The 72089-nt window shown below is 38.2% G+C and overlaps 1 protein-coding gene across 1 annotated transcript; it reads right to left on the reverse strand.

Annotated features, from left to right (window-relative positions):
- Positions 1 to 29142: 29142 nt before the first annotated feature.
- Positions 29143 to 58090, reverse strand: SLCO4C1 (solute carrier organic anion transporter family member 4C1). The gene is made up of 13 exons (XM_059834205.1): positions 57868 to 58090; positions 52471 to 52734; positions 45915 to 46109; positions 45068 to 45164; positions 44019 to 44140; positions 43011 to 43126; positions 42566 to 42710; positions 40445 to 40640; positions 35860 to 36013; positions 33404 to 33591; positions 32427 to 32491; positions 30415 to 30552; positions 29143 to 29267 (listed from the first exon to the last, which is right to left on the reverse strand). The coding sequence occupies exons 1-13, from the start codon at positions 58088 to 58090 to the stop codon at positions 29143 to 29145; spliced, it is 2028 nt and encodes a 675-aa protein (XP_059690188.1).
- Between the last annotated feature and the right edge of the window lie 13999 nt (positions 58091 to 72089).

Genomic DNA, 72089 nt, shown 5'->3' on the forward strand with positions numbered 1-72089 from the left:
TAGAAAAGAGATGACTGAGGAAAGTTAAGACAGGTATATAAAACCATGAATGGCAGGTAGAAGGTGAATAATGAATGACTTGTTTACTATTTCCATGGACTATCCAACTTTTGTTCTTGAAAATAATGAAACTTAGCTGAATTTGAATCACAAGATGCATAATCTTAGATCGTACTCATTGTAATAATTTTACAACAACAGAATCTGTGGAACTTAAACCCTAAACAGTAGAGTTTACCATGTTTTATGTGTGCTGCAGCTGCCATAGCACCGAGCACAACTGAAAGTCAAAAAGGACAAGCTTACACTCTAAATCTAATAAACTGTGTTACCAAAAGGTTAGTGAGAGGTTTCAAAAACTCAAAATGTGACAATTTTATACCAGAGTTTACACTTATTGTGTGGTTGATTTATGTACTAAATTGGCATATTAACTAGATAAGAAATTTGCTGAGCATTAACTTTTCTCTACTGCCCTTCCCCAGGTTAATTAGGGAACAATTTTTGCAAATCAAAAGTTTGGAAACAGACCTTAGAGCATTATCCCAAACCTCAATTCTGTTGCTAAGACGGAAAAGAATCCTTTTCTTTACTATGAATCGATCTTTTGTTAGGGTAATAGGCCTAGATTAAGAAAAAAAATTAAATGTTGTGAAGATATTATTTATCAAGGCCAACCATTTTGATGCAACCAAACTCTCACTTTTGTTCATCTATCCGCCTTAGTGTGTATATAAACTACATAATCTTCTCATCAAGTTCTGTAAATAAAGATATAAAGTTCATTATTTCTGAACATTAAGGAAGAATGTATGTTTCACTAACTAGAAAACAGACTCTAGTTGCAAGGCCACATATATTGGCATACCTCCATTCTTTCACTTCTACATTGGCCTGCATTCATTATTATTTAGTTACATCAGCCTTGTTGAAAAATGTGCCAATGCACCAAAGAAAAGTAAATTGCATACTTTCTGTCAAAACTTGTTTGCTTTCAGAAAAAATGGTGGCAAAATGGAGCTCCTTGATGTAGCAAATACTTACAAGCATTCTCCAAGTCACAGACAGTCTTCCTTCACAAAATGGGACAGACTATTAAAGAACACATCTGAGCTAACTAAAAAAATGGCAAGCCATGTTCTGTTCATTAAAGCATATTTGATTTAAATGGGCAACTTTCACCTGCAATGTGTTCTGACAGTTTACTCATTTTCAAAGGCAATGGAGGAGTATCTCAGTCCCAGTAAAGAAGTAGCTGAAACTTAAAGCCATCATATTTTTAGATGACTGGTTTTACCATCAGTATGCCTTCCATGGGGGGAAAAAAAAAAGCATGCATATTTGAGTATTTTAATCCTAAAGGACCCCATTTTTTCAGCAAAATTCACTGAAAAACAAGACATTGTTGCCAGTTGTAGGGTCAGAACAAGGAATTGGGAGGACATCTGTCAATACAATTGAAGATAGCATCTGTTCTGCATAGATATTTTCCAAGGAATATTTTCCATATCCCTTAAATGGTCCCTTGTCAATATCAGGGAAGTTTGAATCACCCATCAGAGGTTCAGCTCTAGACAAGACAAGACTCCATGCTCAGCAAATCTTTGGCACCCTTGTTGCAACTGTTCAGTGTACAGTTCTGTGGAGAACATTTGTTTCACTCTGTGCCGTAATTCCTTTTCATGTCTGTGAAATACCAGTCCTGAAGGTCTATGCAAAAATGAAAACATGATCGTACTTGTCCAGATGACCTCTCTCAACAGCAGCAACACCAAGTCCTGGCAGATCAGAACTTCAGATCTCAGGACTATCTTCCACTAGGTGATCCTGAGATGTGCACACTACAAATCCTGCGCTCTTCAGAGGTCAGTCCCTAACAGTCCCCGAGAAGGTTATGAAAACACCTAGTGATGAAAGAGACATGAAACAGGGCAAGCGTCAAAAGCCGCCAAGGGGGCAGAGATTCATCAGAGCTTCCCCCTAGAGGGGAGTGTATATCCCCCTTTCCAGCATATATCAGAACATTGCTTGATATTTGAGGGCACTTTATCCAAACAAAAAACACTCCATAAAAAATACAAATTTCAATGGATCATCATGATTGTGTGGAAAAATTCTGTATCCAGGTTCTCCCATGATTTCCCTTCAAGCAGTGCAAATCCTGGAAACAGAATGTGTGTATGGTTGGCAGGGGGGGTGTTGTTATGTTTCACTACTTCTTAACTCCTGGCACTGATCTGATGTTTTCCTGATATATGTTGCTGCTGCAGAGTATAAAGCATGCCAGCAGTCCTCACTTAGTACCACACAGGAGCTAACACAGAGCTAGTATAATGAATTTTCTTATACATGATGGAGAACCTCAGTTGCTCTGCTAACATGCAGGTCTTGTCTCCTTAGTCATTACAAAGACAGTGAAAAGACATCACCAATTTTTTCCAAAATCCTTCAGGAATTATATTGAATGAGGCTGAGAATCTGGTGCATGAATTCAGCCACGCAATCCATTACTTAATCATATGGAGAAGTTATCATAGTTCTGCTACTGTTTTAGAATAAAGCCCTATACTTACAGCTGTGTCCTGCCAGACATAACATCTGTAACCTATAGACTTCTAACCTGAATGATGCCATAATTACTTTTTAGATGGCAGTGGGGTCTTTACAGTCCATAAAATGCAATTACTGGTGCTACAGCCTAACTAGTTATATATTATTGGGCATACATAGCCATCTGCTCTTAAAATGTGATAAGTACTTATGCTGTAAAGAATTTTATAGAGTAGTTCAGTAAAGTTCTAAGCAGAAGCACAATAATGACTGTGTATTGAGATAGCCTAAATCGACTGTTTGGAGAAAAGCCAGCTGCCAGCAGCCTGTCCTTCAGTGGAATCTATTAGAGTTAGCTTCTTTATTGCATTTCTGTTTTACTGCCACAGTAGAGAATACAAACTAATTCAGAGATCCATACCTTCATTCAATTATCTGCGCAATCAAGCTTCACTAGAGATTCTCCTGTGCTTTAAACTAATGCATTAGACTGTTATGATTAGCTGCTTAAAAATTTGTGTGGCATGTTCATAAAACCAGCCCATCATTGGCATCTGCTTATCAAAAAAAAAAAAAAAAAAACTTAAAAGTTCAGTAGTTCTGTATTACTATTTCTCCCAACGCATACTTTCTCATTATAATTACAAGGTCTTTGGATCATTTGAAGTTGAAAAATGAAGCCACTAACAAAAGATTGTTTAGACTCTGCTTAAGCTCTCTTATTTACTTAGCAGAAGATGTTTCAGCACCTATTAATCTCAAGAGCAGTTCAGTACTTTTAATTCAGTAGTTTATATGATCCCTGGATATAACTGACATGTCAGCTTGTTAGGTTTTGCAGTGTTTTCAAGAGTGTCATTGCATATTAATGTAAGATCAGTATCATCTTCATATACCTATTATTATTTCAGTAGGAGGTATTTCAGCATACACTGTACTTGTTTAAAGAACTCCAGAAGATCCTACTAGGAAAGAGAAGCAGATGGCTAGTCACCAGTTGGTAAGGAGGATTATAGGAATCTACCTACCTCTAAATATAAAAATAACTGTTCTTAGCACTTCATTATTTATTTAGATTTTAGTACATGCAAAGAGATAACCTCGTATATCCCATCCAGACATTAGACACTTCTGGTGTTTATAGCTAAATAAAGCATTGTGGTAGGAGTATAAAACCTCTTTCTGGAAAGTTTACACACTTACAAACATACAAACTATACATTATTAACTTTTTCTTAATGAATTTATTTCTGTGCATTTGTGTAAGTAGATTTCAGCCCATTCAAATAGTCATAGTTAGTCTAAAAAGTCACTCCCTCAATAATCTCTGTGAAAACTATTTCAGCACTTAAATTATGGGCAAGCCATTAACTGTGAATATTCACTCTTCATTGGTTTTGAGTGAACATTAAAATTTCATTATAAGATTTTCCTTATTAGAGAGATGCAAAACAAATGTGGCACAGCTTTTCTTCCCACAACAGATATGCAGTGGCTGCTGCTATTGACTGAAGAGTGGAAGTTCAGACTGCTTTGCAAATCTTTTAGTAAATACAAAATACTAAAGACTTAGTTCCAATTATTTAGGAGTTAATAAGAGAATTTTATCTCCACTTTCTATGGCACACTTCGAACTAGTAGTCCTACCATTACATTAATATTGCTGGAGATATCACTGGATTACTAATAGCAAGTGAACATCTAAAGTCTTATAACACTGTCGGGATAAAGTGTTTAAAAACTGAAACTCATTTTCTTACTAAAACCACAGGCAGATGACCAAAGGAAAAAAAAAATGCTGATACTTGACCTCTGCCTTGCAGCAAAAGAGAATTTGTAGCTTGTGCAGGGTTACTCCCAACAGAACTAATTTTCTCTAAAATGCATTTTTCCCAGTGAGTGGACACTAGCTAAAAATTGCAGGTTTAAAACTGCCAAAGAAACAAACAAGCAAACAAAAGTCCCAAGGACAAAGAGTTAGTCTAGTTCAATTACTGCAAGGCTTTTAAAATACCATTTGAAATCCACTTTGAAAATACATGACTTTACTGACTTTGGCATCTCAGGTAACAGCCTAATTCTTTCCAGAACGACAACACAACAAGGGGAAATGGATGGACTTTTGTCAAAACTTTGTGTTGTAATATTGTTTAATTATAATTTATTACAATGTAATTATAATAATATAAGCTATGTCTATTGGACTTGCAAGTCGAAAATAAAGTAGCAATAATGCCTTCCCAAACTCTGCCCCATAGCTTGTCCTAACCATAGGGAATCCTAATATCCTGCTCCATCTAGTGGCTGAAATTCTGAAAATCATCAAGGAGACAAAGTATTCGGACAATAAATACGCCATACCAGCAAGATCTGCTTTGCAAGGTACATTTATACATATTAACACCTATGAACACATATACACAAACAGAAGGTGCAAGTTATCAGTCATTAGAAACTGTGCATGAGGTAATAACATTCTGCATTATTAACTTCTCCCTAAAATATTTATTACCTTCTCATACAATGTATCTGCTGTCCTTGATGCACTCTATTCTGAGCAAGTCAGGCCCTCTGAATAAATATGCATTCCACTGCTGCAGTCATAATCTACTCAACAAAATGCAAATGAAAGCAGATAAAAATTTCCCTACAAAAAAAAAGGTACTTGTATTTCACTAATTATTCTATTCCAAAATCTTGGAAACTGTTTCTTAAAATGTCATTGATAACAAAAAGTGCATTTTGAGAGGAGGTTGAAGTTTAAATTTCAAAGTGTACAGACCTGTACAAAATGTATCCATTAACTTCATAAACAAAATGTAAAAAAGCCAAGCTCCAAGCACATATCCACATCTATTTGAACTTTATAAGTAGTCACTTTGCAGAAAATAAAAAATATTTTTCAGCACAACCCAGGGTATCACAACCTGAGCTTATACAGAGTAGACAACCAACATCTTTTACAGAAGTATCTCTGGCAGTACCATTTTAGGGCTTACTTATTAAATTTCATGCTATGCAACAAAATTAAGCACCAGCTCTGTTGGATAAACTGCACTGTATTACTTAGCTGAAGTGGGATTAGAGAATTAACTGTCATTGCTGGGTTTTGCATTGTGGTTTTAGAGTCTTATCTCCACGAGTCTTGTATATTCAGCATGAACATGAAACTAGTCAAGTTTCTAAAATGTGTAAAATATTAAACATAATATAGTCATTTTATCTCAAAAAATATGTTAAAATAAATCTAAACAGGTAACACTAACACTAGAATGAGGTCAAGCAAGATGACAAGCAATAATTAATTTTATATCCCTTAAAGTACTGTTTATAATATTACTCTCTGCAGTTCGGCAAGAAGCTACCACTAGTTAATAAAACATACAGTAATCTCTGTCAGTTACACACCAGTAACTCCAAAAAGCTAAAGTATATGAACAGATTTCACATGCAAAAGACAGTCACTTTTAACAGAAATCCTAGTTACATTTAACAGAAATCCTAGTAGCTACCCATAGCCAAACTTCAGACAAGCTTATTCTTTAAAATCATGGGTAAAATAAAACCTAAGTCTGTATTTACCAACTGTATTTTTATCATCCTCAGCGGAATAGAAATACAGATTTTATATGAGTACATTCAGTAACATTGAAGTGTCTCAATAGTAGTAAGTACCTACGCCAAATAAGCTTTAATTCTTGTATTTGTATAACATCACTGCATTGCCATGGACAACTCAGTGAGAATAACTGTTCAGTTCACAGGGGATGGTCAAAAAAGAAAACACTTTAAAATATGTATACACACACACACACATCTGGGGGTTTGGGTTGATGGCAAGTTGAATAGGAATCAACAGTGTGCCCTGGCAGTCAAAAGGGCCAACCGTGTCCTGGGGTGCACACTATTAGAGTGTGTCCAGAGGAGGGAAACCAAGAGGGTGAAACGTCTCGAGGGCAAGACTTAGGAGGAGCAGCTGAGGTCGGGGGGGGGGGGTGGGGGGGGTGGGGGGGGGGTGGGGGGGGCGAGGGCGGGCAACATGAGGTGAGGCGAGGTGAGGAGGCTGAGGGGTGGCCTCATCTCGCAGTCTACAACTTCCTCAAGCGGGGCAGCAGAGGAGTAGGTGCTGATCTCCTCTCTCTCTGGTGACCAATGATAGGACACATGGAAATGGTATTAAGCTATGTCAGGGGAAGTTCAGATTGGACATTAGGAGAAGGTTCTTCACTGGGAGGGTGGTTGGTCACTGGAACAGGCTCCCCAGGGAAGTGGTCACAGCACCAAGCCTGTCAGAGTTCAAGGAGTGTCTGCACAACACTCTTAGTCATATGGTTTAGTTTTAGGTAGTCCTGTGAGGAGCAGGGAGTTGCACTCAATGATCCTTATGGGTCCCTTCCAACGCAAGATTATTCTATGACTCTATATATGCAACCTAATGTTGAAAATGTTTTATATAAATCAGTGACAAAACTAATATTGAGTCCAGCCCCACCAGAAAACTCCCTGACAGTAACTGCTTGAGAAGCACAGTAAAAGTAACAACAGACATAAAAACATTTTCTTGTGAAGAGAGATGAAATATCACAACTAGATTGAAGAAAAAGGTATTCAGACACATATATGAAATAATGAATTAAAAAAGAGAGAGGGTGAGCTGAAGCATTCAGCTGGATCTGTCATAACATGACAGGAAAGCAACGTTCTCTAAAACTGAAAAGTGATGACTTGAGAATTCATTGCCACAACATAGCAGAGGAACCATCTTAGTGAGATTCGAAATAAACTAGGTACTGATATAGTTAACAAGAACAACTCTAATACATTAGAGAAGATAAAAAACAGTCTATAAACTCCCGTGTTGTAGAGACAAAGGTTAGGAATGTCAAGGTTTCAGAAGCAGCTCCAACCTCGCTATTTTCATAATTACACATTACACAGATCCTAATGCCATTTCTTTGAAAGCAGAGCCATGGTGATGCTAGGGCTAGTTGCAAAGGCCAAAGGATTAGAGAGCCAAGCTGACAAGATGAGCAGTAGGCAGATGCAGCAGTTGGAAGGTGGCTGGGCAATGGGAAGGAGTATTGTGGTGTGCCCTGAATACTCAAACATCTCCACTGTCACTTTGATAACACTATCAAAGATAAGATACAAGAGCAAATACAAAACAAGCTTCACCAAGTATCTCACTCTCTTTTTTTCAGTTCATCTTTTTTTGATTGTAAGAAAAGATGGTAACGCCAACTCTTCCATGGAATTTGTGAATCCAAAGAAAATTTGGAAAGCCACATTCTTGATGTATGGGAATGTAGACATAGACACAGTGGAGCCATTTCATTTTAAACAACTCAGAAGTATTCAGTTTTGATCATCTTTAAGTCCACTTATATAAAATATGTCCTTTTTCTGGTGAGACACACTCCCATAAGCTACTTTAACACAGGATGTCACGGATGCAAAAGCTTTCTAGAAGTTAAGGGAAGAGTGGCCAAGTTCATGGAAATCCTATCTGCTAATAAACACAGAGTGCAGATAGAGAAACCACTCACAAAATCCCTGACTCAGAAAATTACCAGAGCCTGGAACAGTCCACAGGAAGCATTACTGCTTGCTGTATTGTCTTTTTCCATTTCTATTGCTCTTCTCTAGATGTCCACTCTTGGACCATAACAGAATACAGCGGAAGGAACACAGCTGGACCCAGCATGGCTATCCTACAGAACATTTGCCTTACAGAACATTTTAGTTTTCTGTCAGATGAGGACAGAATAAGGAAACAAATGATATGACATGGTCACAGCAGTGAAATAAATGTCTTTGAAAAAAGTTGCAAGCCCTACATTGCAATACCCACCATTGTTTCTTGATAAATTCTTTACTCTTTTCTTCAAATAGCATAGTATGATACTTTAAGATACAATGGGATGAACTATGATCAAGTGGGGTCCAAGTACAACAGCACTCTGGTCGGTTCCTAGATATCCCATTCCAAACTTTCAGCTCCATTTTGTGATTTTCCTCCTTTCTTTTCCTCTGAATGTTTTCTACTTAATGCAAGTTCACAAGACTCTCTCTCTGGTGACTGATTAAATTTCTGCCTTTTTATCTATGGAAGCAGAACAGTGCATTGACTCACTTTATACTTCCAGTGCATTGACTCACTTTATACATCCAGTTCTGACCTTCAGCATAAATGTGCCTTCATTCATCAATATTTTGCTTAGTAGCCCAACCAATTGTGACATTCCAGCAGAAAAAACAAGCTCCCATTTCCTTCTTTCTAGATTTTGTTTTACTACTAGCCCAGGCATATCAAGTTCAGCTTCAACCCCAAATAGCAAGATATTTTTGCATAAACTAAGTGTTCTCAGGTCAGCTATAAAGCAGAAGCAGACCGAACTGAACAGGCCTTCTCTAATTTGAAGCAGTGCTGTTCTTCAGTTTGTTAGATGTTATAGTAAAAGAAAAGCTATTACTTTTACTATACTTCACTCCCAGCCAGGACAGAAGTGTTTAAAAATATCTTTATATCTTTTACATATTTACACATCAAGCTCAGCATATAACTTCCACAATAAAGTAGTCTTTTATTATATTTTGTTTGTCAAAAACCATCAGTTGATTGGGTCCTTTATGAAGATTAAGTCAATTACAATAATGTCAGGGACTACATTTTGCCATACCATTTTCAAAATTGATATGGGAAATCTGAAATAAGGAAGCTGTTTCATTGTGAATTCTGCTACGAGTACACATACTGTAATATTATGGGGTAGAAATACTACCTCTTATACTAATAGAAAGAGAAGGGTCTAAGACTTTAAAGTTGTAATATGGGGGGAAAAAAAAAAGAAAAAGCATGGGTAATTTCTAGAGCTTTTGTAATCTCCAGCACCAGTAGATAGAAATCTTAATTGTATTAAAGATACTTGCTTTATGTGGAGACTTTCCAGAATAAAGTCACTAATAAATCTAAAAGACTTTCTCCACAATCCCATCTTTTCTGGCATTAGATGCATCAATTGATTTGGGATAGTATGAAGTTTTCGTGATCATTCATCTCAAACTTATTTGTACAGCTGTTGCCAATAAATAATAAAAGATGAATGTAAAGAAAAAAACTATAACACATAGAGTGCATTTATGTGCAGCATGCATACCCCAAAGAGTTATCATATATGCTGCAGAGTCCCAATATGCAACAAACCCAACACTACTCAAATTAGGGAGATTACATGTAATCACCATCCTTGTCCTCATGCGACCCCAAGCACACTGTGAAGGACAGAACTAGACTAGCTTTTAAACAATGTTTCTTCCTTGATCAAGTGGATTAACAAGAATGGATTTCAAGTCCAATAACAGAAAATACTTTTGAGTATTGACTCCTTCAATTTTTAAACTGGAAGGAACTTTCATTTTGTTGCCTTCTCTGTTGACAGTTTACGTGGTATCAGAAAAAAGGTTAAGTCCAGGCAATGACATCACATATGCAAAACAAGTTCAGGCTAAAAACCCACAAGCATTTCAGAAGACATTAAAATACACTTAACTTGTAATATTAAAATCCTTAACAGCAGGCACTTACTAAGAAATAACCTGCTCAGTGGTTAATGGTCCAAGATGTAGTTGAGGACCATTAACTCCTCCCAACTGGTCATTAACTGGCAAAAGAACAAGAATCCGGCTGTGATTGAGAATCATTCATTTAGTTCTTTGGATATCAAGTCACCTTCTCCACACCCAAACATTAAAACACAAGGAATTTAGCTTTTCTGTTTCTTCAATTGAAGTTTAAAGAAAGGAGAATCACCATCCACAAAGAATCATCATCATTATGCTGTCAACATTTGCAGCTCACCAAAATAAACTTCCTGACTCATATATCCAGGGCACATATGCCTGCTCCAAAATATCCAACCAGGAGCTATCAAAGAGGATTAAAGGGGAGAAAAAAAAAATTTCTAATGGTTAGGTTCAGATCATTTAGTAAAGAAAAATGGATAGACTGCATACAGACTACCTCTCACTGAATTGTAAGATGTGTTTTCTCTATGAGATTAGGGAAAAAAACCACAAAATTTTACCATGGCCTTATATCATCTTGGAGAGGTCACTTACAGTATCATAGGATCATAGGCTTGAAAGGAGTTCTGGAGGTCATCTAGTCCAACTTCCTCTTTCAAACCCTAGTTCAAAAACTAGACTGATTTGCTCAGGGCCTTTTCCAGTCAAGTTTTTAAAACCATCAGGGGTTCACAGCCTCTCTTGACTACCTGTTCAGAGTCATTGCCTCCCCTCATTATGAAACTTTTTTTATTCCTTAGAATGTGCATTTCAGTTGCTCCCTTATAGAACAACAGAAAACCCACTTTCACCCACTTTTATTCCTGTTTCAATAGAAGGTTTTTTAAACATAAATGAACAGTCACCAGTTAAATAAGATTAAACAATGTTAAATGATAGATCATAGAATTACAGAATCAGTTAGGTTGGAAAAGATTTTTAAGCTCAACAAGTCCAACAAGATATCAAGTCCAACCATGAACAATGTTTACATCTTGACTCAGTCAGATACAGCACTAGATACAGCACTAATGCTCACCAGACTTCCCACCCTCCATGGCAGGGTGGGTATCATTCCACTAATGTGTAATGAGCTCGCACTAACTCCATCAAATACCATCAGAAAGTCATCCCTTCATCCTCCTCCTCACTCACTCCTCTGCCCCAACAACTTTGTTTGTCCCTGCCACAGCCACTTCTTTTTGCCAGCACAATGTTTTGGTCAGGAAATCAAGTCAGAGAAGTGACCAGGTTAAAACTATTAATTTGAGAGACAGATAAACTTTTGGGGAATGTGATGATTGCAGCCTGAAGTAACTGCAAAACTGCAGGCCTGACCTATACATCCTTCAATACTGGACTGAACCTCCTTGCACACAAAAGGTGCTTGAACCTGATTCGTGGTCTCTCAGTACTATTGCAGTATAATAATAATACTGTATCCTGTTTTAAAAGTAGCATTTAGTTTTACTTTATACATAACAATGACCACTATCCTTCTAAATATTCTCATTACTTCCAGGCATTAACTGAGATTTTCGTCATTCTCTGCACCGTAAAGTGAAAGTTTCAGTTTGATTTTGAACAGGGACAGACCAAAAGTTAGGATAAGCACTGAAGTTTTTGGTGTCTGGGAAAAGAGAGTCTTATATACTGTCTCCAAACCAATTTGTTTTGTTTACAGTTCTTATTAAATTACTTCAGAAAATAGTAACCTTGTAGTTTGCACATACATTCTCCTTTTCCGCCTTCTGCGATACAACTGTTTACTTCAGTGTCCAAATCAAGTTTATGGTAATTTACACTGCCAATGTCTTAGAGCCAAAATAACTGCGGAGAAGAAAGATGTTTCATTTGCAAAATGCATCAGCAGGATTGCCAATGAAATTCTGACTCCAGACAGTTTATGTTAGTGATGATGTAGGAAGTGGAATGAACACAGCTTGAATTTCAGATGAATCACTGGGCATGCTGTGTGGGCTGTTAGAAAAATCTTGCTTTGACTTATTAACTGAGCACATCTGATCTGGAAGCTTCAACAGAAAATAAATATGGAGCATCAAAATGTCATTTTCACAGAAATACTTTTCCAACCATGCTTTACATGGTTGTTTTACAGACACGTTGTTGTTTCTTCTTTTTATTGTATGTATTGTATTTTCTCCTAAAAGTAAAGTTGTTTCCCCATTTATGGAATGTGAAGAAAAAAAATGAAAGAAGGAAAGTCTGCAGCAGATAGAGCATATTCAGCCTTCCCTGTTCAGCATACTCCCTTATGTATGGAACCATTCAGTATTTGCTCCTCAGAGAGATTGGAAGTACAAGGATTGTAGACACATAAGATGCTCTGTGTGTGCTGAGCCATGCAATCACATTAGCATGGTGCCGAACCTGAGCTACAATGTCTTTTCTTTCAGCAGAACTTACTAAGTTTAACATCACATTAATGAAAGTCATATGTCTTTTGGTCAAATCAGAACAGGAGCAGAACTAGCTTCCAGCTGCTTGCAACACACCATGACAATGCGTTCATTAAAGCCTTTGTTAGAACAACTAGCTGGAAGGAGGAGATGCATATTCCAGCTCCAATTAGCAGAGAAATATAATTAGTTCAAATGCAGTTAATGAGACTTACACAAGGCACATCTTCAAGCATACAGAGAAGCTTGCAAACAGAAACTGAGGTGCCTCTAGACTTTGTGCATTTCCTGACATAGACAGCAACCAATCAATGATTTAAAGAATCTAAAATTTGGACTTCAGTCCCAAACACAACTTTCTTCCTGCAGGTCCTACCTCCGGCTCAGTGTTATCAGCCTTGCGCAGACATTGCACTCCTTTCAGACTGAATGCGTGTGGCTGCCCACATGTGCTGAATGGCTTTCTGAAATGGCCAAAGTTTTTTCTGAATTACACCAACAATTAAAGCCATTATGGCAATACAAAAACCGGTCTCATGTTTTTATTGTTTTTCCTAAACTAAAGAGGAAGTGAATATTTTCATCAATGAGCCTTCTTATAGATGTGATATGCACAACTGACATGAAAGCATGAAAATTAAAACAAATCCATCACTGTGACCTAAGACAAAGACATATCCATCGCTGCCTCCAGTGACATTGAAAGCCCAAATAGCATTTCCACAAGTGGAACATGAGATGACTGGATGAGTTGCACTGAAGAATGAAGGAACGAATCCCTGGTCAAAAACCACACATCTCTTCTCTAACTTTGTCTTGTGGCATGAAAGTACAGTGTTATCTACTGTAAAATGCAGATACTATGAACTGGTCTGCATTCAAAGGTATAAAATTATCCCTCATGGGATGGGTTAATTCACTCATGAATGAAGACATTAATGGACTTGGTTAGAAAAACATACTACAATGAAGACCATATCCTAGCTCATTTTTCTAACCCAGTTCTGCGATCATGTTGTTTCACAGTAAAGCTCAACACTAAGCAAAAATACTTCCATAGTATCCAGAGGTTGTTCTAGCCATTCACTAACTTGATTACATTTGCAGTATCCTGAAGAAAAAAATCAGGAGATTGTAAAAGATATAGGAGGGAGGAACTAAGTAAGGGGCAAAATAAAGGATGGAGTGGCTCATCTCACTGTTTTGAGCATGGCAGGAACAGCTACAGATTTCTACTTTCTTGCCACCTTAAGGCCTATTATTGCAACGTTAACGATCATTTTAATGGGATACAACTCTGAAAACAAAAAGGTATAGTAAAATATAAAAGGTGTTTGTAGCCTGTCACCAGCAGATTTATTTTAACTTTTAGCATGTATTTCCAGTGCTCAAAGTCATGTTTTTTAAGAGCTACTATTCAAGAAAAGATTAGTTTTCTATCTAATTTTCTACTTAATTTCAATATTATGTAAAAAAATACAGTATAGCACAGGACTTGTGCTCATTAAATTTCTGTACTGATGGACCCTTGAAAACTTCAACCTCCCAGTTTCCACTGCTAATGCAGCAAACTGTGCTGGTTTTGGCTGGGATAGAGTTAATTTTCTTCATAGTAACTAATATGGTGTCATGTTTTGGATTTGTGCTGGAAACAGTGTTGATACACAGGGATGTTTCAGTTCCTGCTGAGCAGTGCTTACACAGAGTCAAGGCCTTTTCTGCTCCTCACACCACCCCACCAGCGAGTAGGCTGGGGGTGCACGGGAAGTTGGGAGGGGACACGGCTGGGACAGCTGACCCCAACTGACCAAAGGGACATTCCATACCATATGATGTCATGCTCAGTATATAAACTAGGGGGAAAGCTGGCTGGGGGACCGCTGCTTGGGCTGGGCATCGGTTGGAGGGTGGTGAGCAATTGTTTTCATTTGCATCACTTGCCTTTCTTGTTTGCTGTTGTTGTTATTGTTGTTGCTATTTACCTTTTCATTACAATTTTTTATTATTATTATCATTAATATTATTATTTTATTTTATTTCATTTCACTTATTAAACTGTTCTTATCTCAACCCACAAGCTTTCTCACTTTTACTTTTCCTATTCTCTCCCCCATCCCACTGAGGCAGGGGGGGAGTGAGTGAGCGGCTGTGTGGTGCTTAGTTGCCAGCTGGGACAGTCCTTTTTGGTGCCCAATGTGGGGCTCGAAGTGTTCAAGATAACGACAGGTTTGATTGGAATGTGCTAGATGGAATTTATAGCTGTTATTGCTGTTTAGCTATCAATTGGCAGGCTCCTGTGCTTGCCATGGGGCTTGCTTGCCTTACTGTATATTAGAGTCTAATGCTCATTAGTGGCTGCTTTTTGCTTTCACTGCTTGCTGTACTGCCATACTGCTTATCATCTTACTCTGCTGTGCCTGGGAACGTTCTGATAACAGCAATGGCCATGCGCCTGGGCTGGCAGATGGCCAGGGCATCGCTGCTGTTTCTGTGCTGCTGTACTGACTGGCTGGAACTCCAGTGTGAACTTGAGTCAAAGGGACTGTGACCTGTGGATGAGTCCACGTGTGGATGAGTCCACGTGGGAGCAGGACACCTCGAAGCATCTGTGGCCGTGAATAAGTCCACATCAGAGCAGGTACATCTCGAGGTGTCTGTGGCCGTGGTTATGTCTGTGCCACAGCAGGTGTACCTCTGAAGGGACTGTGGACCAAGGATAAGCCCACGCAGGAGAAGGTACACCTCAAAGCATCTCTGGCTGTGGATACATCCACGCTGCAGCAGGTACACCTGGAAGCATCAGTGGCTGTACATGAGGTCATGCTGGAGCACCTCAAAGCGTGTGGCCACAGATAAGCCCACGACAAAGCAGGTACACCCCTGGAAGGACTGCAGCCATAAGTAAGGCCATGCTGGAGCAGGTTTACTTCTGAAGGGACTGTGGCTGTGGGTAAGGCCATGCTGGAGCCCATGCACCTCAAAGCGACTGTGGCTGTGGATAACTCTCTGCTGCAGCAGCTATACCCCTGAAGAGACTGTGGCGCACAGATAAGGCTCCACTTGGAGCAGGTACTCCCCTAAGGAACTGCAGTCTGTGGGTAAGTCCAAGCCAGAGCAGGGGCAAGGGGAGGAGTTCATTGCGATGTTAAACCCTATGGTCTGGTGCAAAGGGACCAGGGGTGGAGATTGTAATGGAAACACCTTTAAATTGTTGTAACCAATAATTGGAGTTCATGTTATAGGAATTACTACAGCAGGAACCACCTGAACCAGTGGAGGACAAGCCTTTCAAGAAGCAGTGCAAGTGCAGCCGTGACCTGACCTGAGCTGGCTGTGGTGCTCTGTAACTCCATGTAACACACCACCTCTCTTGTCCTGAGTGACCGCCATAACAGATGGAGCCCAACGTCATGGACTAAATGAACTCAATGGACATTTTGTGGACATTTGTGGACATTTTACAGACATTTCACAGCGGTGGTCTGTAGACTAAGGGAATGGTATCTGTGTACTCTATCAAAGGATGGGAAGGGAAGGGGCAGTTAACGAGAATGTATTGGGTAGAGTGCTACCTGAGTATGACATAAATGGTATGGAATAAGGGGTGGAGAATGTGCTGGTTTTGGCTGGGATAGAGTAAATTTTCTTCATAGTAGCTAGTATGGGGCTGTGTTTTGGATTTGTACTAAAACCAGTATTGATACACAGGCATGTTTTAGTTACTGCTGAGCAGTGCTTACACAGAGTCAAGGCCTTTTCTGCTTCTCACACCACCCTATCAGTGAGCAGGCTGGGGGTGCACAAGAAGCTGGGAGGGGACACAGCCGGGAGAGCTGACCCCAACTGACCAAAGGGACATTCCATACCATATGATGCCACGCTCAGTATATAAACTAGGGGGAAAGCTGGCCAGGGGACCGCTGCTTGGGCTGGGCATCGGTCAGAGGGTGGTGAGCAGTTGTTTTCATTTGCATCACTTGCCTTTCTTGTTTGTTGTTGTTGTTGTTATTTTCCTTTTCATTTCAATTTTTTATTATTATTATCGTTAATATTATTATATTTCATTTCATTTCACTTATTAAACTGTTTTTATCTCAACCCACAAGCTTTCTCACTTTTACTTTTCCGACTCTCTTCCCCATCCTGCTGGGGCAGGGGGGGAGTGAGCGAGCGGCTGTGTGGTGCTTAGTTGCCAGCTGGGCTTAAACCACAACACAAACCAAACGTTTTCAATCCCTGCCAAGCATGCAATATCAGTCTGTGACGCCTTCCACAGCTTCTCAAGAGCCATGTGGATCCCATACGCACACGGTACCCAACAGAGGCTCACCTTCATGCTGGGTGTATGGACACAAGTACTGCACAAAGCATCTGTCAAGATTTTTGGCACTGGGTCGTTGCTGAACTGTACACCATTACAATAACATTTTAATTTGTCAAGGAAAAAAAGGCAGAAAACCTTTCTAACATGCTGCGGCTGACATGGCATGTTTCAGATTTGACTCCTTTTTAGTCTGTGAAAAAACAAACATAATCTTGTAAGAAGCTTTATAAGGCCAGGACACTCTGTGAGAATTGGCAGGAAAATTTAAACCCAAGAATCTGAGGCTAATATTATAGAAGGGAAAGGGCATTTTGTACCGGCACATCATTCTTTAAAAAAAGGCTCCGCAACAGGGTTGAATTGAAAGTGTTAAAAAACATCATCAACATCATCCCTTTCCCTCTGCAGAGAGGACAATAAGATTTAATGGTTACTGGTGTATTGCTCTGCATCAGATGCTGACAGTTACAATTTTACTTTCATTTTAATTTTCTCCTACCAATATGTCGATCCCAGCAAATTAATTTGCTGCTTGAAGAAATAAACTCCCATTAGGATTATAATTTTAAGAAAGCTGCAACTGCTTACACTTGTATTATTAGACCATGTAGTCACTCCAGTATAGTTAATACAATAATTTAGAAGTATATGGGGGGAGGGGAAGAAAGAGACCTTAATGCACCATTTTATCTATCTTAATTACTCTTACTCTTCTAACATCCTTTCTGAAAAGAAATTACTCACTCAAGAACAACTAGACATGGCTCCCTGTGACAATAACAAATAACCACTTAAAATGCCGGATAGAAGAATCACAAAAGGCTTTGTTTTTTAATGCAAGCTGAAGTTTAGGATCCACTGATGATGTCTACACTGAAGACTTCTATTCACCTGAAGTTGCCTTAACAAGCGAAAAGTTGAAATGTTGGATGAATTAGTCCATGCCAGCGCTTCTACCTTCAGTATTTAAAATGGAGCTCCAGTACCTCTAAATTTTACTGCAGTTGGACGTATAGGTAGTCCCTTCAAGTATTTCATTAAGTGGCCTTATTTTTCAGATTGCTGAGGACACAAAACCTTCAGCAGAGCTTCCCCTGGACACTCTGAAGAGTCTCCACATGGCTCCTTCTAGCAATGCTCATGTTAAAATATGTAATATGCTGGCCTCCTAATAATGTTCTCTTACCACCTATGAATGATGTTATGCAATATGCTAAAAGGACATTATTGTTCAGGCAACTACTAACAAACCTAATCAGCACATCTTTCTAATGGTTTGGTTCTTTACATCAAAAAGTAATGAATGCTCCCCATTTCTAATTCCATATAGAACATGTGAGCTATTGCTACTTTGTAAATCAAATTTTTAAATGGAAATAAGAAGAAAATATTTTATCTGCCATATATAATGTGAAAAAGTTACAAGATAAAACTAGAAAACATCACCTTCTGCTTTATTCACTTCAATATGAAAGTGAAGGACAGCAAAATATATAATGAATGCACCAAGCCATCCATGCAAACTGCTATGGAGTTCACAGGCGAATGAAATAACATTTGAAGTCTGAATCTATTCAGATACAGTCTTATAAATGAGACATGGTAGCCCCATTCACCGTGTGTGTAAAAAGATTTCACACTTCTTCCACAGAGCACATAGTGACAGCATTCAGCCCTATTGAGCCCAGGTCAGCTGTTTCTGCTGATGATTTAAAAAACACAGTATTTGCAGAGACTGTCCATATACAAACAAACCACACAAACCAACAAATGGAAGAATTAACTAGATCACTGCTGTCAGTCTAGTTTAGTTTGTTAATTCTTCAGAAAGATGCAAACTTATTCACTGTGCCCATACCAACTTTAACGTTGCCAGTTATGTACACAAGGGATATCATGTTGAATTGCACTTATTTCAGTATCAAATGCCATCATAAGACAATGCACAAAACATAAAGTTCCCCCAAACACTGAAATTGAAGAGTAAGTTCCAGAAGGCACATTAATATGCAATTATATATATGCAAGGTACTACACAGAATGTCCATTCAACCTACCGCACCAGTGTTTTCCAGATTTATGCCTGCAGCAATTGCATCTCTTCTTTCTAAGGCTTCTCCAGAAATTGACTTTGTGGTACAATAATCTTCATTAATAAATAGCATATAATAAAATATTCTAGCTGACTAGGAGTCGTGGTTTAGTCCCAGCCAGAAACTAAGCACCACACAGCCGCTCGCTCACTCCCCCCAGGTGGGATGGGGGAGAGAATCAGAAAAGTAGAAGTAAGAAAACTCGTGGGTTGAGATAAAGACAGTTTAATGGGTAGAGCAAAAGCCGCGCAAAGAAGCCAAGCAAAACAAGGCATTTATTCACCACTTCCCGTCGGCAGGCAGGTGTTCAGCTATCTGCTGGGAAGCAGGGCTCCATCACGCGTAACAGTTGCTTGGGAAGACAAATGCCAGTACTCCGAATGTCCCCCCCTTCCTTCTTCCTCCCCCAGCTTTATATGCTGAGCATGACATCATATGGTATGGAATATCCCTTTGGTCAGTTGGGGTCAGCTGTCCCGGCTGTGTCCCCTCCCAACTTCTTGTGCACCCCCAGCCTACTCGCTGGTGGGGTGGTGTGAGGAGCAGAAAAGGCCTTGACTCTGTGTAAGCACTGCTCAGCAGTAACTAAAACATCCCTGCTTTATCAACATTGTTTCCAGCACAAATCCAAAACACAGCCCCGTACTAGCTGGTATGAAGAAAGTTAACTCTATCCCAGCCAAAACCAGCACACTAGGAAAGTCCACTAGCGCAAAGTTAGTTGAATGTAAAAACACTTAACTGAAATGTGTATGGATCTTTTTCTCTGTTTATTCAGTTCTATTATCCCAGGAGTATACCTCTTGATCAGTTCATATTCTATTCCTGAACAACTTTCATCTTCATGACCACTAAGTACTCTGATTAAGTAATAATGTGCTAAAACTTATATGCGTTTCTGACTCTCCATTATTTATGTAGCTTTTGTATGTAGCTAACACAAATGTCTTACTGTCTTACATTCAGGACAGATGTTCTATTGGATCAAATTCTATCCAGTCCACTTTGATTTCCATCACATTTTATTGTCAACAAAACTGTTGCTCTGTAGCTTAAGGGCTTCAACATGCACATCAAATCATCTAATTATGTGAAACACTTTCTGGCCCAGCAGTGATATCTCCATGAATATTTCATGCAGTGATCATAGCAGCTGCTCATTATGATTTTTGAGTTTTACAGAAATTTTATTTAGAAGTCCCCATGTTGTTCCAAGCAGTTTTATGTTTGTTATTTTAATTAAAAGGGGGAGGGAAAAAAAGCAAAGTCCATTTCTCAATTAATGCATGCAGCCTCCAGCAACAGCCGTCTTACCTGCTACAAGCACTACTGCACACAAAAAAACCCAAAACTCAGAAAAAAAAACCAAACCAGAAAAAAAACACCACACAACTGTGCATAGCAAAGAATACAAAGGAATTCAAAGCTCAATCAGGTTAGTAAGTGGAACATTTATTTAACAATGCTGTGCATTCCACACATCTGTATCATCCCAAATGCACCCATTATAGCAATTCATTTAAAACAGCATGATTCTGAACTGACTTACAAAAGATTTAAAATTACTTTCAATCAGTACATCTTTAGCACAGCATGCACACTGTACAAGTTCAAAGGGAAAAAAAGAAAATCAAAATACTTAGCATCTACTACTGATTGGCTGAATTCTTGCCCATCTTACCTGCTTAGTCTTCTGCTACTTGACTGTTGCACTCTGAAGTTTTTTTACACAGCATGTTTGGATACCATTTTTTTTCACCAGTAGACCACTTAACACGAAGTTGTTTGAGTGTAATGCAGAAAACCCCAGAAAACCTGTATTGTTTGCTTTTCACACATAAGCTCAACTTTTTTTTCAGTTTGCATGCCTTGAAATGAAAAAAAAAAACAACAGACTAATACATAATACCAGAAAACTTTCATTGCATTAGTCAATATCCCTCCAGTTAGTTTGAGGACTGCTCACTGGCAACTGTGTAACGTACTTCAAAGCTTGCATGGGAGACCAAGTAACAACATAAGAAGAACTCTTGAGTAGCTTCTTAGACTGACTGGGCTAAGAAATTTAGTCCTTTTCAATGTCTTAATGCCTGATTCTCACTATTAAACAGGAAGAAAATTTTCTTAGACTTGGGTAGTTTTTAAACTTAGCAAAGCTGAGGTTAGTTCTCTTCACATACATAGCCTCAAATTTTTGAAAAACAAAGAAACAGCTAAACAAAACATCTATTTAACTATTCCCTGGACTGTAGCCTCAGTAGTAAAAAAAAATTCCAATATACTTCAGCTTATTAACATAGGAGGCAAGAAAACAAAGAGTGCTTTTTGTAACATACCAATAAAAAAATTCTAACTCCAAAAGGTTCTGAGGTAGGCTTTCTATAACAGCTCAAGTATCGGAGAAAACAGAAATGCCCCAAAAGGTTGTAAAAAGTCCTACTCACAAATGCAGGAAGATCCATAAAGTAGGAAAGATTACTTACACAGGAACTGAATTAATACTATCTAAATGCTTTTGCAATTGTTTTTAATAGCATTGTCTTTCCTATGGGCTTCATGTTTTAAATGAGAGCATATGTTGAATGAAAGTGTGAACATGACAAGAAAACCATTTCATGGTAGAAGCCGCTGCCTCAGTATCTCACAGAGTTGCTTATATCCCTTTCCTTACAAACATTTATGCAACTGCTCAGCTTGAAATCGATGGATAGTTTGAGGGAACTGCCCATATGATTGAAGTTAAATATTTGCACACAGAGTGGTAGGATCAAAACACTAGGCAAAACCTTTTCCACCTATGCCAGTGAAGAAGGTGTGCAAGAGACTGTTCTTCAATAGTACGTGCTAAGTAATGGTAAAAATGGTACCTGTTTGAAGTCAGAGCCCTGTTTGAATTAAAACTAAGTGAATCTGAAATTTGTGTTATCTTGAAGATTTTTAAATATAAAAATAATTGCTTGGATTACTCTTAGAATTGGTTACTGCTGGTTTAAACCAGAAAACTTAATTTTGTTCTCCACTTCTTAGGGAACCATTTTGAAAGAATAAAGTTGCTTTTTACAGAGTTCTTAAACTTTCTCTTTTTCTGGGGAAACAATCAGAGTAAGACAAGAGCAGAGAGGTGTATGTTCACACAAGAAAGTAACCAAAAACTGTATCTAAGTGAAAGGAAAGTAAAGGATTTTACAACTAAGAAGCCTAATCCATGAGCTTGGATCAACTAAGCCTGTTTTCCTGTGGACTTGTCCTATACCCTCAGCACAGCTTCCAGCCTTCACAGCACTGTCTCACTGGGCATCTATGAGCAGCAGTTACTCTTCCAGATCTGCATGTAATCAATCTCCTGGCTGACCTCTAGCTGTAAAAAAAGGCAGATGTTTGACTTATAACTTTCTTTAGTGGATGGCACCCAGCTATCCATTCTGATGAAGTTTGATGAACTCGTCTGGAAGTTTCACATATTTGTGTCTTCTGTGTCTGTCAAATTTGGCACAGATTCACTCATAGCCAAAAAATTCTCCAGGAGAACATGGAGGAAAACTTAAGCAAGAAGGGAACTGATGAAAATAGGTAACATTTGTCTTGTTTTCTTAGGAGGTCAAGCTAAAGAGATTCCTCATTGCGGTGTTGATCCAAATGATGGGGCACTCAAAAAAAAGCAGAGCCACACTCAAGAGAATGTTGTTAAAAATCAAACCCAGCTAGCTGGAAAGGAGACATTGGCATATTATCCGGTAAGCAAAAATCACAAAAATGAGACTAGCATATGCATATGAAAGACACAGCCTTACAAGAGGGTAAATCATTTTTATACCATCAGAAAGCTGAACTTCTTTAAATTGCATATAATGTACCTCTTTTCTTCTAGCTATCCTACCACATATTGTAATGTGCACACAGTACCAGATTTGCTTCCGGCGTTTGTTTCCAGAAGGTCATGCCCCTGTGCAATCAACCACTGTATGTCCTTGTGTTCCCATAGGCACAAATAACTGATTTACAAAGCATTTCAAATGCAGGTCGTACACTTTGACTAGAATGAAATACAATAGCGATGTAATCTTCTTCATCTCCTGTATGAATTTCCTCCCATGTGTCACACTGTCAGCCCTCATTTCTTTTGTCTCATTTCATGTCTCCTGTTACAGCTGTTTTGGTATGTTTATTTGCCAATATCTTGCTGGAACTGCTTCAGTTCACTTATTGCAGGTAATTACTTCAGTGATTTGGAGCCTCCATTATCTGTAGCCTGACAGTTTGCCATTCAAAGGAATGAGAACTGAGAAAAACAAAGTGCAAAGGTGGAGATGTGGATTTGCATTAATCAGCCCGCTTTTCCTAATCTATGAAACCAACCTCTATATCTAGTCAATTAAAACATGACAAGTGAGACGTTTTTAAAAGGTGATAGGTAGGAAAAACACTTTTGAAAAGCATTAATTTTCTCTCTCCAGCCTGCATTTCTGTCCTAGGTCAGTCATTTCTTACAAGTTTTATAGGTTAGCAAATCCTTTCAATTTTGTGACACCAACTTCCTCCAGCTGGATATATAGTAAATGCATCAAATATTAAACAATTGTCTTGCAATTTGTCTAAGCACCCTGATTCCCTTTAAATAAATAGCAAAACCTTCACTGTCTTCAGACCAGATGACCCTACTTTATTATTTTGGGGTTATTTCCAAACAAGTTAAGTATTTCCTCATTTTGCTTCTATAAAGACAATCTCAGAGCAAAATACTGGGGGCAAAACAGCTCTCAAGTTAGCCCAGCCATTATTAGAAATTCCTGAATAATTTGGAGGCAATGGCAATCTCCATACTCAGTGTGAATTTTATTTTCCTGGTTTACATTTCACCTCTGCTCAAGAGCTCCAATTCGTGATAAAAATTCACTTATTCAATATGAATACTTAAAGATTAATAATGATCAGAAAAAACTTTATATGTGCCCCTGGGACTTCCATTTTTTGTATTTACTAAGGTATTCTGTAAACTGGAGACAAGTGGGTGTTTTATAACCAGTTACCAGCACTCACATTATACAGATTTTGAAATGCACACACAGGAGTAGGCAGCCCAAATTCATTAGACTCCTCTGTATAGCAGACTCACTCTTCTGGGTATATTTGCCATGGAAGCAGCACACAAGTAATGTATTCCAGCTTTTCTGCATCATTTATTATTGAGATATAAGATTCATTGGCTCCCTCCGTATTTTCGTAAAGCTTCTCTAATCTAACACTGACCCTTGCTGCCTGAGGATTTCTGTCTTTGGGGAAAAAGAAACACAAGAACCCATACAAAAATAGAGTTGTATAGAGTGCTGCACAGATGTGTTATAAAAAGAAAAGAAATCATAAGCCGGCATATTCATGTATTTACCACAAGAAGGAAGTCACTGCCACTGCAAAAACAGAAATCAAGCAGGCAAAAGACACCAGTCACACTTCCATTAACAGAGTATTTTTGCAAAAGCTGCATATATTCTGCTCTGTATTCTAAAGACCCATAATGTTCCAACCAAAAAAAAAATCTGACTTTTGTTAGCAGAAACAGAGCCATCTGGTGGCAAAAAAAACAAAAAACAAAAAACAAAAAACAAAAAACAACACAAAACCCACAACAGCAACAAAAAACCCCCACAAACAAAAAACTGCAGTCATATGTTAAATCACAACTGTATGTTCTGCTACTGTAACAAAAGATTACAGAAGTATTTCACACTCATTCATTCCCAAACTGAAATACTACTCAACCCACAAGCCTTTTGAAGACTTTCAGACCTGAAAGATGCTTTTTCAGTAATTTTCTTACATTTATTTACACCTCATCTCTTACATTTATTTACACCTGATCTACCTTTAACATGTTTTAGACCAGGAAGCAGTGCAAGACCTACTGCCACCACCTCAGTAATGGTCAGCCACTGAACTTCAAATATGTAAAAACAGCTAGAAAGCTGCAACATTCCTAAGGTTCCCCTGGTTTTGTCCATAATATATCAGTACACATACTTGGGTCTACTCTGTTTACAACCAACCTATTCAGGTCATTTTGTTCAGATACCTCTAATCATGTGCAAAAAGACTCTGCAAGCAAGGTATGTATACAACATACTTTAAAGTAATGATATGTATGGTAGCCACATGCAAAATAAAATTCAGGTTTTCCCCTTTCTCAGTATTCATGAAGCCAGAAAGAATGTTCTCTTGCCATTGCAGTGAATTTCGGTGTTAAGATACTCACTTTGGACAAGTGCTCAAACACAAAGAATTCACTTATTTTAACAGGGGCTCCAGCTTCCACTCTCCAAAGACAGCTTGAGATTATCTTATCATCATCCTTCCTCTGCAGAACAGAGAGAAATGCAGTCTTGATTTTGGGATAAAAGAACACACAACAATGAGGGAAGCTTAGATCAGAAGTTTAGTCTCAACTGTAACAGCTAATTACTGTCACTCCCTTGTAAGACTCCTGGAATCCTACAGATTTACAAAGCAGAAGACCTAATAAAATTTTGGAGACTAGACATGCAGGGCAATATACTTAGGTTTAGAAGCTTACTTCTGGCTCACAGATGAATTAAAACTTATGCTCAACTACAATGTTTAGTTGGACAGCCTCATTTGCACTAGGATTTGTTTCTAAAAATAATCATGCTAGTTACAAGATGCAACTTTCAAAAAGTTTAAAATCATCTTTATTTTGGACAATACTTGAGATTCTTCTTAAACCCCAAATCTGTGATAGTTAATACAACCTCAAAGCTATGAGTCCATGAATTTAGTGGTCCAAGCACTCCCAAGAGTAGTTCACAGAGCATGTACAAATCACGGAAGACTGTCAACTGCTGTTTGAAATGTTTTATCACTGTCAGCATGAAAAGAACTAATATCACCCAGTGAGACAGACAGTATGAGCTGCTAACTGTTGTTTAACATGAGGTACAAGCTGATATTAAAAAAAAAACAACAAACAAAAAAACCAACAAACCCCAAAAAAAGAAACCAAAGGACACTTTGCAGGAACAGACAGTCTTCTCTTGCAAGAATCTGTATCGAAGTTACACATCATATGGTGAATGGGACAAAGGCCACACTGAGGAGCATCTCACATAAACACAGAACTATTTAGATTGGAAGGCACTGCTTGAGACCATCTAGTCCAAACCCCCTGCTCAAGGAAGGTTAGACAGAAAAGATTATTCAGGATCATGTCCAATCAGTTTTTAAACATCTCCAAGCACGGTGACTCCACAACTTCTAGGGCAACCTGTTCCAATGTTTGACCATCTTCACAGTTAAAAAAAAAATTGTGTTCAGAGGCAACTTCATGTATTTCAGTTTGTGCCCACTGCCTCCTGTCCAGTTAGCTGGGCATTAATAAGAAGAGTCTGGCTTGCCCCTCTTCAAGGCCCAGATCCCCCTGAGCCTTCCTCTTTTCCTGGCTGAAGAGAGCTTCCACAGTTCTCTCAGTATGAAAGATACTCCAGTCCTTTAATCATCTTTGTAACCCTGCACCACACTCCCTCCAGTAAGTCTGTAATGCTCTTGTTCTGGAGAGCCCAGAACTGAAACCAGCACTCCATGTGTGTCCTCACCACTGCTGAGTAGAGGGGAAGGATCACATCCCTCAAGCTGCTGGCAGTGCTTTGCCTAACGCAGCCCAGGATGCTATTCATCTTTTTTGAAGAAAGGGTGTATTGCTGACTTGCAGTCAGCTTGTCAACCATGAAGCCAAGGGCCTTCTCTGAAGGGCTGCTTTCCAGCTGGGTGACCCCCTGCATGTTACTGGTGCATGGTGTTATTTGTTTCTGAGTGCGCAGGTCTTAGCACTTCCCCTTGTTGAACTTCATGAGGTTCCCATTTGCCTACTTTGCCAGCTTGTCAAAGTTCCTCTGGATGGCAGCACAACCATCTGGTCTATCATCCACTCCTATGGAGCACAATCTATCCCATCATTCAGGCCATTAGTCAATCCAGGTTGAACTGGATTGGCCCCAGAATTGATCTGTAGGGTACAGCATTAGTGATTTGACTTGATCTGGACTTTGTGCTTTGACCCTCTGGGGCCAGTCATTTGGGTAGTTTTTAATTCACCCTCCCTGTCCAAATACCTAACATCCCTTGTTCAGCTTGTGGTTTATATTTACCTTTATTTAGTAAAACCTTTGACACAACATCTACTGCCATCCACTACCTATTGCTGTATCTATTAATTTAGTATTGCTGTGACACAAGATAAATGGGTAAACTTCCCAAGTTCCAAATATTTGGTCTCTCTTCTAACCATTGTGCTGCTCCTCCTAAACCAGAGATGGTAATTTTTAACAAGTCATAGGCTAGATTATAAATTGCAACAGCCTTTAGCATTAACTGTAATTTTACACCATGGCAATACTTCCTTCCTTCTCCACCCAACTAACCACTCCAGTGTAACTAAGAGTGCTCGTAACTTCCTCAGAAGGGGAAGCTCCTGTTGCTCTGCCCTGAAAGTTCTGTAATCTGCACATTAAGCAGCAGAAACTGTAAACTATGATCTCACAGCCTAAGATAGAACAGGAGAAGCAAGTTTACCAGTCTAGCTGCCATACTGCACGTCTTTATTATGGTTAAGTGATTTGCTATACCCCACACAAACCATGTCAGAGCTGGAAACTGGGCCACATTCCCAAACTTTATGGAAGATCAGTATTTAGTTCTTTCAAGGGAAGTTACTCACCTTGCTATGAGCCCATTTATCAGGAAACAATGTTACCAGGAGACATTCAACTAAACAGAGCAACCATAAATTCAGTTGTTGTATTCTGCCCCTTTCCTCCTCTGCTTCAAAAGGAAGTCTTGTTCCTTCAGAAGGTATAGCCTATTTTGCTTTATTTCCTGAATAGTTCTTTCTAAAGAGTTACAGAGGATCATCCTCTTGAGTTGTATACTTAATCTCTACCTAGTTTAACAGCTGTATTTAAAGAATTAGATGAAACATGACCCATATGCCACAATCCTTTGCTGTAGCACTTGTTTAAAAATCTTGGTGGAGTCAATGAGTGAAGTCCATGTAACCAGATGAAAAGGGCACACACTGCTACATAAGAGTGACATGCATAGCCAGTGTAACAGAAAGGAAGTTTACATTAACAAAGTAAAGCAAGTGCAGAGGATATATGGCTCATTAAAAATTTCCAGTCAATATTGAATGATATTTCAGTAGCAGGCAATATAGTTTAATTATCTGGTGAATAAGTGAATAATTTGTGCAGCACATCTGTTGTGCTATACAGTTTTTAATAGCATGCAGTGTGTAAGTCAAAAGCTAAACTAAAGCAACTAAAGCTATATTTTCCTTTTGATGCTTGCATACCTATTCTTTGCTAGCTTTCAGCATTGTGTTTCTTGGAGTTGAGAAGCCTAGAACTCTGTCACTTAGAAATTACACAGCATACACAGAAGTAGTAAGAAAATAGGTTTTATTTTCAAATTTTACAGGAAAAATGTTAACAATGCCTAAAGAAAGCAGCTGGACAGCAACTTTCTGTATATATTCCAGATAGAAACTCAGGCACTTTAATTAACAAACATTTTGCTGTTACAAACCCAGCTATCCTATAATAACTATTCACATTTTTCTACAGATACTGAAAAGTGAACTTATGTCATTAAGATAACATGTAAAAATATTTTTAACACGTGTCCATACTTGCACATTCCCAGTGTATCTACAGTCAAAATCCCCAGCTAAGGCACTAGCCCAGATTATGTGCACATTAAAGTAAGTCCAATTTAAACATCCACAGTTCCCTTTAATATACCAAGTTACTTGTTTTCTCCCACTACAGTCTCACTTAGGTATTTATTTTATAAGCAGGGAGAAACGGGGCTCAGTCAGCCCAGTTAAGCACATTTTTGCTGTTTTTTTGATCAGAGTATTCCACCTTGTTTCACTTAAGTTATAAATTAGACATTTAAAATTAGACTGCAAATTTAAGTGTCAATTTTGTGGATATACACAACGGAATACTGAAAAGTATGTCTAGCAAGTTAGAGAAAACTACACATTCACAAATATTTTAAGTAGTTCAAGAACTGAATGTGATCTTTGATATTTAGGTAATGGTCTACAAGAACTTTGGTACAAGTGCTGTAGCAGTGCTTATTCTTATTGGCTTCTCATGAAAGACCCCAATTTGCTTATGATTTATGTGTGTATAGCAGATACCATTTCTGAATCCTTTTGTGACAGGGCTGCACTTGCTGGTGGAGGCTTGTACAAACATACTGCCATGACCACAAAGATGATCGTGACGATTTTGCAAGCAGCACCTGAATGCAAAGAATAGAAGAGTCCTTATTGCAGTCACCTTCGATAGCAGACAAGAGTATTTCAGTCATTTATAAAGTTTCACATGGTGAGTTACACTAAAACTTTTAAATGGATGCTGTGAATTTCAATGTATTTTACATGAACTGCAAAGGGCTGGTAAAGGCAGTCTTCCAACTGACTTCAGACCCCTCACCTGCCTGCCAGTTCTTGTTTGCAGCAGCTATTGCCTTTACTTCAGTTTCTGTGTTTCTTCACCCCATTCTAGCCTGAAGTGCAAGTCTTCCTTACTTCTTGTTTCAGTACTGTTCTTTATTGCATCAATATTCTCTTTGCCACAAACTAAAACTTCCCATATACAAACCTGTTAAGTATTCTCTCCTCAGCTACCTCAAAAGGTTGTTCCATTTACTTACTGCTGGTACCTAGTGGTGTTTGTGCAACTTGGGGGGCAAGGAGAGGGGGAAAGAGGAGGGATTTTATCACAAGTATGCCTGAGAGATACTGAAAACTGACATTGTAACTTCTGCTTTTTCAGTTTCAAGATCAGATGTTAGCAGTTCAGTTTATGCACTTTAAGTATCACAGTTGCTAGAAGACCGGACAACAGCAGTTATCACAGATGCAAGCTTAGCCTGCCTTCCCTCCCCCAGACATATATACCCCACACACTTGAAGGGAACAGATTGTTAAAAAAGTTGGAGAATTTTTGACTAGTGTTCAGAGATATTTCCAAGATCTTGATATTAATTTAGGGAAAAGAACTGAAATATGACAAGAGGAAGAAAGGCCCTTAGCCCTTAAGCTGCCAACAGACAAAGCCAGGTAAGACTGAAATGTGTGCCAATCCCTTAAAATTCAGTAAATACAGTGTGATAATGAAGAAAGACTGAAGAGCAAAACTATTTTGTTTTATTGTTATTAAAAAAAATTTTCAGGTAATTTTTAAGAACCACTTAATGTGGTCTTGCTCTTTCCATGATATTTTGCTTTTTATTATTTATGAAGAAAATTAAGGTTTTTTTTAAAAAAACACTGCTGCTAAAAAATAAAATTTTAAGATTCTATTTTAAAATAATTCCCATCTAGCAGTCAAGGCCAGTATATCTATTACCTCGTACTTGTACATAATATGAGGAAGTCACTTACTTATGCCCATCAGCAGATAAGCCATTCTTTCATTGTCATAAACCCAACAGGCTCCTTTAGTTTTACATTCATTAATATCCCACAGAGTACAACTGTTGTCTATAGCAATACCAAATAAAATTGGTCCAGGAATAGTACCTAAAAACCACAGTAACATGTTAGAACGTTTGAGTTACTTGGAATAGTCTTACCTGGTCTTAATGCATATGGTGAAATGCCAAGCTGGTGGGGAAGATAAAATGGGATAGCCACACACCAAACATAACATTTTAATCAAAGTCATAGGGCTCACATTACATAGCAAGTGTGCCTCTTCCATTGCTCTAAATAGGTAGGATGCATAGAGTGTTAGTTAATTCTTTATACAGTTCTCACTTTATCAAGCAAGAAGTTTGCTCAAAGACTTGAGCTTCTTTTAACTTCCTCAATTTTCATTGGAAAAGAAAAATGTGATTAAAATTAGGGGGAAAACAGCTAATCAAGGAAGCAGGATTTTAACTGAATGAAAAGAAGTCCCTTTCCTCAAATCACATACACTAACCTGTTCCAAATTCAGAGAACTAAAATATTATTATGTTAACAGGTTCAAGTATACATTTTTTTCCATCCCTCAGATGTAGCCAAGCTTCTAGTAAAAATTTAATGTAAAATGAGTAGTTTTAAAATTATTCCTGTGTAGAATTTATTAGATTTGTGTGATTTTTGTTACAACAGTGCTTTATGAAACACAAGTGTTTTGCATCCAGGTATAACCAATTTTGTTATACACGCTCTAGGTGCATCATTGCATGTCTACCTAACCTACTCAAGGCCTAAACTGTTCTTGAGCTAACTAGCAGCTATGTCCTCACTATAGCTCTTCTGTTTAGGACCCCTGAGTGATTCCTCAGGTCTACAGCGTAAATATCTTGATGGTAGTAATGCTGTTAGTTGCTGCCTTCTTCAGCCACAGTCAGTCCAGGCAGTGCGAAAGGTTCTCCTATCCTCTGTTCCACAATGAAATCAAGAGTTAAGACTCTGCCATAGATATCTTAACTTTGAGTAAAATCAAACAGGTAAGACCTCATACAACACTTAAGAGTAAACAACCTCATAGGTAGAAGTTAGCTGAGAGGTAGTGTTGATATGCTTTATTGGTAGAATTACTTAGATTAATTGGAGTTCCAATAGATACAGCAAAGCAGAACTTACACTGCTAGATGATCTCAAATGGCAGGGAATGGCTGCAGTACTAAATATTGACATAAAAGGTTACTCAGTAACCGAGCCTTGACTCGGTCTCGAGTTACACATGCCATTTAGAAAGTCTAAGACAAAACCAAAAACGTTTAAAATATGCTTGAGAAAATTCAAATGAGTGGTTCAGAGAATACCTACATTTAGCTTTACGTTTTATCTAAGGTGATTCACCTGTCTTACTGAGATCCTGGAGATGCTTAGGTTTAGAATTTTAGTAGTAGATTTCCCACATAAAAACTCAGTAATTAATTATGTACAAGCGTCTACAATTTCAATAAAGGCTAAAATCAGTCAAAGGAATTGAAAGGGAAGGGAGAAGAGGGAAGACTCCACCTATCCATTTCAAAATATACTAGCATGGCCAATAAGGACACAACTGTATGAGACAGTATCACTTTCTTTTCTTTCAGAACTTGAGATGCTGACTACATGAAGCTGTGTTCTATTACATCACTTTACCTTATCTCAACTTTCAGAATAGGCCTCCTTCTGGGGGGACTGACAGCAGGTGCCTTTTGCTGAAAGGAGGACAGTTACCTGTATTCTGTTTGTGCTGATTAAGAACAAAAAAGGCTAAAATGAGCATGCATGCCCTATATTAAGAGGGATTTGAATCCAGATGGCATCTGCCTTATAACAAGTGTATTCTATAAGCCAATGACAGATTGCTTCAAGCTCCTCTGAAAGCTTCTTAATGCATTATTTTTTAAGTCTAGAAAAACATCAAATAAGTAGATTATTCAGAGGCAAGTGTTTCAACAAGAAAGTCATACCCAGTAATCGTAGAAACACTGACTGTACTCCAAGAGCAAATGAGCGCTGTTTATCTGGCACACACCTGTAAACAAGATTTACAGTTTAAGACTTGGTAAACAAGTTTTAACTGTTCCATTTCTCTGCTTTGTCCCTCAGAGAATATGCTTTGTCTTACTATACTCTTTTAACCTGTTAATTGCAGAGGGTTTTAGAAATCCAGTGTGCAGAACAAGTAACTAAAGAACTTCAAGAGGTGTTTTGACAAAAGATAGAAGCAACTCCTATAGCTCATCAAGGAATTTTAGATTGAACTAGTTTAACAAAACAGTATAAATAAAAAGATAGCTTCCCAGCAGCACCCTGATATACTGTTGCACATTTTTTCCACAGAACATGAATTTCAGTGATTCAAAAGACAGTCAAACCACTGGTTAACAGCCAAATACATGCTGCCACATTTTACATTAATGACTACCACACATAAAACATCAATATCATATGAAAAGTAGTCTACAGTTCTTGACAGACTACGATTTTTCAAGTCAGAACTCTGAACTGAGACAGAAGCAAAGGTTGAGAATGAGACCGATTGTTATTTTCTTCTTTTCTTGGTACAATTTGAAATCCTGGCACTACCGATATACAGGCTAGTTGAGTACTTTCTTCATCCAAGCGCATGGCACATTTACTCCTTGCTTTGACTAAAACAATCAAGAGTGCTCCCATAAGAGGGACTTTGCTACAGGTAGGAAAGTTTTGGGGTTTATTTTTTTTTTTAATAGATTCAAACAGTATCTACTAACCAAATGTAATTACGGAGACAGCAAACAGTTATATGACTTCAAGTACTGCCTGCTTACTACACAAAGTACAAAAACAGGAAATCCCTTGCACATTGTTTTAAGTCCACATTCCAAAGCAAAACAAATTAGAGTATTTTACTGATCTGAATTTTCACAAGAATGCTACCTACTTCTGAGCCCAAAAAACATACCTGAGAATGGCCACAGTAGTTGGAGTAACAGCCATAAATGTAAAAACAACAGCAAAAAAGAAGAAGGTCAGGAATAAAGGTAAAAATTTGCATTGTGTTGGACATTTCCCAGGGACAGCTTCATAGAGAAAGTCTTCTGAACCATTTTCTCTTTTTGGTTTCCCAATACAGGAACAGTTGTGGTATGTCTACAAATGATTTATAAAACAAAATTTAGCTCTAAAAATGACACAAAGTGACACTAATATGGTTGATATTCATCTGGTCTGTATCACACAATACAAGAATAAACCCTGACTTTACAGTATGGGAAACATCCATTCCTGATGATCATATGACACTGTAACCCTCATTATTAAAACTGATTCAGCAGAACTTGACTGATCCAGCTCACCTAAGCAAAAATTATTTTTGGTTTTGCGGTCTAAAAAGACAGTGATAGTCTCCATTTTGTATGGAGCAAGTTTTTAGGTACAAGCATAAAAAAACCCTTAAAACTAAAGAAGATGTTAGAGGAATGACCATATGCAGTACATAATATTATACAAAACACCAACAGTGTAAGCCTTGAAATGCTAACTTTTGCACTCGACTCATTACAAATCAGTGAAGATAACACTAGTTACTGTATAAAATTAAGAAAGGGCAAGCTACAGTGTTCAAAACAAGACTATTTTATAGCGATACATATAGATATAAAAATTTTGGAAATATATAACTTTCAAACAAATCACCTCTTTGAAAACATTAAACACTATGGAGGGTGTCAAGGTTTGGAGTCTTCCCCACACAAGACTAGTTTCATTTGCAAAGTGTAACTTCTGAACAAAGGGTAGCCAAAAGCGTCAGTTCCCTTACAGCAGACAGTATCTTACATGGTTCTCAAAAGTCTAAACTAATCTTAACTGTTACTTAGTTTATTAACCAAAACTGCTGATTATTTCTGTGCAATTCTAAAGTTATATTCCAAAGACCTTTAACTGTGTTGACTACTAAAAACTGTTACATGAATAGGATTCATTCTTTAGATTCACATCTACTTGCACCACTATTTCCTCAAGCCTTATTCTTCAAGCTTAGACTGGTGAACAAATAGAATAGTCCTATGCGCTTCATTTAAATCCACCCAAGTTTGTTTTCAAAGAAAAAAAAATAATATATATCAGTGAAGTGTGAAGATTTTACAGCAAGTAGTCAGCTTCCTACATTTTCAGTACCTCCTCTCGTTTACCATTGTGCTTTTCTGATATATAAAGTCCCCAGAGGCACCCGCTGGTTCAGTTTGCCTACCTTTAGGATCTTCCTACACTCCTCCCACATTCCTGATCAAGAGTTTGTTGTACTAGTAGAGACAAGCACAGAAAATGTCTCATTTCTGGGAAGGCTCAATAATAACCAGCCACTTTCATGGCTTACCATTCCTACATCAAGGGCAACTGACATTCAAGGTTTGGAAACTCACAGAAGCAGGTTGCCATGCATACAATAAACATTACATTATGATTCAAGATCTAGGTAAGAACTGCAGTTTAATGTCAAGGCAGTTGCTGATTTCTACTTTTCTGATTGTCAATTTTATTTGTTCAGCATTAGAAAGTTTAGTAGAAGCAACATGACACTGTGCAAGTGAGAAACATACTGAGTGACCAATAAACCCCTACAATGAAAGAAGGCTCAGAGGACATGGGAAAGCATGATGTGCCCATGAAGCTCACGGAACAATGCAGGCTGTGAGTGACCACAGCTGTTGCAAAGAAAGCTATGCTGAAAAGAAATGGCTATGTCATTTGAGTGGATCAACTGGTGGTACAAATGTTTCTCCCTGAGTTCATTAAGAGAGTGCAAAAGTCTTCCTAAGTCAGCAAGACCAGCATGGGGAGAGCGTGGCTCAGCCCAACACAGAATATAAAAAGCCAGAAAACTAACAGAAGAATTTCAAAGAAAGCAATGGGCTTGAGTTGGCTTCAACCTACATATGCCTTCCCAACAACTGGGGAGGCCCAGCATCGTGATGGTGAGCATGTTATAGTGACCCATAATGGGAATCACACTGGTATTGCGACTGAACTCTGTATTGTAATTGCTATATTTCACTAAGCATAACTAATATTTGTATTGTGTTTTTAGTATATTTTGTATCACTGTGCTAAATCAGAAATACTATGTAATATCAACTGCCATCAAATAAGTAAACCTGATATTAAACATTACCCCCTCCACAAGTGGAATATCTAAAAGCACCTGGTCAGAGAGTATTGGACTCTGATGCATACCAATATTCATCTTACTTAGACATGCATTTCCAATCCACACCAATTTTTCCTGTAGTAACTACCACTTAGATTCAGAAATACTGCAACTTCCTGTCATACCAAAGGAAGAACATTTTTGATATAGAATGCATGTTGCAAGAAACCAGAACAGACCATATCAGCTATCTTCATAGCAGAAAGTACCTTTTTTGTGTTGTTAAAAAGGTGTGATGCACATCCCGCGAAACAGGGAGAAAAGTACTGGACATCATCTCTGCCACAAACTGGGAAGTACATAGAGCGCAAACATCTGCAGTTAGAATTGCATGGTGCTGTTAAGTTATATAGCATGCCTGTTCTGAAAGGTAAAAGTTAATAGGCTTTTAATAAAGTAATTTTAAAACAGCAGATATGTAAATAAGTAATGTAGCGTTTATAGGATAATAAATCTCAAATTATTCAATTCAGGTGATTTATGCACTTAATTGTTTAAAAATAAGCCATGTTCTAGTAGATACAACTCTAGAGGGAATTCCCACTTACTCTGTAGCTAGTTATTTTTGTGCTATTACTGCTTCCATAGATTATACCTCCAATTTCCATTCACAAAACAGATGACGGAATTCTGTGTCCCAACCCAATTCTTATCTTATATCATCTCCTCTGTCCCACACACTTAAGACACTTGAATTTGTTTAATTTACAGTTTTAAGAAAAAACGCAACAAGATTAAAAGCACTGTTTGGCATGGTTTATTCTATTGATTGTATTCTAAGGGGTTTTTTCTGTTTTGTATTCAAGACCAGTTGCAAACCCACTGCATTTTTACCATTTTTAACACTGCTGTGCAGACATCTAGGTTGTTCCAGCACCAAGATGACTGCACATGCTAAAAGCAGAGTGCCATGACATACAAACAAAGTCTTATCACGCCCAAAAGGACTTTAAAGATTTTCTCTGGCTGTTTAGAGAATAACTAATGAAGAACAGAGTTTAATTTAACTCTTGCTTACTATAACTACTCTCAATTTAGGCATTTACTTCCAGTATAGGCCACAGCATGGTCGTATTTGAAGTAGTCCCACTATATTATTAGTATGAAAAATCAGTTTGAGATGTGGGGGGACCTTCTTAAGATATAATTGGAGAGAATGAAAACACCCTTTGATTTTCTAGTAGTAGTGCATGTAATAAGTAAAGAAGCTTCACAGGTTAGAGTTAGGTCAGCTGAAACCAGGATACTGACACTGCCAGTAGTTTAAATATTGCACTGTAAGCTGAGAGTTCCAGATTCACTTGAAGAAACCTGTCTTTTAAGATGGTCACAAATTCTAAGAGGATAAATAATTTAAATAGGAATTAAGCTGGTTACTTACATAGAATTCAAACTGCACATGGAATATTAGGGACATCATAACTACCTATATACTTCATTTAGTTGTAGTACAGTTGAACCCTACTAAGTTACATTAGTTCATCCTTCACACATAGAAGAATCAAAGTTAGTTTGCTCTGGCTTAAAGCACTACAATGCAGCATAAGCAAATTCACTAATCACAGGTTTGTTCATACAGTGCCTTCTTTGCTTATGAGGCATGTCAAGCCTCGAAGTATTTAATCAATTCAGTGGCAACATTTGTCCTGTTTACATGTGCAGACAATGTCTCTCTTGACCTACAAAGAGGGACTGAACCTTTAGTTATACATGGTCAGAGAAATATTAGGATACAGAAGAAATACAGTTTAGTGTACGTAGGCTGTTATGAAACGGAACTTCTTGTTCTAACATCACCCTTCTAAAGAAGCCTAGTAGATAAGGCCATTAAATGATCTTTAAAAGCTCTATAGGTTGGGTATTTTTCCACAGCAAAACAAAACAAGTCCCAGAGACTTGTGGGAATGAACAGAACTACAGAAATAGTCACTGCATTTCTGTCCCTTCAAGTCCTCAAGGAAATACTGGGCAAAAAAATTTGGCAAAAACAATTCTTTGAAGTGTTTACAAATGAAGTAAACCACATTAGTTCTGCTTATAGCCTACTTCAGTAATAAACGGAGTTACTACAAACAATATACTTTGTTCATTAACATATGAACTCAGTGATCCTGTACTCATGTGGTTTTAGTACTAAACTTACAAAAGCTTTCTCCACCCCTCCACCTCCAGGCTATTTTTCAATAGAAAGAACGCTTGCCATAATGATTTCTTAAAAATCTCCACAAATACGAATCTGTATCAATTTCCAAGTCAACCCTCAGAGCACTCTCACAATTTATTCTTTCTGAAGCATTTGTTCAATGACATAAGCAGGAGTCAGACACTTGGCTAGTCTTCCATAGCTTGTAAATTTGTTAAAGCTACTACTACATATTTTAGTTGCTTATTCCTTCATGGAAAGCAGTTTCAGAACTGGCACTATATTAGTGACCTGCATCAGAATAGTCAGTGGCACATGTCCAACAAACTATAGTCCAACATGTAACAGTGAATTACATAAAACTGAACCTTTTTTTTTTTATAATGGATACTGAGTGGAGAGAGTTATTTCAGGATTGGTTAACTCCAAATTGCTGTAGGTAAGAGGTCTTCAACAGCAGTTAAACCACATAACTGCTAAAGTTACACAAAACCATTAAATCCAAGTTAACTGTGTTTAACTTAGGATGAAAAATCAATTCAGCTGTATCTTTTGTCAGCTGCTCGTTATAATAGGACCTGGTATAGAAATATGGGTAGCTTCACATACTATTTTCTATACAACCTCTTCAGTATTCAGTTGCTACATACAGATTCTTTTGCTCAATATGTAACTATAAACTTTCTACAACCGAATATGCATCCTAGTTTTCACAGTTCTGAAGTGTCCACAGTAATCTTACAGCTAGTATTTTTTCAGACACTGAAGCAGTGCCATAAGTGTCAAATGTCAGCACTGGCCTTTGAATATACTGTCAATTGATACAGTAAGTTATAAAGATGGAATCAGAATGAGTGGTAACTTAGGCTTCAAGGATTGATTTCTTTTCCAGTCACCAATGTATGAAATTTGGCTTACTCATTTTGTACGCCTTCTGGAAAAGGAAGTACAAATGAATGGTTAAGGTGTCATGGCATTAAATTTCTACCCTGTTATTGAAGGCAATCAGGCTTCCAGTTCTCTCACTCTACCTCCAAGCCCTCTGAATTTCTGTCCCATTAACCTAAGGTTATCTATTTTACTGTTTTCACAGTTACCGAAATGAGAGACCTAAAAAATATCTGGTTAGTCTTTCATGTCACTCTTAATTTTTGGGAAAATTTTGTAATATTTGTCATATTTATGTCATTGATTCCCTTAAAGGACCTCAGAAAATTAGTAACCTTCATATTATATGATATTTGTGCACTTAATTGCTTCCACGAGCAAGATGCTATTTTCCTGCGTTCTTTTCTTTGTTGTATGTTCATTTTAAGTCAGTCGAACAGCATGATAAATATCAAGTGAATAAACCACATAAGCCTAACTGTTGAATAGATGTTTATCATTTTTCCTAGAAGTATTATCAACTTGCATGTGCATTAGAGGCTACAAAAGCCATTTCCCCCCCAACTTATCTTCTGCATTTTCATGGTGCACTTCATGCTATTATGTCAGTGAAGTGCAAAGAACCTCTTCCCCATCCTATTTAGGCTCAAACACCTTTTTATGCATTGGAGCATAACATACAGATTCTGCTTTTGTTACAAGGTAGTGGTACCTAACCCTTATCTAAAATGAGGGATTTGGGGAAAACAACAAAAAAGTATTGATAAATTATTCACCCAGTTGCACAGCACGCTGCTCACACTTATGATTTTTTCAAATGGAAGTAGTGGTCCCTAGCTACCTGCCTAGTAGAGTTATTTTGCACAGGAGCATCTGACTCTTTAGCAGACCTTCAAACAGCTGGAGCTGCCTCTGGCTCCATCAATTCATGAGAGTGTAACCAACCATTTGAGAGCACACAGTTTTAGCACAGCTAGCTGCCTTCCTCCTGCTTTTAAACACTAGTCATGCTACAGAAATGTGCACTATTTATACTGTTCAATTCTCATAGTTTTAATCTTATTGTTAATTCCTTAAGGAGGCATGATTGGGCATTTTATACAACATAGTGCCTATGCTGGTAATTTTATCACATACATTCAATGCTGAAGTTTTAAAAGTGGACCTAGAAATCCATTCTCTAAAGAAAGCTTATCCTTGCAGATACCTCTATCAGCCATTTTACCAGGAAAAAAGAAATCTTCCTTTGTAAATGGAAGCTAGATGTGCTAGAATCTGATGCTACAATAATGTCTTTGTTTTTCTCGGGAAAAAATTTGCAATCAGTTTACATTGCAGTGCACCTCAGTGCTCTGTCATGAAATGATTGCACATGGCAGACTCCTTCCAGGAACAAACCGCCCAGATTGTCAAGAGTTGGTTAATAAAACAAGATACAAAAGACACACTACTTCTACAGAGATACAGAATTAGCTGTAGTCAATACCATGGCTACTACACCTAGAATCGTTGTAGAAGCTGGGATTTTTTTTTGTCAAGCAGGTCCAGTCTGCTCAGAACACTTTGCAGGCAACGTATCATCACATTTTCTTAATCGTCTATTACATAAAGATTCCAAGAAGATGGTTTTAGAGTTCCATAAAATATTTCCATTTCATACATCAAGGCAAAATAAAACATTTTAAATGTTTTGCATTCTGTGATGTAGCTTAATTACTTTAAATATTAACACCAAACCCAAGAGTGCATTAAAATATATTTACCCATTATATGTTTCAGAGACACCTGCGAAAGGTTCATTCCCACATTTAGCAAATAAAAACACTGTGTTTAACAGTAGGGCCACTGAACAAGTGCCTATCATGAACTTGATTATGCTTTTGCAATCCATTTTGCACTTGGAAACCAAGATGCCACTTATGATTTGGCCTAGTGCTGCTGCTGGAATTAATACAAGCCCTAGAGGAAAACAAGACACCAGCAATTACACAAAAATGCAAGATATAAATAGTGAAACAATTTAGAATGCAATTTTATGTTATGAAAAAAATCACAACAGTTACCTGTATCTTAAGATGCAGTCCATGTGATGTCATTTTCAAACCAGAATCTGTCAGCATGAGTAATTTCTTCTACCCTTACATTATCTTTAGCCTTTCCAGAAGTTCAACTTGACAGCGTAAATTATAGCTGTCCAATACCCAAGTTCAACACAGCAAAACCAGACTACTCTAGGAGTACTATATACTGGGCAGGAATCTCTGAACACAAGTAGGCTGCTTCATGAAAACAGAAAATGCTCTTTCATTGCTTCAGCTTTTTCACATGTCCATGTTTTGTTATACATTTGTATTACGAACTTTTTAACAAGAGAACATAATCACTATTATACATGAGACAGCACAAGATACAATAAGGCATCCACAGAAACATTACCAAAAGTCTAGATCAGTGGGTCAGTTTTGCTGTCATAGACTATATAGCCCATAATGATTTATCCTCTTTGCACTATTGGGACTCCAGATACATAACTGAGCATTCTTATATGGCTAATCTACAATACAAACACAGAACTCAGTGTAACTTGCACTGACCTGAGACAGCTAATTTTAAAGACAGTTCAGGTATAGTGGCAGAACTGCACAGGCCACAGACACCCATAGTCAAAAGTAGTTTAAGTAGTTAACATGGTCACTCATAACAGACCAGCTACTTCAACATTAATTCAGGTACAGCTAGCTTTCAACATTAGTGCAGTAATTTCTTTAAAGCTGTACATTTTATTAACACTATCAATATTTTCAATACAAATTAAAAAGAAATTCAGACAAGGTCTATAGACAAAAAAGGAACATGCATTTTTCCACTTCACTGCTGATTACTGTTTAATAATTGAGGTGGTATTCCAATATATTTCTATGTAAAACTTGCAGATACTTCGTTCTGAAGCGATGATGTCTGAATAGTGATAGTACTATCTAGTATTATCCAGAGGAGCAAGTAATTCAGAAAGTCTATCCCAAACATATTTCTGCTGGAGAAAGAGCACTTCAACCAGCATATGCTTATATTGCAGCACTACACAGTTGAAGTAATTTAGCAAGACACATTCCACAAATATTAAGTCTGCCATATTGCAAGCATCTGTTGGTCTATCTGCCTTGATCAGGTTGCTGTTCTTCAGAAGTAGTTGTGTCAGAATTAATCATGTGACCCTACCTAGTGCAGCTCATCCATCAGTTTTTTCTATTTGTTTCTCCAATACTCAGCTTTTCATAGCCTTCCCCTGTTCTACCTATTACTTCTGCATATCAGATAACAGGAATAAAAGACAGTAAGCCAGCTATAGAAGCAGTTACACAATAGTTTTATAATATATCCTGATTAGTCTTTTTATTGTAAGCTATCTCGCTGTAACGTTATGGTGGAATTGAAGAAGGGAAAGGCCAAGTCAACCCCTTACTTGCAGTAAGCACTGATTTTTTCCAGTTGCCCTTCATCTTGCTTCCTTTAGTAGGGACTAAGGCTTAATGCTCCTTCAGCTGATTTTAAATGAGGAAAATAAAATGCTTTTCACCAAGTATAAGAAATAAATAAATTACAGTTTCAGCAGCACACAAAATTCTCATTCTACTTCGAATACGAGTATCAAGCATTCTGAACTTACAGACAATGAGTAGCTTTGCAGCCTTGATGAATTAAGTACCACGGTATTCATAGAGCAGGCAAGAATAATACAAAAATGTTTCTGCTGCGAAAACTGCATTTCATGTAATTATATCCACGAATACCTCAGACAAACACAAGACACCTATATACGTTTCCACCTATAATGTTAATGAGGTCTTCACAATATATTTAAGGTTTTAAAAAAGCCACATTACCTCCAAGAGTTGCTGAAAAACTTGACGTCTTTCCAAACTGATTTTCTATAAACTTTGGTAGAAATGTGGCAAAGCCAGTGGCAACTAAGGCTTCTGAAGAACTAGCTATTATTAGACTCATAAGCACTGGATTCTTCAACAATATCTATGGGAGGAAATGAACAAAACACTCAGGAAATTATTTCATTGTAATACCATGTAAACTAGAAGTCACTATATTTTAAAGCAGATACTCTCATGTAGAACTTCACTAATACACTTTTCTTGGTTTAACAATCTTAAGCAACAGCAAAATGAATATGCATTAAATTATCAGTAGCACTGGAGACTTCCCTATCACAACATGATAAAGCAGCAATTACCTTTCTAAACACTTATGTACTACCTGAAAACGAATTTCGTTTCTCAGAATATATCAGTTTTAGTAAATTACAGATTTCCTTACCAGGAGAGCCACGGGAAAGTCTTTAAAACTTTTTCCAATGTTCTTAGTCTCAACAAGTGCCTCACTTCCATCATTATGAGTTTCAGAGATTTTTTCAGCCTGTATTTTTGCTGTTCCTACAAATAGGCATATTTATTGACAATGAAGACACTGAATACCTGTGCTCTTAGACTTAAAGTCAGAAAAAGCATCAAAATAAGTATCTTTTCCTTGGGAAAACCAGATCAGACCTTATAAGTCCTCAGTATTTTATTGGTACCGATCCATAAAAAGATCAATAATGTATTGCTGCGGAAAGAAGAATTTGACCAAAGCATCATGCTTCCATTGGAAGACCTTGGTTGTAAGAAGATACTGTCAGGGATATCCTAAGAATTTCAGACTATCCTGAAGCCCATTCAATTTTTTATAAGTCATTCTCACATTCGCCCCAGTTCCCTACTTGATTGTTTCTTTTCTTCCATCATTTCTCTTTCCAGATAAGCATAGTAAGTTCCTTTAGGTGCTCTTCCAAGGGACTCCTACATAATATCTGACTGAACAGAAATTATATTGAAATTAGTCTTTTTAGGAGACTGCTCTGGGATACTTTGATTCATGCTTTATTATTCCACCCAAAACAGTAAGGCAATAGAGTCAAAGACAGCAATGCATGTGTTAAGTCAGTGGAATTTCCTTATGATTCTTGGTGGGTAACATAGCAGCTTTAAATACAGTCCTGGGTGCTCAGCTGCAAGCATCGTCCAAACTTTGGCCATCAGTTTCCATGCTTTACATGTTTCCAGACCTACCATACATCATTACGTACACAAGATACTCCCTCTAGCCCATTCACCTTGTTTTAAAGGCTGCATATTGGAAACAGGTTATTTATCATCAGGTTTTCATCAAAGACAGTTAACTGAGAAGCAGAATCAATGAGGAAACAACCACTAGTCCACCAGTCTATAACCCACAAGTATAAACAAATCCCTCTTCCAAAGTAGCTTATTACTGTTAAATATTTACCTGGTAGATGTTTTGGAAAGCATGAAAAAGGTATTATAAGAAGCCAAACTGCAAGAAAGCATGCAAGAAATGCTATCCACCATGCTCCAAGCCAACGTGGGTCATCTTGATCTATCTTTGTACTGGAAAAATAATTTGGAAAAAGCAGGTTTACCATTCAGGAATTTAAATCAGCAATTTCAGAAGTCAGTGAACTGGAATACATTTTTTGGTTTTAATACCAATTTAACAGAAAGCCTTTGAATATTGTCATTTTCTTGGTTTTTTTACATGTATTAAATTTATTGTTTGCTTGTTTAAAGCACGTTCATCAGCTCCATTACAATATTGTATTCCATAAACATAGCTTTCAACTCATTAGTCAAATTCATTCTGATTTAAAGGCCACTATTTGGCCCTGATTTCAAGGTCCTATAGCATTATTAAGATACTGAAAAAGCTGTTTTTAGAAAGAATCTTCATAATCAATGAGTTATGTGAAAGCCAATACAGAAGTTCAGAATGATATTGCATTGAGCTGAAGTCCCTAAAACACAGGAAATAAGAGTGTAAATGAAGTTGTTGGTTTGGACAGTAGTACAATTTATAACATTATTTTTTTGATTAGTGGACTACTACTCAACTAGTAGATTTTCCAGCAAGCTCTTCCCAGGAAGTAAGTAGTAGTATCCTACCCCTCATATCCCACCTCAGGGAAACTAGCTGCACAAGAAATCAATAGTTGCACAAGAAATCAATAGTTGCAATCTAACCCTAAATGAGCAACTGATCATAAGACAAAGGATTTTTTTTTAATCAGCTTTAAAATAGCTAGTATCTCAAAAAGCTAGAACTAAGTATTTGCACAATGGAGTAACTACTCACTGTGGGAAGTAACTGACTTGCTAGAAGCCCTTGTTACCAAGTTAAAGAAGCTCTTGAAACTGCAGTATCTCCCAAACAAAAATACCCCTCACAACTTCTCCTCCTCACATGGAGAAAAGCTGAAGATTTTAATAAGAATTATTAGGAAAAGAAAACAGAAAGCAAAACACTAAGTTGTATCTTGCCTTTCTGGGATCTGGATATCAATATAAATATTAAGTAGCTGCCCTCCTAAGACATAGCCAATAGCAGGTCCCAGCAGTGACATGGCATAACCAATTCCTAGAAGAGAAAATACATCAAGTTCACCATACATTTTTAAAGCTTTCTTTTAAAAAAATTCCTAAATCAACAGACCAAATGGTTTCCGTAACTCAACTGTTCTTCCACTGTTGCTCTTCAAAATGTGCCAAATATTATCTGTTTTATTTATCAGCAATGTGGAGAAAGACTGTTCTTCCACTGTTATTACTTCGACTATAGCATGTAGAAGACAAAATTTGTACTTGTCCCTCAACAAGAAAATTTGCAGCTCTCATTAAAAGCTGCAACTCAGAGGTTCAGCAAAAGACACTTCACTGACAGCATCTTTATGCATTATCGGATTGCCTTTTGCACATCTTGTGCCTACAATCACAAGCTAGCTTGTGAAAAAGTTTCTGAAGTGAGGTTGTTACAAGCATCAGTTGTTAACAGTACATGCCCACAATCTTTAAGAACCTACATATTTATATTTTTATTTTGAGTCTTTAGTTGTTTTTTAGATCTACCAAGACCAGAAGCCAGGGTTCCATTAAAACTTTTGGCTGAAGTAGTATCTGCCACTTGAGTTCATTGAGAACTCAATCATATCCACTTCCATTTATTGATATGAGCCTTAAAATACAAAGCTATAGCTTTTAACAGCTCCTGACAGTTCTAAAAAGAGAAGACAAACACTGATTTAACTAGAGCAACTCATATAAGCATTTGTAAGGCACTGCAGTCTATGATCTATCCAGACAATGTGTTATAAACAGTTTTAAAAGTTACCTATATAAAGGGAAGACTTGTGTTTTGGGACACTATCATCAATAAAAGTTGTGCCCAAAGTATATAGTGGAGTTCCTCCAACTCCCAGCAGCAGCTGTCCCAGGATAAAGACATAAAGATAGTTGGGAAGTGAAGACTTCATGCTGGCACTGCAAGTGAAGTTAGCAGAGCTTGTTCCTGGAATTTGACACGTGTCTGAAAAACAGAGATAGCAAGACTTCAAAATTCTGTTACCAAGTTCATCATAGTCCAACTAAAGAAAATCCTGTACTGAAAGCTAAACTACATATGAAGTGCTGTTAGTGCCAGTCTCCCCTTTTACTTTTCAGGCCTACTAATATATCCTATAGGACAGTGCCCTAACCTTCTATGATATCATATCCCCCAAAAGAAACACCATCATGGCTTGGTTTTTGTTTCCTTACCAGGAAGGAAAGATGGATTAAATAACCTTATTAAAATGTTTTGGCTTGTTGAAAGCATTATTGACCAGATGCATGCAAAAAACTGTCAAATGGTCATTCAACAGGTTAGTGAATACTCCTAGGTAACAGACACTTCATTTTGTTCTTGTACCTTATAAAGATTCTGAGGAGTACTAACAATTTCCATTCTTAAGTGACAGAGCAGCCTGAACAACCTGCGGGAAGTTGGACTGCTGGAGAGGAAAGTACAGTTGTCAGAGTCACAAGCAAAGATAATCCTCCCTTCTCATACACTGTTTTGAGAAGTGTTTCCCTAAAAAAACAACCTTAAAAAACCACACCACTATCTCTCAGAGCACACACTGCCATATCTCCAGAATGAGAAGTTAATGTAAAGCCTCTGTACTTGTCCACACACACACAAAGAGGGTAGCAGAGGTAGAACAGGCTAAGGCTGCAGCTGCTCCTGTAATGTTTGGCACTATGACGAGGGAAAAGAAAAGAGGAAGTGGAAACAGGGAGTGTGTTTTCTCTTCTCCTTCCTCCTGCTATCATTGCACTTTTAGTAGCAGACAGTCCCAAGTGACAAGATCAAAAAGAGGAGCATGGTTCTCTCCAGGTTTTTCCACAGAAGAGTGTACAACCTTAAGGAAGAGGATAAACCCATCAGTTTGGTGGAACCAAGCCATACTGAGCAAATGTATGAAAACACCTTCAGATCAGATGAGTAGACTGATTAAAATCTCAATACTTTGCTACAGAATTATTACATTGTTTTTCTCTGTGTCCTTTTACATTTGAGAACACCTTTTACTTAAGCAAACAAAGGGCAAGCTTGTCCACACTTTGGGCTCACGGGACATAAAACACAAGGAAGTGCTTGCCACATGGCAGATATTTGAAGAACACTGTCTACACTGATGTTATCATAAATGCATCCATGGGTTTTATCATGCCTTTTTCCAGAAGGAACAGCACCATAGTAGTCGTGGAGTCATGTAGCACACAACAGGTGATCCAGTGCTGTTGCACAGAAACTGGCCAACGCAGAGTGATGGGAAAACAACACTTCAAAAGGAGAGGTCATTAAAATTTTCCTTCCTTTTCACTTAGGAACAACCCTCATTTTAACACTATACTGAAGCCACATGGGGAACATTTTATTATGAATCACTACCCTGAAACTTAAAGTTTTTAAAGTATAGTTTCCATTTATTGACAGTCTACTTTCTTTAGCAATATTCCTCTTTTCTGCAGGAAGTTAAGTCTTAAATCAGGTTAACTTTGTACTATTTACATGCACATCATCTAAAACCAACTATAGAAGGACACTATGTTCATGTATAGCATGTATAACTGCAGGTATATTCTCTGTAAGTTGGCCTCTAATACCTATTGGGCAAGTCTAAAACAGCATTTAGCTAGTTATTTTATTGAGTACAAAAATAATAGTATCTTGTTAAAATATACATCAGAAAACAAGTAATGCAGAGCAAGCAAATGCCATGAACAATGTTAAATGATGAAAAGTGTAGCCTAATTTGAGATCTAGAAATAGCTTCATGAAATAAGTAGATTACATATGGTAATGGCAATCAAACCCTGACAGACTGGTTCTTCGTGACTTCCCATCCTCACCCGCGGTGTCTCAGTTCATGTCAATCTAAAAGCTTATGCCATTGTGTAAATAATTGATTACAGCCTCGCTCCTTCAGTTTTCTAGCTCTTCAATTTATATGCCCTAGGATATCTATCCTGACATTGAGAAGAGAGAAGATTATCACACTAGTTTGTTTTTAGAACCATGTAATCAGATCTAACTACAAAATTAAGGGAACCATCAATATGCACTTTAATACAATTATAACCCTTTTATTTGCATCAGCTTTTTTTTTTTTTAAAGTCAGTCAATAACACATGCACTTGCTGAGTTGAGTCATGGACCATATTTCATATTGCCAAGAAACATTTTAAAAGCAAAGACGATTTACCACAAAACTATGAAATTAGTTTAAACCAGCATAAGTCAAAACTGCCATCAAATAACAGTTTACATTCTCTGCCTCAGCCATTCCTGTCATCCCCTTCTTGTACCAGTCCAAGGTTTAAGCAGATTGGTAAAGTGACACAGGTTAAATCTAACCTGGATTAGATCCACAAACCTGTTTGCTGCTATCATAAGAATGGTTTTGAGAGAAGGCACTGGCTTTTACATGATCAAGAAAGTCTAATTGAGATAAGCCAAGCTCTGGGAGAAGTTTAAGATTGGTGGCTGATCATTTTTAACTACATTTTCTCATTAAACTTGTTTTCCCTTCTAAAAGTCAGTGGATTAGACTTGCATTTTAAAGAGCAGAACTACATTAAAGGCAACACTACCCAACAGAGTCAGTCATTACAAATCTTCTTTCAGGCTTTAGTCTAACAAATCTACCTGAATCCAAGTTATGTAAAGACTAAAATATTCCCAAATATCTAATGTAACATACTAGCCAAGAAGGCGGAACCAACTGTAAGATGCTTTAGCAATTACATTCATTATAAGTAAGACAGGTCAAGACTAGTTTTACTCACATCTTAAACTGTAACCAGTACGTGTGTGGGTTTTTTGTCTTTTGGGGGGCAGGGAATCATTTAAAGAGAGTTGTGAAGAGTGAGAAATAAAGAACAGTTGGGTTTCTATTCTTTTTTAAACTTAAAAATCTGCCCCCCCCCCCCCCCTTAAGTCTTGATGGGAAAGTCACTCAAAGTTTCATGGAACATGCTGAATGAAGACTAAGTTCTTAGTTTCTAAAGGCAGATATTACAGTATTACATAACATCTAAGCAGTATAGAGAAATAGACAAAGCAGTGTAGAGAACAGCAGCACTGTCCATTATTTGACTAATCAGATAGTCTTTTCAGAAAGCAAAACCAACAGAAAAACCACAGACATACTGATGGTGCAAGACAAAACAGTCAAATTAGAGGCTGGCATCACACATATTCTGTCACCATTAGTACCCGAAAGCCACAGTCTTCTTCAGTCTTTAATTGTCCTTGACATATTCTGGGAAGGAAGATCAATTAATGCCCTTCTGAGAAGATTCACTAATTCTTAGACCCTAAATGACTTATCCACCACCTGAGTTTCCAGTAGAACAGAGAACTGAAGAAAGGTGTTCAAGTCATTCTCTCTCTTCTCAAATCACACCACACACATTTCAACTCAAATGGCTAAGACTTACTAACAAAGATATTTCTTTTTTCCAAAGACATCATCCACATCCTGTTATTGAAGAGACTCATGGAATAATTCAGGTTGGTAGAGGCATCAGGGAGTCATGTAGTCCAACCTCCTAATCCAAACAGTGTCAAAATCGAATGCAGACCAAGTTGCTCAGGACTTCACTCTGGAGGGTCTTGAAACCCCCCAGAGATACAGACTACACAGTCTTTCTGGGTAATCTGTTCCAATGTTTGACTGACCACACAAAAAAGTTATCTTCCTTGTCTCAGGTGAAGGTCCACATTTCACATTTGCTGTGACAGACATCTTTTACAAATTTAAACATGTTTCAATAAGATCTGAGACGGAAGTTTAAAAGTGCATTGCTTATAGCATCTGCAGTTTTTACCGTCCTCTGTACTGTCTACGTGTCACCAAATATAGAATGGTTTCGCTACAGACAAACCACTAGATGGAGCTCCAGACTACAAATATCCGAGCCAGCTGAGACACTGACGAGCTTACGTAACCTGACAGGCTTATCAGGCTAAATAGCTGGTTACATCTAGGTTCCAAATTAGAGTCTGAAGCCTTTCTGGAGATTGGACAAGACATGTTTGCTGTGGCTAAAATCTTCTGTAAATAGGTAAACCATTGGCTAGCTACTCTTTCAATTTGAAATGGATTAAGCTATTTCTAAAGAGTGTTATTATGACAAATATTTCCAATAGGATATGTATATACTCAGAATAAAAGGAAATTAGTATCTCAAGGTAAAACAGTAAGTTCCAGGAAGTCTGTAAGCCTTATACTGGAGGCAAGATGTACTTTGTATTCCAAACTAGTTCTATTCATTGATCTGGCAACCAATATTAAGTATTGCACTGAACTATACTTTGAAGTTGTCCTGCAGGCAAAACTTACTGTACTTACATATTACAGATGAACATAGATAACCAAGTAACCAAGTAGGAACTGTTCAAAAGTAAATTAGGTCATAGATTTTAATGCAAAACATCAAATAAAAGAGTTTATTCCCAGTACATTAAAATATCTATAAACTACTCATCCAAACAAATAAGCAACAAGGAAAGGGTTTTGGGGTGTGGTGCTATTAAATTCTGCAGCTAAATATACAGTTAAGATGTTTCATCAACATCAGAACTAGCTAAACCAGACATCCTATAAAATCATTTACTGGGGTTAACTTAAGAGTTAAAGGATGCCATGGCACAGCACCTGCAAGATTTACATTGAGTCTGTCATGGTGCAGACATTCCCTGAACACTGTAGTCATTTATCTTTGATACTGTTTTGCTTAAGTCAGCTTAAGCCCTTAAATTTGCTCACCGCAGTTGCAGCATAGGTACCTGCATTACAGCAATCAAAACAGCATGAGTTCAGCCAGCTTACAGTCCCATGGAGAAGAAAGCACACATTCCATTTAAAATTTTCCCTACAGATTTTAGATTTCAAAAGTCCATGTAGAACATGAGCCCTAATAAGGTATCAACACCTACAGCATCTTCAATGGCAGGTGAAGTGACAGATATTTGATGAAACAGAAACAGACTCTGAGATTTCAACCAAAATTGGTAGGAGGAGAAAGATCAGTTGCAATAGTTGGCATCTCCCTTCACAGTCCCACCCTGTCAGTATCTTGTTTCAACAAAAAACCTACAATCAGGTTGGAATTTCCTTTTCAATAAATTCAGCTTCCCTTCCATATTAGAGAAGTAGGGAGGGTAACACTGAAACAGAAATTGTAGAGTAATGGGACTGTAATAGAACCAGGAGCAAGTAAGCTGTTACCCCTCTACTGAGGGGTAACAAGCAATCATCTGCTTATAGCCTCCAAACACTGAAGAGGTTTTTTTTTCTTTTGGCCTTGTTCAGTTGAAAGTTCAATTAACTTCTGCCTCAGATCCTCATTTATTAGATAAGGAACAATAGCTTACCAAAGGTATTTAACTAATGGTCAATGCCTGGACAGCTCACGGAAGTTGTAGCATGTTCAACACTTAAACTAATTTGAGGATCAACAACCAGAAGATTGAGAACCTTCCATCAGCTATCTTAATAGCTACTGATTTTTTTAGTGAGCACTCTAATATGTTTAGTCACTGAAGGAATAAATCTGATTAAAAACTGCAATAACAATTAAGACAATCCTAAAAGATTAAATGATCTTGCTTTAAAGATACCTGGATGTTTCTTTACTAGTTACAGGTGTGCCACTAAACTGAGATGCAACTAGTTGGCATTAAGCACACTGCTCTTAAAGTCTTGTTTTATGAGAAAAGGTATGCAAGATCTGAGAGTTGGCTACTCCCATTATTTCAGTACTGCTTTGTTCAGAATAGTTCAGTACTACTTGTTCTCTCTTTATTTCAGAGAAACCCACAAGTTTTAATCAACATCTTAGAAGAACTTAGTGAAACTTGTTAATGAATTACACAAGATGCCTTTAATAGTTCAAAACCCAAAAGAACTGCAACATGTAGTCACCTTTCAACAAAGACAACGGTAAGTCTAACAGCTTTTCTTTAACATTTATTCTATATCACTGCATCACTTGCATTCCTACTCACAAAGAAACGCCAGATCATTTTTTCCTCAAAGTGAATTTCAAATGCATTCATCAATGCAAGTCACCAAAGCATTTTATTCAAATGTTGCTTATGAGCAAGAACTGATACTGACACTCAGATCTCTTCTGAAAAAGAAAGCTCACTGCAGAGAGACAGCTCTTGAGCTTACAGATTTCAGAGAATCATTTTATTTTCAGTGTTAGAGATAATACCCTATTTTTAGGACTTTGACAGAGATTAACTATGTTCTTCCAAATTAAGAGTTGCAGTGAGTCGCTACAAAGTTGGGGTTTTTTTTTTTATAGTTTTCAAAACATAAAGATAAGCTTACCTGCAAGTTTAGCTCCATAGTGGTATTTTCCACTACTGAAGTGTGGTAAGGAAAATGTAAGTGAGCCCAATCCTAGCATAAACGCTGAGAAAGCAAGCCATCGTGGTTTGTGCCCTCTTTCTCCAAAGAAGGATACAAACAGTGACAATATACAAAAGGCAATGTCATAGCTTGCAGAGATTAAGCCAGTGAGGGAACTGTTCAACTCATAACGCTTCTCAATTGTTGAAATACTAATGTTAATCAGGCCATTTACCACAATACCTACAAAAAAAAAAAAGAGATAATTAGTCAAAGATACTTCAATTTGATAGAGTTGCAAGGGTAAACTTACACTGATGGGAGTGTTAAAATGAATATATTTACAAAGCTACGTTTCAAGGTATTTTTTGCTTTAAAATCCAGGTATATAGTGGATTGTTACAGTGCCAACTTAAGCCAAAGAAACCACACAGGATCTATTCAATTTTGTTCTATCCTGTGGGCATTAAAGATTCAATACTCAAGTATTAAGCCAGCAAAATACCATGCCTCAAACTCTGTTCATGTATTAATGTTCCAGATTCCATTTGAAGCACAGGCAGATTTCCAACAGAATGCATTAGAGTGTCATAAGGTACTGTACAAATTAAAAGGAAATTAGTCAAGGTTATGACTTGATTAGAATACAAGCTACGACTGAAGCAAGTTCAGGACATAGTTTTCAAACCATGATTATCAAATCAACATCATTTCCTCCCTGCCATCATGAAGGGAAGACACACGAAGGCTTTTGAACAGACATCCTTCCCTATAACATAATAAAGTATTTTTAAATAGCTTTACAACTTTTTCAGAGCAACTGAGGTGATTTACTTTAACTGAGAAAAAAAGCTTTCCCCCTGAATCTTGAAGTTCCCTGAAGCAAGAAGTATCAGACAACCTGGAGAAAAGGCGTTGCAGAAGCTGCCCTACTAACGCACAGGCAGACTCCGAAACACTGATCCAGAAGTAGAATCAAGTAAGCTACAATTGGCAGTGCATGCTTAGACAGTGTCCATTTTTACGGAAGTGTCATTTGCAGATACTAACTTGAATCTCCTATCCTGCCTGTTTGCATGTGAAACACCAAGTAGTTAAACTTACAGGAGTTTACTTTTACAGTCCCAAAATAGGATTCTGTTACAAGTGAGATGAATAGCTGTACTTCATAACAGTGTCAGATAACTTCATGGTAGTCTAATTAAACTGTGCCCATAATAAAAAATATACCCTGGAAAAAAGTTAGGAAGTCTTGGAGTCACAGTTGCAAATAAGATTAAGAGTTCTGTAACCTCACAGATGACTGATGAGCATATGTCACCGAACAGGCCCTACAGTTATCCTTCCTCTTTCTAAAATTTAAACACGATTCTCTACTGTCATTCCAAGAACAGACGGACAGACGGCTCAGGACAGCAATGAATCTAAGTTAGTTTTCAACATGCATTGCGCCATCCAGAAGTGCAAATACACAGGCTGAACTTCAACAGATCTGCCCAGAGTGTTCTACATATTAAAAAAAAATTACTCCAAATCTGTGATCAACCAGCTGGTTTTTTATCAGTGCAATCCACACCATAACTAAACACTTGAGCTTTCTATAAGGAGGCAGCTCTTGGCACAGTCTTGATTTGCTAATAACCTATTATGGCCTCTTTATTAAGAATGACAATTTCACCTGTCAGTCTGACCACCACACTTAAATTCATATAGGTTTAATAGAAGTATTCCAGTTACTCCACTGTCATTATATATACATTTGGCAGCTTTCTTCTTTTCTTCTTAAGAAGCATTGACCTAAGAACAATACTAGCATTAAGGAATGAACAAACAAGTTCCTCCCATTTGCCAGCACTTCAAACACTTACTAAGGCCTTAAAATATTCACATGAAGTAGGTGTGCTATGTGGAAAGTTGATGACACAACTAGAAGACGTTGTCTTTTACCTGTAGTTTAAGTTGCCATCTTTAATTTACATCCTAAAAGCCATAAAACCTTGCAGTTATTTTTATTGGATAATTAGATTTCATCTCTAAAAATGTAGATGTGATGAATGGCAGCATAACTTCTCCAATGCCATCATCTAGGGATTAATCACTAAAGTCTCTTCAGGGAAGGTGGAACCTGGCTGATACTAACTTGACCTGAAAAACAAATGCTACAAGGACATCTCAACACTTAAATACTAGTATAGAAATTATTTTTTAACTATTCTCATCCAAAGCCTTATTGTCCTGCCCTATCTGTTAGATGTTTAGCTACAATGTGTACTGACCCACAAAAGCCAGATTAATCATAACCCAACTTCCTTTGCTCTAACAAAAACAAGAGTATTTTTTCTTCATCCATTTAACAAAAAAAGGATACTTTACAGTTGTTCTAAGTACAGTGGCTTTAAAGCAGTGGTTGGCAGACACCCAATTAAAAAAGAAAAAACCCAAAATAATTAAAAAGTCCTTCCAGTAACAAAACTAATCAGGGTATAAAATACTAGTGCTATCCGAAGTTCAGACAGATTAGACTGGAACAGTCTTAAACAGTGGTTCTGTTGTTTTGTTTAATAAAATTATTACAGACATGAGGAATAAACAGTCCTTCTTGTACTCAAAATACTGAGATTACTTCCACCTCGTTTGCTACTACAGCTATGAACTGCAGCATATCAGGTTATTGCATTACAAGATACAATCACACATTTATGCAACCTTAAGTGCCATACCGAAAGTAGGTATCAGTCAGGTAACCATGTTCTACACAAAGAAGTGTTTTCTATTCTGGAAATAAAGGTTTCACATGTACTTGAAACAGAAACAGCCAGAAATTAAGAATTAAGTTTCACTTGGAATCTTCTGAGAAGCTGAAATACAGCAAATCAGATGCTAATGATAACAATAACCTCTTTTCTGGGACAGCTAGAAAATAACCTAATAAATTCAGTTAGACACATATATACAAAAATCTACACATATGTACCCAGTCACTGCAGATAACTGCCTACTATGTTCATTCCTTGTGTAAAAAGTCTAGTGTAACACTGAAAGTGTGTTAAGGATTACTTCATTATTCTTCAGTACATCAGGAAATAAACTTTCCTAGATGTACATTAGCATTAGCAAGTTTTATAGGTATATTTTACCTTCCTCAGTGATGGTTTCTGTAATTTGGAGGATAAATGAAATAATTAGACCCCAAGCTAGAGTACAGCAGTAGCTCACATAACTTCAAAACTCCAGTTGTGTTTTGTGTGCTTTTATCTAAACTCTGAAGCTGCAAGACCTGAATATTTTTGCAGTTTCACATGCAGCACTGAATTTCTTGTCTGATAATTATTCTTGCTTTTTCTGCTTCTCAAAGAGTTTCCACCTGAGAGTCTTCAGTGCCCGATTTTCTTTCTACAGTCTAGCCAAAGGAAAAGTACTTGTTCATTAAGAATGCCACAAGGTCTGTAATAGCCATGGTTTCAAAACAAGCATCAGAAGTTTCCTTATATTAAGGTCCTAAATCTGAACAAGATTAGATAGCTACCTCTCTGAGGTCTGGTATACATCTACAGTTAGATAACAGGACCAAGACCTGGATAAGTGGCATAATCAAAACCTATAGCATCCTATGGGGACAGAGATTCTAATGACACAAGACCTTTTTATGATTGGAAACCTATTCACACTGCTAATAAGAGATAAAATTAAAATTATACTGAATTCATTATTCAGCTGAGCATTATTCAGATCAGCACAGCAAACTGGGTTTTAAGAAATATTGTTATAGCAAATTTAGAAGTGCTGGAAATAGTCAAGACACTTTGTCTAGTGTAAGATAATCTGAAACTTTTCAGTGTCACATTCAGGGCATTTTGCTTGCCTATCCGTATTCTTAAGCTACAAAAAAATATACATGCATGATCTAATAGTCTTCTACTACTCAGCTAGCATTGCAATCTGCTATGTAAGAAGTTCTTCCACACCTCCCTCCTTTTTACTATGTTACAGAAAATAAATTTGAGCTAACAGCAGGACAACTGCAACAGTAATCACCTCCTGGTCCTACCAGCTGTAGCATGGCCTTTCAAATATGAGCAAGGAACAACAGGCTCTGCCCAAAACTCTCTAGATACTTCTTTTCTAACACAACATGTGTATGCCAAGAAAAGATCAGATTCTAAACAGGCTGAAATCATAAAGAGTTCATGGAAACACATACTGAGAGGCACTGGTTCTTCTAAGGGTTTTCCAAGCAACACAAGTAGCAGCAAGATCCTTCTAGGTTTTAAGCAGAACCTCCTGCTTACTTCTCCTCAGACCATCACAGTTACCTCAGTGTGGTTCTAGGCAGGAATACAGCTATCCATATCCTGCACATCTTCATCACAGGCTGCCTGGTCTTCTAGCACTCAATCTCTTCTTCTACATCTCCCCCCACCCCTCTACAGCAGTCTTACTCTTTGTGAGCAACAAGGATGAGCTTTAAAGCCTCATAATTTTTCAGGAAACGCAGTTTTCTTCTCTAGCTGGTCCAATAAATTTTAAGGGTTCTGAACATTAACCAAATAGCTCCATTTAATGGACAAGCATCTAAGCTTTACAACCCTCACATTTGTACATTTGGTACACTAATGCTTCCCTTCCTCCTCAACCATTATTACTACTTTCTAAGCCTAAGGCTTGCCAAGGCCCTAACAAGGCTTACAAGGTTACAGAAAACCGAAAATATGGACAATCGTATCTGAAGCTGAACAACAGAAATTAAGGATCCATCAAACAAAACCAGATTTTTTTTAAAGCCATCTTAATTACCCAAAGTCCCACCCAACCATGCCAATGTACTTTTTTAATTGGCAGGCAACAAAGTACATGATAGAGCACTACAGTTTTGTCTATTGGTTTATCTCATGTGTTTTAATCCCTGGCTCGTCTGTCTCAACCTGTGAAGCGCACATGGAGCACTACTTCCTTGTGAGCAATGAGGACACAGTATAAACAAGAGCATGAAGTACTGAGCTGATGGGACCATGGACTCAGTAGTGATCAAGAAGGTAGGGAGGAAAAGAAGAAAAGGAGGAACAGAGTGAAGTACAGAGACTAGCACTGTATGAGCAACTTCCCTATCCAGGGCACTAGGGTACTTTCTTCCCTTAGTGAAGCAGACAGCTAGAGGAACCCTGCCTCCCCTCATCCGCCACCCAAATCGCCACCCCTCTTTCCCTGCCTTCCGCAGCCCAGGCTCCCGCCTGCCCCCCCCGCTCCTCCGCGGCTCCAGGTTGGACAGCGAGATGTGCCCCGGACAGCAGAAGGCCTGCAGGGGCCGGGTCCCATAAGGAAGGCGGAGAAGAGGGCTGCAGGCCCGCGGCTCAGGGCAAGGTGGCAGGGACGGGTTACCTTGGAAGACAGCCAGGAGGCTGTAGGCAGCCAGGTAGCCCTCAGGGTTGTTGCAAAGCTGCAGAACTTTAGGGGTGCAGCGGCCCCACCCGCAGGGCCCCTCCTCAGCCTCAGCCGCCGCAGGGACGCCGGCATCTGCCCCGGCGGGCCTCGCCCTGCGCTGGTGGCCGAGGTCGGGGCTATGTGGCTCAAACACCGGGTTCTCGATACCGCCACCCTTCATGGCGCAATAAAACCGCTGCCCAGCTCCGGCTGCAAGTGACGCCCGGCCGCAACGCTCCTCTAAATAGGACGACGGCGGGCCGGCCCCGAGAAGGGCAGGTGGCGGCGCTTTCCCCCTCCTCCCGAGAAAGGCGGCCCGGCCCCGCCCCGCCCCGCCCGGGCCGCTGTGGTCTGTGTCCCGCGGTTCCCGCCGCCCAACGACACTCCTGCGTTGGTGGTATCGCACCTGAGCCCGCGTCGGGGAAGGGGCTGAAGGGGCTGCAGTGGCCGCTGCCCCACCGCCCTCCCCCCGCACCTGCCCCTCGGCCGCTCGGTGAAACGGCCTCCAGCCCCACCGGGCCGTGGCCCGCGTCTCTCTCTGCCAGCCGGGCTACTCCACATCGGCGCCGCGCTCCGCCTGAAGGAAGATCCCACGCACCGGGAGCCACGTAACGTTAATAGCAGCGATTAGCATTAACGTCGGGCGGATCAGCCCGGGGTGCGGCGAGAGCTGGCTTGTGTTTTGTTTCAAGTTCATGCGTTCAGATCAAGTTCTGCTTTAAACTTCCAGTTAGCGACTGGTGGAAGCGTGCCGCGGACCCTGCCGCCCGCGCGGCAGAATCACGGAGGGCACGCGTGAGGAGGTAACGTGGTGGAGGTCAGGGGATGCGAGTGGCACATGCTTAGCAGCGGCAGCAAAAACGACACACCGATTTTATCTAGCAACGTTAGGTCTGAAAAAAATAAAAAAAGAAAAACTCAAGTACCTGAAAAAAGTCGTCATGAATGTTTCTTCTGAGAAACAAAAAAAATTCAAAATGTTCTTCATAAGTGTTGCAAAATGTTAAAGGGATGTTTTTCCAGATACGGTACTTTCCCACTCAAGGCAAGGGAGTTGGCACATGACCCGTGTGGGTGTGGAAACCCATCTCCAACAAAAAAACCCCTGGACATTTGCAAACGTCATCCTTTGGAAATATTCCCCTACTGTACCACAGAAGGTTTACAACTACAGGAGCTTCCAGTCATTGAACAAGTTACTCAGTTGCAGACATCAACCAGGAGAGTTTGTCAAGTGTACAAGGAAGTACCAAGTTCGTTTGCATATAGTGGGAATTGTTTTACTCATCTGCACAAGAACAACTGGGAAGAAGTCCAGGGATCAATTAACCGTCACCACTGGTGTTGATGTCTGGGCAGTACAGATTTGTCCTGAAGAGTCCTTCCACTTGCAAGAGTTCAAAACATTTTAGAGACAAGTGAAATAAGACTAAAACTGGAGACATCAACAGTGGCTTTGGTTTCACAGTGAACGCCAGGACATCCTGAATTCCCAACCATCCTCTCTTCCCCTGGTGTCACAGCTCTTCAGAGAGAAGCGCACGTTTTCAAGTATTCATTAGCAGCACAGAGGCTACATGGTGATGACCTTCTGCAACAAAAACCCCAATAAAATGCAAACAAATACAGGCAAAAGAAGACTTTACTAACCTGCTATTCCTGAAACAGGTTAGTGTGCCTGTTGGTTTAGGCACATCCTTAGACCTCTCAAGAGGCTATTAACCGGGATATATCTTGATAACGAGTTAGGAAAAAACATTCCAGACTACAGGGGTTTTTTCTTCCCCCTAATTAAAATAAAGTAGGGTATGTAATTTGAAATAATATCCTGATCTTCACTGAAGTGTCTATATGCTAGAGTAGTAAGAACAATCCACAAAGTTGTTAGATTATAATACTGCTGATGAGACATAAAAACCTCCCTTGATCTGCCAGGTCAGCTAAGTTTGTTGTTATCTTCATTTAGTTGTCACCCTCAGAACTGATGGTTTTGGTTTTGTCATTACAGGAAGGTGACAGAAGGGAAGGGGAAAAAGAGAAGTGAATGGAGCTCACTATGAAAAATAGTGTGTTCAGCCAAAGCCGAAGAAAATTGGGGATGGTAGCATTGTGGTGTCCAGTCTAGGCCTAGTCTGGGAACTAAATAGGGAATTGAATAATCCAGGGAATTAAATAGGAGTGAACTCTTGAGAGTTCATACCATGCTTGTAGAATACAGATTTTAGGAGAAAGCCACAGGAATAGGGAGAGAGAGAAGGAATAAAATACGATGTATTTTTGCACTGGTTATGTTGCCTGAGTGATACTGTTGTTCCTCAACAAGCAATTTACAGAGAAATATAGTAGATCCAACCGGCTTTTATAAACTGCTTTAATATGAGACATTACTTAAAGTTGTTAAAGAAGTTTAAATTCCTGACACTCAGGACTGGTTACACAACCTATCTGAAAATCACAAAATACAACTGGTTTCTAGGAAAGTATCTAGAGTGCCCAGATAAACATGGTAATAGACTGTGAGGTGAATAATCTGTTGGGCTAGATGGAGGTTGCTCATGCAGAAGGCAAATGTGACCTACAATTAATAAGTCTATTGCTATTAGTGCTAACGGAGACCTGCTAAAGTTGTTCTACAAGCTGCTATCTGCCCTACTGTGTACCACTTGGATCCTCAACTTCCCAGAAATCACTTTTAAAGGAGAAAATGTGCAGAAAGATTCCTAAAGACATTTATTTTCCAACAGGCTTGTTCAGTCTAGCAAAGTGAAGTGCTCCGTGAAATAATAAGCAACTGTAAGAAGGACAAAAAGCAAGCAAAAAATTTAGAACAAATGAGAAAACTGACCACAATTAATTTTCTCTTAGAAGTTAGAAGGCTTTTAATCTTCAGTAGAGGAGAGTTTTGGAACAAACTTCTGATGGATTTATTGAATTCGAACACTTTAGATGGAGCGTGATCAACTTATGTCTAGGATAAAGACACGAGAAATTATTAACTTGGGAGGTCTTTTTCTGATCGAAGGTTTCTGTGAAGTGGGAACAGGAAACTGTATTCTAGGAAAAAACTGATTGTTAACTCAGAAGAATATCATAAAATTCATACTGGAATACCTTGCAGAGAGACAAACAAGTATTTTAAAGAAGAAATTGCAAAATTTGTGGAAGGATTATAAAACGTATACTTCCTCTAACGTCACGGTATTGTATTTGATCAACTACAGCTTCTGCAGTCTCACAAGTTGTAGGAGTTCTCCTCTTGCATGGTACCATGGTGTGTCACGTTTTTGATCAGACATAAGCCCACCATCGGAATGCTAGATAAGACCTGTGGATTTGTTTAAGAAATAGAGTTGCATCTTAAAAAGTCTGAGAACTGCCATTCTCTGAATTGTGAAAGTGGTTGAGTTTTTGCTATCAGATTAGGCACATAAGGCAAAAAAAAGCATATTTAAAATTTTTTTTTCAAGCACCTCAAAGCCATCCCCTCTCATTTAAAGGCCAAGTGGTGCACAGATCCACTCTACCTTGTAAAAAGATTATCTCCCAGAAACGTGGCAAAACATTTTGTCAGTACAATACTCTCTTTGACTCTACCAGCTATAAAATAAGATGCAAAGTAGATTACCTGAGATCCTTACAACACATTTTCCAGGAAGCTTTTCTATGTTTGTTGAATGTTTCAGATGTCATATTCTTCCACAACTTTATATCTGATACTTTGGCACTCTGAATAAAATCTTTCTCCTCTGTGGATTATTTTATCTCTACTCTGGTGGCTTCTCCACATCATTTTCTGTTATTTGGCTAAGGTCAAAATTCACTCAAATGAAGTTGTGAAAAAACAGTGCTACCTTTTTTAATGAAGAATCTTTCTTTGTGTCTGCTTTTTTCCCAGTGAAGAAAAGCCTTGGGTCTTGAATTTTTATCTACTTCATGACATTTAAAGATGTAATTAACACCTCTATCAAGTGTATTTCCCAGTTTTGAAGCAGCATGTGGATTGCGGTATGTTAGCACCCAGAGAGAGTCATAATAGAGTAGAAATTAGCCTTCCTGCTTGGCTTGCAGAACCAGGAATTTAATACATTAGTTATCTTTTCTCTTGACTACCTTGTTACATACTTCTAGTAAAATCTTAATTCCATTTAAGTCCTGATGGTGTGTTTGTTTTGGAAACAATGTAAAATCAGTGTTTTGATTGTGTGTAATTTTCTAGTTATTTTTGCAAAAATGATCTGGTTTTGTTTCTTTTTGAACACATTTATTCTTTTGAAAGCAAACCTGCCGCTGTGTACTCCTCTGCTGTAGGATCTGAACTATCTCAAGGTACCTCTAAATTACATTGTGCCTCAGGGCAGTCATGTGCTTCTGCCAGCACAGCATTAGCCACTCTGCTTGTTTAGAGTCTTGTTAATTAAGGTAATGTAGCTCTTAATCTGCCCTGTGTCTAATTCTGCCACCAGTATAGGCCAGAACAAGCAACATCAACTTTTTCCCTGTTTTGAATATACGGCAAAAGAGGCATTTTCTTGAATTACTATCTTTATTATGACCTTAATAATTGATCTTCTGTTCTTACTTTTGTGCTATTTTCATCCTTCAGAAGTCCAACCAACTTATCCTGCAGTGCAATACATTTAAGTGTATGCAGGTTTGTTTACTTGGTTAGTGATAGTAAAGGGCTTAAAACTGATATCCTACAATTAATTCCTATAGTTATTCCCATCGTTTGTTAAACTGTGTAATCAATATGCCTCAGTGTGAAAACTCAATGAATCTCCTGTTTTTATCTCAATGCTGTAATCTTTTACTTCCAACCAAACCTAGCCTGTTTTCTGTAAACTTCATGTTCTTTGACCTGTAAACATATTCAGAGCTAATGTGACAAATCCTTTACCACAGTAATTGATTTTTCACATAGTAAGTTCCACGGATTGTTTTCTACCCTTGGAATCTAATGAGCAGGTGAATAGAGAAGAAATAATTATTTAACTTCTTTTCAGAAACACAGTTTCAGTGTTTTCTAGAACTCAGCAGTCTCTTTTGTTCTCTTTCTGTCTAGTTCCCAGTTTGAACAAAAACAAATGAAATTTGATCTGCCTCATAGTTTGTTTCATCAGCAAATACATGACCTCTAGTGGCAAGCAGTTAGTAAGGATTTATGACGTAAAGTAAATTCTGCATATACAGAACAAGAACAGGTAGATCCGCAAAATTTCTCTCTTAGATGCTATGCTTACCATGATGGCAACTCCCTTTTTTTTAGCAGTGAATTTAATCTGTTTATAACATTCAAATGGCAGGTGAAAATGCACACCCCCTCTGTGTTCATTCTGCTTCGCTGGCTTCATCCTCAGATCCTGTCTACTCAGCACAGGTGAGGCCCCACCTGGAGTAGCGTGTCCAGTTCTCCCCAGAACAAGAGAGAAATGGACATACTGGAGAGTCCAGCAAAGGGCCACTACAATGATGAAGGGACTGGAGCATCTGTCATGTGAGGAAAGGCTGAGAGTGCTGGGACTGTTCAGCCTGGAGAAGAGTAGGCTTGGGGTGGGGGGTGGGGGTGGTGCTGGGCAGATCTCATCAATGCCTATGAATACCTGAATGGACGATGCAAAGAAGACGGAGCCAGGCTCTTTTCATTGGTGCCTGGTGACAGGACCAGAGGCAATGGGCACAAACTGAAACACAGGAGGTGACGTCAGAACATCAGGAAACCCTTTTTCACTGTGAGGGTGACCGAGCACTGGGACAGGTTGCCCAGAGAGGTTGTGGAGTCTCCATCCTCGGACATGATCAAAAGCAGCCTGGGTATGGTCTTAGGCACCTGGCTGTAGATGGTGCATGAGATGACTGCCAGAGGTCCCTGCCAACCTTGACCACTCTGGGATTCTGCGACCTGTCACAAAGCAGATTTCAGCAGCAAAAAAAAGTGTCTTTTTTGGGGTGGGATGGTATAATTCTCTTGTGTCACAGTTTTAGTTACTATTGACTTTGCTTCTTTACTAACAGAGAACACTGCTATGATTACGCATTTAGAAAGAGATTATATCAAATCTCTCCATTTGGGCTTTAAAAAAAATCCCTGAAAGAAGTGTGTACAGAAAGAAACTTATTAGTATGTTAGAGACGCCACTGCAAAAGAAGTCCAATCAATATTAAAGCTGTACAGTCTGTGAAGTTTCAAAATAGGTGACAAAATCATATGATTGTTAGATTTGGGCAGTTTATTGCAATACTTGGTGTCTCCTGTCTTAAAAACTGACAGAAGAGATACCTGAATTTTCTCAGGAATCTCAGATTTTTCTGAGAAAATAGTATTTTCGGTTTGGAAAATCTGTTGTGTTTTAAGGGATGGCTCAATTGATATGACAGTCTTTGCAATTCAAGAGATCAAGATTATATGGGTTTTGTAGCAGTTTCGCAAATTATAGCCACACGATGCATGAACAAAGATCCTTATCAGCTAGGTATTTCTGTCTAGATTTCAGGTATATATTCAGATAAACATATAAATCCTAAATTTGTTGCTTTGATTTTCAGAAGTGTCTTAATGTCAAATATTTCAAACTGTTCTAGCCTTTTACAGGAAATTTTTACCATTAGGTGTAATAAAGCTGAAATTACACAACTCTGCTCCATGTTTTTATTGGTGCAGCATAAATTTGCCTAGGGTTTTTCAAGGATTTTCCCTCTTTCTAAATCTATAAAGCTGCTGTTTGTTTAGGAAAATTAAGTCTGATTTCATTCACTAACTATTGTCCTCCGGGCCAAAAATAATGTTTCTATGAATTATTCTTGGACAGCTTCTTTTTTAATTGATGTGCTTAGTCATGATAATTATACATGTGAAATATAAAAGCTGGAAAGTATTAATATGTATTACGAAATAGAGAATTTGTGCATGAAAATTGTTAAGTTGATGAAGTCCCTGGAATATCTTTATGAAAAAATAATGTATTAACAAATTAAGCTTTAAAAAATGGCCTTGCACAGACAAAACTCTAAAAATGAAGCTTTCCAGTTGATAATTGCCTTTTATATTTCTCTTAACCTAGAAAACCAACAAAATACTGACATTAACTTTAAAAAGCAAATATAAAAATTAAAACCTGTAATTGCAAAAAATAGAAATCCAAAACTCAAAGTCAGTTGCACTGAAGTTTAAAATATTTTTAGCTACAAATTTAAGCAATTTTCCCGCTCAGCAGTCCACTGTATATCAGGTTGATCAAGCAGATGTAAGTCACGGGATATATAAAAATAGATGTAAGGAAAAAAACCCAAACCCTTTGTATGTTAGCTCTTACCAAATGTGGTAGCCAAATTATGAAGTTAAACCACAACAGGATTTTTTCTGCAAAGATTCTCTAGTGATTAAGTGATTTATTTGACTGGAAAAGAAATATTGATCTTTATTAAATGGTTTCTTTTCAAGGAGAAGCTATACAGAAAATAATCATTTTAGATGTCCATAGCACAATAAGTTAAATCACATTTCAGTTTATGCATAGAATCGTAAAATAGGAGTTGTTCAGGAGAAATCTTAATAATATATTTCCATTTCTTAATTTCAGATTGAGGGATTGTATCTATCAGTTTTTAAAAGTTGGTTCATATACAGTGTAGTTTTGTACTAGATATTTGTTGAGACTTTTGTAATCAGTAATGTAATGGAACAAGAAGATTTCTGTTTTGGAGCATGCAACTGAAATATCCTGATCATCATTATCTATTTTACTGAAGATGACCTGGTAGGGAAGCTGAAGCTCCAAGAAAAGAGAAGTCAGCAAAATTAATTACATCATGTTCATATATTTATATCATACACAAAGTTACTAAAATAGATGATGTTAAAGAAGCCTTGCAGAAAGAAAGGGCTGCATTCAGTATAAGATTGGGGGAAAAAAAAAAAAAAGAACTTATACTAAATCTATTTAACAGCCAAACCACAGTGACAGAAGAGCAATAGCCATTAGTAAATCACTAAATACAACAGGAGAGGGTATAGCATACCCATCAGAAATGGCAGGAGACATATCACCAACAGCAATGCATGGCAAGATTTTGACAGATCTAGGGGCACTTCATGCTGTCACCAGTTTATGGGATCCAAGTTAGCCTAGCTTGCTTGAATTCCCAATGGTTTGTTAAGCTCAATCTTGTTCTGGGCAAAACAAACACACTGCCTTAGCAGTCTAATCAAGGAATTATTGTTAGTCCAATTACCATGGGTTTAATATTTGTAGTTCAAGTTGTATACAGTTAAAATGACATGCACAAACTTCTAGTGTCCACCCCTTTCTTTGGTGTAATATTCACACTTCCACAGACCCTCTGGGTCTCAAGATTGATGGCTTCAGTTTGGATAGTGTGGGAGAGTGTAGCAAGGTGTTAGAATCCCGAGTGCCCAGGCAGGCAAAGTGAAGTCCTTTCAAAGCCAGACAAGTCCTGAGGCCTGTCTCATTAGTGGGACACAAAGCGTGTGGCTTGTTACAAGTAATGGCAGTCATATTTACTGGGCTGGAAGGCTGCTATGTTCTTTTCACTTACGCAACTCAGAAAAGGATATTGCAAAGGGAGGCCCAGAAGGACAAGACAGCCTATGAACCTATCTAATACTAGTCAGCACCTCTCAACAGGTGAGGATCGGTTGAGGAATGAGTTAGGAGTCTGTTTCTGGCATACTCATGTTTCCCCATAAGAAGTCTGAATTCTCCAGGTTGAGACATCAGCACTGACACATTGAGGTTGTGAAAACTCAGGAGGCCTGAGGGAACAAAAACATGTCCAGACTAGCAGAAAGTCTTGAAGGAATCAGTGGCACTAGATGGGACTGTTAAGCAGTAACAGTTGTTTGAGAGACCAGGTAGCATAACTCTTAACCTAAGGTCAGGGAGAAGAAAGGGCCAGTGGCTGCATAAGGGGCGGGGAGCCAGGAGCGAAGGGCAACGACACGGCCAGCAGGGCAGGGGCCCTATCAGACCTGGCAGCCTCCCTCTGCACCCTCAGGCCTGTGGGCAGGGGTGTGGGTGAAGACCCCACACGAGGCTGGTCAGGGCCTGTTAGTGCCCTGCCGGCCCTCAGACCTGAGATGCCTTCGGGTGTGTCAGCAAAAGAAAAGTCAAACTCTCAGGAGTAACTGTGGGTGTCTTAAAACTCTGAGAGAACATCCCTGGTGCTTTCTGTTTGGCGTCAGAAACACAGGATGGACTTTTGTAACCTATCTGAGGGACTGTCGTAAGAAAAAGAGTAGGGAGGATAATAGAGGCTGTTGCAGGGCAAGAAAGTGAGCAGTAGCCGAGGCGTGGAGACGATATAGATACATCACCGTTAGACTTGTGGACATGTTGGAAGTACATTCATGATTGATCTTGTCAGGGTGCAGCAGCATTCGCTGCTGTGCAAGGGCTGGGGAGCCACGTGCTGAGGGCAGCAGCAAAGCAGGGAGGGACCTGAGTTTGGTGCAGCTCCCAGGGCAAGCAGAGGCAGCCCCCCACGAGGCTTCTCCCAGCTCCTGCTCATGCAGCTCCGCTCCCAGCGGTGTGATCCAGGGCAGCACGTCTGCACCATGTCAGAGCTGGCATGAGCAACAGCACACAAGGAGGAGAGATGGATGGGTGGAAAGAGTTTGGTGCACCGGAGACCCTGACTGATCTGATTAAGAAATAACTCATGTTATGAGTATTTGTTCAAATTTTCTTGAACTACATCATATTAAATAGCACCAGATGTGCATCTCTCCCACCTGTTATTTCTTTAGTTACTATTATATGCTTTTCTTCTTTTGTTTCACACCATTGTCTAGATGGAAATGACAAACAGCTGGGGGGGGACACAATTTTTTAACTGTGTCTGTTGCAATGTCCTATTATTTTACCTTCAACTGTAAGCCAATAACAATCTCAATGGAACCTTAGATAGTCTTTCAGTCGTTCCAAGCATGCAGCACACACCCATGCAGATGCAGAAGGTTTAAGTAGTTGTTAAAATTCATTCTGCCTTTAAAAATATTTCAGAGTGCCAGATTACTACCAAGAAGAAAGTGACAAACTGATTCAACTTAGAGCATATTCTCTTTGGAAGAGTGGTAGTCATCCAAGAGAAACTTTGAGGAGGAATTAAACAGAATGGAAAGCATTCTAAATAAATTAAGACTGGCAAGTAATCCAAGAGGTGGATGTCACAACCTGGGTGGAAGGGAAAGAAAACAAGCTGAGCTGTTTTAAATATAGTGGCTCAAACTACTTCATAGGGACAGCACATCAGGAATTTTCTGGCAAATCTGGTGCCATCTTAACTTGTCCTTGCTGTGATTAACATACATGTGATTAACAACAGGTTATGCTAACACATGCCTCAGCTGACATTTGGAACTGGAGTGACACCAAACATTTTTCACTAAACAATTATCTAACTCTTCATAAGCAAAGAATTTTAAATCAAATCCTGCTCAGAGGTGTGTTCTCTTGAGGAACTATGCATATAGCTTAATGCACCAGTTTCTGGGAAGAGCGTTTAAAAGCATATGAAAACTGGAGTATAACTGTGATGTAACCGTGCATTTGAAATACATGTTTAAATGTGTAAATCCCAAAAGAGAAGTTTAAATTTTCCAGAAGAAGGGAAAAGGAAGTTTTCAGGAAGGTTTTTAGGGTAGAATTACAAATGCTGATTCTGAATTCAAGTATGCCAGAAGTAGATATCCCACTGACTCGAGTTATTTTAAAAGCCTGACGTAAGAATATACTCAGAATGAAAACCTGACACTATTGAAGCTGAAGGTTATCCTGACATTTACGTCACTGAGCAAGGATTTTTTTCCTTTGACTATACCCATTTCATACACTTTATCCAGTCTAATAATCACCTTGACATCAATGGGACACCTGTGTGAGCAGGAACACTACAATGTGTATTCACCATCAAGAATGTATGAACTCTCAATGACTGCAAGATTCTTCCATAAATATAGGTGAAACTGCTTTAGGAAATACTTTTCAGAGGATGTAAAGGGACAATATCCATTGATATTAATAAAATACCTGTGTGCCTCTAGTAGCGGATGATGTGAGTGAGGAATAAATTCATTATGTGGAAACAGGAAAGTAAGATAGTCCTAAAAATTTGGTAATTTTCATAATTTGTTAGTTTAAGCCAGGTAAAATACATTAAAATTTAATATAAAAAATAAAATATAAGTATAAACTATTGCAAAATGTAAAATAATACACAAATATTAAAATTAATATAGAATTATTTAACTTAAAACAGTTTCATTATCTAAATGTTTTCATGGGATGAAACAAAAAAAGGTGCTGGATATTTTTATGAAACTGGCATTTATTTTTCAGGGGCAGCATTACTGTACTTTTTAAATTCAGTTCATAAATAGTCTGCCCAGTTTGTAAGTTATATGGCAATATGTAAATTGTAATCTTACATCACATTTAATTGATTTAGCCATAAACATTAAGATAAATCCATAGCACTAAACCCAGCAATGCAGTGAATGTTTGAAATGTTCATGTAAAAGTAAGAACTAAATACAGTAGTAGTTATGAAAAATAAACTTCTACCCAATCAGTCACCCTATGGGTTTACTACTAACAACTAGTCTGAATAAAATTTGAAGGCAATGTTCACCCATGCATCACCCTGCATGTCAATGTTATTCCACAGAGACTCAGGCTGTCTTTCAGAATCAGATTAAGCATTCAAAAATTCTAGCTTTGACCTTCAGAAATAATCTGATCAGTCAAATCTGTAGGACACACGTCTGCTGCAAATAGCGAACGTGTATGTGGAGAGGATGAGGAAGGAGAAGGGAAGAGAAAAAAAGCAGTTTTAAAGAAAGGGGTTATTCATGTCCCAACCCATACTTGTACTACTGTTAATTTTCTCAATTCATCCTTTATGTTGAGATGGTTGTGAAAACAGGTCCAGCCACCTTTCCCTGTTAAATATTTTAATTTTTTTATAAATATATATTACTGACATAATTCACATAATATTTTCCTGTGTAATATTTCAAACTCACTTTAATTCACTTTTATTTAATTTCTTCTTTCAGAAAGGAAGAATTATAAAAGCAGCTTTATTTCAAATCCACATAACTGAATGAGAACTTTTCCAAAAATTTCTGTAATAGTAAGTTTGGACTCTATGTTTTAAGTATTAAATTCAATTCAAATGTTGAAGCAATAAGCTTTTATCTTTAATTAATTAAATACACGGCTATCACTTCACTTTAAAAATCATTTGGAAGAGTGAGAAAGCAGTCTGCTATTTTTCCATAATCCCATTTTTGTTCAAAAAATAAAATCTAAATTAGATTCATGTTAATATTAAGAGTATAACATTTTAGGAAATATAAATTAGTTGCATGTCTCAAGCTGCCAATTTTCTATCTTTCTAAAATAGATAATAGCTGGAGAATTTTCTAAGTTTTCTAAGTTTCAAGTAATACCACTGTTGTATGTCTGGCTATTTGAGATAGAAAAGCTGGTATAAAAATGTGACTCACATAAAGTAAAAGAACTAAAGAAACACACTGATTCTGAGAGACAACAGTGGCTGCTTGAGGTGTCAAGTGCATGAAGTTAACTGGAACTTCAGTTGGCCTTCCTGATGCTTGGAAGTTCAAGAACAGGGCTCTAAATTGGACTGCTAAGATGAGAAAAAGAAAAAAAAAACAAAACAACCTTTTGCAGGGGTTTATTATACTTTCCACAGTCTGTGTAATAGGATGAATCCAGATTATGAAATAGTTGGTTTATTTCGCTACTATTTTGTTTAGCTTTATATTCACAGACACTGGTACACTCTGGAAATGCCTAACTTGCTGCTTCTGCTTTCATCTTCATCTGCTTGCAAGCTAGCACTTGATTAGCCAATTTAGTTGATTTAGAACACAAAATATTTCTTAATAATATATTTAGGAAAATGTTCATATATTTCATAAAACAAATAATTTAGAATCTATGTTTTTCTTTTTCCCATCTTGTTTATTTAACAGTATTTGTTTTCAATAGCAAAATTGAAAGTGCAAGTTTGTCTTAGAAGAACTTACAAAAAGGAGAAAGGAGTTCAATGAATAAAATATCTTTCAGTTATTTGAACTTAATTTCTAGCTTTTAAAGGCCTGAGAACATATTCACCTTATGGCTAAAGGTGAATAAAGCTCTCAGTTCACAGAATCACAGAATCAGTACGGTTGGAAAAGACCTGTAAGATCATCGAGTCCAAGCTGGGGGGGGGAAAAAAAAAAAAAAAAAAAAAAAAAAAAAAAAAAAAAAACACACAACATCAAAAAACCCACCCAAAAAAAAAAAAAAAACAACAAAAAAAAACCAAAAAAACAAAAAACAACAAAAAAAAAAAAACCAAAAAACCACAAAACCCACGCCACACAACAACAATAACAAGCCACAACCCACCCAACACCACACAGCACCATGTCCATCAAGCTACATCCCACAATGCCACATCCACATGCTCCTTGAATACCTCCAGGGAGGATGACTCTACCACCTCCCTGGGCAGCCTATTCCAGTGTTTCACCACTCTCTCAGTGAAGAACTTTTTCCTAATGTCTAGCCTGAACCTCCCCTGTCGCAACTTGAGGCCATTTCCTCTAGTCCTGTCACTAGTCACTTGGGAGAAGAGACCAACACCCACCTCTCTGCAACCCCCTTTCAGGTAGTTGTAGAGAGCGATAAGGTCTCCCCTCAGCCTCCTCTTCTCCAGGCTAAACAACCCCAGCTCGCTCAGCCGCTCCTCATAAGACTTGTGTTCCAGACCCCTCACCAGCTTCGTCGCCCTTCTCTGGACACGCTCCAGCACCTCAATGTCCTTCTTGTAGTGAGGGGCCCAAAACTGAACACAGTATTCGAGGTGCGGCCTCACCAGAGCCGAGTACAGAGGCATGATCACCTCCCTGCTCCTGCTGGCCACACCATTTCTGATGCAAGCCAGGATGCCGTTGGCCTTCTTGGCCACCTGGGCACACTGCTGGCTCATATTCAGCCGGGTGTCGATCAACACCCCCAGGTCCTTTTCTGCAGGGGAACTTTCCAGCCACTCATCCCCAAGCCTGTAGTTTTGCCTGGGGTTGTTGTGGCCGAAGTGTAGAACCCGGCACTTGGCCTTATTGAACTTCATCCGGTTGGCCTCAGCCC

This window comes from Gavia stellata, chromosome Z, assembly GCF_030936135.1.
Source record: "Gavia stellata isolate bGavSte3 chromosome Z, bGavSte3.hap2, whole genome shotgun sequence".
Classification (NCBI taxonomy): domain Eukaryota; kingdom Metazoa; phylum Chordata; class Aves; order Gaviiformes; family Gaviidae; genus Gavia; species Gavia stellata.

Coding starts and splice junctions, on each gene's coding strand:
- SLCO4C1 (XM_059834205.1), bottom strand. CDS start 58,090: ATGAAGGGTGGCGGTATCGAGAACCCGGTGTTTGAGCCACATAGCCCC. Junction 40,641..42,565: donor TTTTTCAGCAACTCTTGGAG/GTAATGTGGCTT, acceptor GTTTTCCTCTAG/GGCTTGTATTAATTCCAGCA. Junction 29,268..30,414: donor TTATCTGCTGATGGGCATAA/GTAAGTGACTTC, acceptor CTTTGCATTCAG/GTGCTGCTTGCAAAATCGTC.